This window comes from Dama dama, chromosome 14 (assembly GCF_033118175.1).
Source record: "Dama dama isolate Ldn47 chromosome 14, ASM3311817v1, whole genome shotgun sequence".
Taxonomy (NCBI): domain Eukaryota; kingdom Metazoa; phylum Chordata; class Mammalia; order Artiodactyla; family Cervidae; genus Dama; species Dama dama.
In genome coordinates this window covers 51,289,161-51,361,008 of record NC_083694.1, presented here as the reverse complement: position 1 = coordinate 51,361,008, position 71,848 = coordinate 51,289,161, and the positions used below count along the sequence as shown (strand labels likewise).

General features: G+C 41.7%; 3 protein-coding genes across 3 annotated transcripts; all 3 read left to right on the top strand.

Annotated features, from left to right (window-relative positions):
- The first annotated feature begins 5,893 nt into the window (after positions 1-5,893).
- LOC133068870 (PRAME family member 12-like) lies at positions 5,894-16,100 on the top strand. The gene is made up of 3 exons (XM_061159801.1): positions 5,894-6,180; positions 6,611-7,186; positions 15,545-16,100. The coding sequence occupies exons 1-3, from the start codon at positions 5,894-5,896 to the stop codon at positions 16,098-16,100; spliced, it is 1,419 nt and encodes a 472-aa protein (XP_061015784.1).
- A 21,290-nt stretch (positions 16,101-37,390) lies between these two features.
- Positions 37,391-41,045, top strand: LOC133068869 (melanoma antigen preferentially expressed in tumors-like). Its single transcript, XM_061159800.1, has 3 exons — positions 37,391-37,677; positions 38,631-39,203; positions 40,472-41,045. Exons 1-3 carry the CDS (start codon positions 37,391-37,393, stop codon positions 41,043-41,045), a joined length of 1,434 nt encoding a protein of 477 aa, XP_061015783.1.
- A 14,061-nt stretch (positions 41,046-55,106) lies between these two features.
- Positions 55,107-57,965, top strand: LOC133068868 (PRAME family member 8-like). The gene is made up of 3 exons (XM_061159799.1): positions 55,107-55,393; positions 55,818-56,390; positions 57,392-57,965. The coding sequence occupies exons 1-3, from the start codon at positions 55,107-55,109 to the stop codon at positions 57,963-57,965; spliced, it is 1,434 nt and encodes a 477-aa protein (XP_061015782.1).
- The last annotated feature ends 13,883 nt before the right edge of the window (positions 57,966-71,848 follow it).

The window sequence follows — 71,848 nt, the reverse complement described above, 5'->3', positions numbered from 1 at the left end:
CCACTTTGTCTCTCACTGAATTCTTTCTGCCATGAGACAGCACATGGGTTCAAGTCCCAGTCTGAGATGAAGAGTTTCAGTTCCACATCTCAGGTCCCTGGAAAATGACTGGGTTAATTCTCCCTCTGGGAAACATCCTTTGTGGCAAGAAAGTGGAAGATAACTTCTGGTAGCAGCTGCCATGATGATGACAAGGTTATGGGGGACTGACCCATGTTTAATTCTCCCCCTGGGCCGGAGTTCTCAAAGAGCCCATAGTACCTTCATCGGTGACTCTCAGACTTAGAAACATCTCAGGACTGGCCCCCTTTCCTTCTGCTCACATTCTCAGATTTAGCTTTTCAAATGAGTTTGCCTAATTGATCCCATCTTTCTGGAAAGTAACACTCTTAAAGGCGACACTGTCTGCTCTTGGAAACACACTTTAGTTTCTAAACTCCACCCAGAGACAAATCTTTTAATCTCTCTCTTACTCAATGAGAAACAAAATAACCTATTTTACAAAGTCTTGCAAAATTCAGGCTTTAAATGAAGAAAGTAGGGACAACCACTAAGCCATTTAGGTATCACCCAAATCAAATCTGAAAAGATTATACAGTGGAAGTGATGAATAGATTCAAGAAATTAGATCTGGTAGATAAAGTGCCTGAAGAATTATGGATAGAGTTTTCTAACACTTTGCAGAAGGTAGTGACCAACATCATCCCCCCAAAACAAACAACTGCAAGAAGGCAAAGTGGTTGTCTCAGGAGGCTTTAAAAATAGCTGAGAAAAGAAGAGAATCAAAAGGGAAGGAAGAAAGGGAAAGAGATATCCATCTGAAGGCGAAGTTTCAGAGAATAGCAAGGAGAGATAGGAAAGCCTTCTTAAGTGAACTATGCAAAAGAAATAGAGGAAAACAATAGACTGGAAGAGACTAGAGATTGCTTCAAGAAAATTGGAGGTATCAAGGGAACTTTTCACGCAAGGATGGGCATAACAAAGGACAAAACATGGTAAGGACCTAACAGAAGCAGAAGAGATTAAAAAGAGATGGCAAGAACACACAGAACTATACAAAAAATATCTTAGTGACCAGGATAACCATGATGGTACAGTCACTCACCTAGAACACAGACATCCTGGAGTGTGAAGTCAAGGGAGCTATAGAAAGCATTACAATGAACAAAGCTAATGGAGGTGATGGAATTAAAGCTGAGTTATTTAAGATTATAAAAGATAATGTTGGCATGAGACAGCACATGGGTTCAAGAACCAGTCTGAGATAAATGGTTTCAGTTCCACATACCAGGCCCCTGGAAAGTGACTGCACTCAGTATGTTGGCAAATTTGGAAAACTCGGCATTGGCCACAGGACTGGAAAAAGTCAATTTTCATTCTAATCCTAAGGAAGGGCAATGACAAAGAAATGTTCCAACTACAGTACAATTGCACTTATTTCACATGCTAGCAAGGTAATGCTCAAAATGCTTCAAGCTAGGCTTCAGCAATACCTAAATCAAGAACTTCCAGATGTACAATCTGGGTTTAGAAAAGGCAGAGGAACTAGAGATCAAATTGCCAACATCCGCTGGATCATAGAAAAAGAAGAGAATTCCAGAAAAACATCTACTTCTGATTCATAGACTATTGTGAAAGCCTTTGATTGGATCATGACAAAGTGGGAAATTCTTAAAGAGATGAGAATACCAGATGACTTTACCTGTCTCCTGAGAAACCTGTATGCAGGTCAAAAAGTAGCAGTTAGAACTGAGCATGGAACAAGTAGACTGGTTCAAAATTGGGAAAGGAATACATCAAGGCTCTGTATTGTCACTTTGCTTACTTAACTTCTATGCAGAATACATCATGGAAAATGTTGAACTGCATGAGTCACAAGTTGGAATCAAGGTCGCCAGGAGAAATATCAGCAACCTCAGATATGTAGATGGTACCATCTTAATGGCAAAAATTGAAGAGGACCTAAAGAGCCTCCTGATGCAGATGAAAGAGGAGAGTGAAAAAGCTGACTTAAAGCTCAACATTCAAAAAACTAAAATCATGGTATATAGTTCCATCAGTTCATGGCAAACAGAAGGGAAAAAAGTGGAAACAGTTGCAGATTTTTTTTCTTGGGCTCCAAAATCACAGCAGAGTGTGACTACAGTCACAAAATTAAAGAATTCTTGCTTCTTGTAAGAAAAGCTATGGCATATTTAGATAGTGTGTTAAAAGCAGGGACTTCACTCTTCTAACAAAGGTCTGTGTAGTCAAAGCTATGGTTTTTCCAGTAGACATGTAAGCGTCGGACCATAAGGGAGCATGATAGTGGAGAAACTAGTCCTTTCAAACTGTGGTGCTGGAGAAGACTCTTGAGAGCCCCTTGGACTGCTAGGAGATCAAACCAGTCAATCCTAAAGGTAGTCAACCCTGAATATTCATTGAAAGAACTGATGCTGAAGCTGTAGCTCCAATAGTTTGACCTGATGTGACGAACCAACTCACTGTAAAAGACCCTGATGCTAGTAAAGATGGAGGATGGTGGGGAAGTGGGTGACAGAGGATGAGATGGTTGGATAGCATCACCGACTCAATGAATAGGAGTTTGAACAAATTCTGGGAGATAGTGAAAGACAGAGGAGCCTAGTGTGCTGGAGTCCATGGGGTTGGCAAAACTTGACTTGCAGCTCTTATGCTGTGCATTTTGTGAGTCAACCATGGGAAAACAATACAATTACAATACAATACAATCATACTTTAAACTGTCTTGAGTCATTCACAGGGTCCCTTTAGGAATGCCCTGCTCCAGACTGCCTGAATCCTCCCTCATTACTCACTGTGATTTTGACCTGATATCCATCAGAGAAGCCATGACTGAACCCTATGGGGGACCAACCATATCTCCAAAAGCACTGCCTTTGCTCCCTTAATAGGCTCATGATCTGCTATTATTCCAACATGGCATTGAAATCCTGAAGGAAGAGTTTGGGGTGAAGTAGAAAAACCTAGCTTTATTGCCTTGGCAGGCAAAGGTAGACACACCATGCTTCTGCCTCAAAAAATATGATGTGTCTCAAACCCAGAGAACTTGATGAGAGTTTTGATAACAGTGAGTCAAAGGTTGAGTCTCTGATAAGATTAGGGTATGTGCAGGGTTTAGGGTGTTCTGGTCTCCTAAACTTGATGAGCTTCTAAGGTCCCTTTAATCTTTCCTCAGGTGATTTCTTGCCTGATCCTCCCTTGATTAGCAACTGTTGGAATCCATCCCTGGGAACTCAGGTAAGCTCATGGAGGCTGAAGTCTTGCCTACAAGAAGTGGGGGACAGAAAGACCTCTGTGCTTGGGAGACCCACAGGGCCCCACTCAGTTTCAATTTCTCACTTAAACATTTTAAAGTGAAAACAAATAATGTTTTCAAGCCAATTTGTGGTGCTGATACCAAATTTCTGGGAGAAAACTCCCTCAAAAGTGACAGTTTCCTTTTAGTCACTCCCTTTAATTTACAAACACAACCAAGAGAAAAGGCTTTAAATCTTCTTCTTCCCCAAGAGAGAGGAAAATAAAGTTCATTTTACAATATTTGAGTTACACTTTCTGTTTTGGAATGCCCAGTTCCAACTACCTAGCCTCCACCCTTACTTCTCAATGTGATTTTGAACTGATCTCCTTCAGAGAAGTCTTGACCTAAGATTGGAAAACCAATCACATCTCCTAAACCCTTTCCTTCCTGAATAGACTCCTGATCTCCATGTGTCAAACAATATCTAAGTGACACTTGATAAGTGGATGGCTTATTTTGTTTCTTTTCAGAACAACACTACTGTCTTTGTGAAGTAGCTTTAATTCTTGGACATTCTGATAATTTTTAATGGCCAAAGATCCCCAATGATGCTTTAAAGTTTTGTTTATCTTATCTGCTGTCTCAAGTCAATAACTCCTTCATGGTCTCACACCCACAGCTACTTCTGTTGGTATTGGTAAAGCCCAATCAATATTTCTAGAATGGACCTAGGAAGGAGCCTTTGAAGTCAATAGCCTTCTCTCATTCTTTATCTTTCCTGAATGTAATCTGATTCCATTCATTCCTCTGGAGATTGACAAGGACTAAATCAGGATTAACCAGAGGGGCAGTGTGAAACATTATCAGGTATCATTTTCTGATTGGCTGTTGGTAGTAGGAAAGAATAAGATGTGATTAGAAAGGTCTATAAAAGCCCCAGTATCAAAGAAAGTATACAGAATCTTCCAGCTCCAGAGGCACCACCTGGGCTCTCCACCGTGTCTGAGATCTGAGCAGCCTGCCACCCACATCAGAGCTGGTAAGTTACAGACACAACTAAGGACACCTTCATTTTACCCATGGTCAACTGGTGTTGAATGGTAGCACGCACCTTGGGATGGCAGGAGAGCTTTTAAAAAGTATTTCTTGAGACTTCTCTGGGGCTCCAGTGGTTAAGGTTCTGCTCTTCCACTGCAGAGGGAACTTGTTCAATCTCTGGTCCAGGAACAAAGATCCTACAGGTGATGTGGCCAAAATGAATAAATAAAAATAAATGAATAAAAGTATATTTTCAGATATACTCATTTAAGGTTTTGTTTTGGCCTCTAAAGTAGTTTAGACTTAATCCCAAATATTTGGATTAGTGCTTTGGTTTATATAATTTTTAAATGTCTTAATCAAGCAGATGGAGAAGGCAATGGCACCCCACTCCAGTACACTTGCCTGGAAAATCCCATGGACGAAGGAGCCTGGTAGGCTGCAGTTCATGGGGTTTCGAAGAGATGACTTCACTTTCACTTTTCACTTTTATGCATTGGAAAAGGAAATGGCAACCCACTCCAGTGTTCTTGCCTGGAGAATCCCAGGGATGGGGTCACACAGAGTCAGACACAACTGAAGTGACTTAGCAGCAGTAGCAATCAAGCAGATGCCTCTTTTAATGAAAGATGTTTGTTTGGAATTTTATTTTCTGAAATTTAAAATATTTAATTTGTACACATACAGCATTCATTTTAGGGGTATCTCCTGACCTTTCCCATCCCAGTTAACTGTGGGAACTCAAGATGGAAGCTGTGTTGGTCCACATGATGCTCTTATTCCCATACTTTTAAGGCTCTAAGTGATATTTTAAGCATTTTCTTCTGAAAGGACGAAGCTCAGCCTCCAGCTCCCAGTAACCACTTCCCAGTAGAACATTATTAAGCAAAGCAGTGGATGAATCAGTGGTTGCATTTCCCCCCCTCTACTTGTGACAGACAACTGGCACTAAGGCACTTCTGTCACCAGGCCCAAGCCTGGTTTGCTCACTCCCACAACAGGCCAATGAGTTCAAGAGATGAGAGGCTAGGTGTTGAGGCAAGGAATATGACTTCTATTCAGAAAACAGCCTTATCAAGAAGATGGCAAACTAATGTCTCAAAATAACCATCTTTTTAGAGGCTGGGTGCCAGATTCTTTTACAGAACAGAGAGCAGGAGGAGTTGAGGAAGTAAAGTAGAAAGGCAATAATATCTTGCAAGTATCTCCTGGAATGTCCATCTTTGGGGAAGGGGTGTGTTAATCTCTTCATTCTTGTGTCATTCACAGTTGGGCAGGGGCAAATTATCTCCCAGTGAACTGAAAAAAGATGCTTTTAGTCTTCAGGCAGAGGGCCAGGGTTCCCTGAGGCAGGCCATTATGTATGATTATAATAACAAAAGCAACAGGTTCAAGTCAAAGAGAAAGATCCATTTTGGAGAGAGAATTGGCTCTTCCCTGCAACAATTCCACCACCACTAGAGCAGTGGCCTTAGCCCTGAGTAGGTTCCTCTCAAGGGTGGGGAGAAACAAACTGAAGTGTGCTCCTGATTGGCCTGAAAAGAATGTCTTGTTCCTTGGAAGTACCCACAGGATTCCTTTTGGAACCAAGTCAGGATGAGTCTCCAGACCCGACCCAGACTCTTGAACCTGGCAGCAGTGAGCCTGCTGAGGGATGAGGCCTCAGCCATCACTGCTCTGGAGTATCTGCCCATTGAACTCTTCCCCCCACTCTTCATGGAAGCCTTCTGTGGGAGTCGAAGTGAGACCCTGAAGGCCATGGTGTATGCCTGGCCCTTTGTCCGTCTGCCTCTCGGGGGCCTGATGCAAAAGCCTCACATGGGGACCTTACAAGCAGTTCTGGATGGTCTTGATATCCTGATTGCCCAGAAAAAACATTCCAAGTAAGTCTAATCCAGGTAGTCTAGTAGGTTGCTAGACATCATGAAGAAACACTTGGGGTCAAGAGAGTGAATGGTCAAAGGATGGACCAGAGACTTTTGATGATGTTAATGAAGACTCTCAGAGTCCTTGGCTATTGCTGAGCTCAATTTGGGGAAATGCCTTCTGGCAGTGAGAGTGCCTAAGATGCCAGGAAACCTAAAAGAACATGCCTGGCAGCCTTCTAGTTATGCTTATGGGTACTAGAAGCAGAGACTGAGGAAGGATGGAAGGGGAAAAGCAGACAGGTGAGGCAGAGAGGAAAGAAGAGGGCAAGGCTGTAGGAATGTCAAGTATAATCTCAGGTGGGAAGTCAGAGTGTAGCCTCAATTCTAAGTCTGTGGTTTCATTCCGTGGTTTCATTCAAACAGCCAATCTTCTGTTTCCCCACAGGAGGTGCAAACTGCGGGTGCTGGATTTAAGGAATACTGGCCAGGACTTCTGGAAAATGTGGTCTGGATCAAGTGTCCATGTATCCTCGAGCTCATCAATGACACCAGTGGCTGAGGTCAGGTCAAGGACAGAGCAGCCCTTGGCTCCTTTAGAGGTGTTCATAGAACTGCACTTCAAGGAAAGTACCACAGATGACTTCCTCATCTACCTCACGAGGTGGGTGGAGCAGAGAAAAGCTTCCATACACCTGTGCTCTAATAAGCTGAAGGTCACTTCAATGTCCTTAGAAAATATTGTGCAGGTCCTGGGTATAGTGCAACTGGACTGTATTCAGGAAGTGGAAGTGAATTGCATTTGGCATCTGTCCACTCTGGCCATGTTTGCTCTTTTCTTGGGCCAAATGAGTAATATACAGAGACTCCATCTCTCCCACATCCATGGGCTAGCAATTGAAGAGGAGGAAGAGTATTATCACATTGTCCAAATTATCTCTCAGTTCCGCAAGTTGTACCACCTCCGGGATCTGTATTTAGAGACTCCCTCCTTCCTTGAAGGCTGCCTGAACCCGATGCTCAGGTGAGTGTGCACCACTGACCTGGGAGCAGTGTACCCAATGCTATAATGTCAAAAGCGTGCCTCCCTTTGCTACTCTATCCTGAACTGTGATATCATATAACCACCCAAATCAAGGTAGTGGCCCAAACTAGGATGGAGGATATGGAAAGGGCCACTCTTCTAGGAAGATACAGACTAAGTGTTAGGATGTACGGGTAGTAGGTATGTAATTTTTTCACTGGGCTTCCCAGGTGGCTCAGTGGGTATAGAACCTGCCTGCAGTGCAGGAGATACTGGAGATATGGGTTCGATTCCTAGGTCGGGAAGGTCCATTGAAGGAGGGCATGATAACCCACTCCAGTATCCTTGCATGGAGAATGCCATGGGCAGAGGAGCCTGGCGGGCTATAGTCCATAGGTTGCAAAGAGTTGGACATGACTGAAGTGACTGAGCACAGCACAATTTCTCTATTAGGAAGAGATGTCTTTCCTAGATGACTTTGGAAAAATAGGTAAGGGAAGGGGGACTTTGAAAAGGGAAATCTCCATCAGTCCTGAGTATTTAATGAAAGCTCCATGCTCTCCAGTTTTGTGACCGCAAGGAGACTGTCTCAAATTCCAGGTCTGTAAGAGGTTATCTTTTTATCCAGATAAGGTAATTAACATATAGTAAATGCATGATTCTGGAGATGATGGTTATAGAACAGGAGTCAAGAGATCTTAAAAACTGGTAGCTGGCTTGCAAATAATGTAGGGATGTAAGTGAGCCACTGCAGACTGTTATTTCCAATGGATGTTGTCATGGATCTTCCCCAAATTGATCCTCTATGCATATCACCCAGATGACTTGAGATAAGGGTGTGTGTGCATGCTCAGTCACTTCAGTTGCACCTGACTCTTTAAAACCCTATGGACTATAGTCTGCCAGGCTCCTCTATCCATGGGATTCTCCAGGCCTGAATACGGGGTGGGTTGCCATGCCCTTCTCCAGAGGATCGTCCCAACCCAGGGATTGAATTCACCTCTCTTATGACGCCTGCACTGCAGGCAGATTCTTTACCCACTGAGCCACCTGGGAAGGCCGAGATAAGACTGCCTCAGGTCAAATCATGTGCCTAAGTAAGCTTGAATAAGAAGCACTTTAAGTCTCTTTTAAAAAAAAAAAAAAATTAATTTAGTGATATTAATTGGAGGCTAATTACTTTACAATATTCTAGTGGTTTTTGCCATACATTGACATGAATCAGCCATGGGTGTACCTGTGTTCCCCATCCTGAGTTCCCCTACCACCTCCCTCCCTATCCTATCATCCCAGTGCACCAGCCCTGAGTGTCCTGTCTCATGCATCTAACCTGGACTGGCTATCTATTTCACATATGGTAATATACATGTTTCATTGCTATTCTCTCAAATCATCCCACCCTTGCCTTCTCCCACAGAATTCAAAAGTCTGTTCTTTTCATCTGTGTCTCTTTTATTGTCTCACATATAGGTTCACTGTTACCATCTTTCTAAATTCCATTCATATGCATTAATATACTGTATTGCTGTTTTTCTTTCTGACTTACTTCACTCTGTATAATAGGCTCCAGTTTCATCCACCTCATTAGAACTGATTCAAATGCATTCTTTTTAAGAGCTGAGTAATATTCCATTGTGTATATGTACAACAGCTTTCTTATCCATTTGTCTGCCAATGGATATCTAGGTTGCTTCCATGTCCTAGCTATTGTAAACAGTGCTGTGATGAACTTTGGGGTACACAGGTCTCTTTCAATTCTGGTTTCCTCAGTGTGTATGCCCAACAGTGGGATTGCTGGGTCATATGGCAGTTCTATTTTCATTTATTTAAGAAATTGCCATACTGTTTTCCATAGTGGCTGTACTAGTTTGCATTCCCACCAACAGAGTAAGAGTTCCCTTTTCTCCACACCCTTTCCAGCATTTATTTTTTGTAGACTTTTTGATAACAGCCATTCTGACTGGCATGAGATGGAACCTTATTGTGGTTTTGATTTGCATTTCTCTGACAATGAGTGATGTTGAGCATCCTTTCATGTGTTTGTTATCCATCTGTATGTCTTCTTTGGAGAAATGTATGTTTAGTTCTTTGGCCTACTTTTTTTTTCCATTTATTTTTATTAGTTGGAGGCTAATTACAATATTGTAGTGGTTTTTGTCATACATTGACATGAATCAGCCATGGATTTACATGTATTCCCCATCCCGATCCCCCCTCCCATCTCCTTCATTACCCGATTCCTCTGGGTCTTCCCAGTGCACCAGGCCCAAGCACTTGTCTCATGCATCCAACCTGGGCTGGTGATCTGTTTCACCATAGATAACATGTTTCGATGCTGTTCTCTCAAAACATCCCACCCTCGCCTTCTCCCACAGAGTCCAAAAGTCTGTTCTGTACATCTGTGTCTTTTTTTCTGTTTTACATATAGGGTTATCATTACCATCTTCCTAAATTCCATATATATGTGTTAGTATACTGTAATGGTCTTTATCTTTCTGGCTTACTTCACTCTGTATAAGGGGCTCCAGTTTCATCCATCTCATTAGAACTGATTCAAATGAATTCTTTTTAACAGCTGAGTAATATTCCATGGTGTATATGTACCACAGCTTCCTTATCCATTCGTCTGCTGATGGGCATCTAGGTTGCTTCCATGTCCTGGCTATTATAAACAGTGCTGCGATGAACATTGGGGTGCACGTGTCTCTTTCAGATCTGGTTTCCTCTGTGTGTATGCCCAGAAGTGGGATTGCTGGGTCATATGGCAGTTCTATTTCCAGTTTTTTAAGAAATCTCCACACTGTTCTCCATAGCAGCTATACTAGTTGGCATTCCCACCAACAGTGTAACAGTCTTCCTGACTGGTGTGTAATGGTACCTCATTGTGGTTTTGATTTGCATTTCTCTGATAATGAGTGATGTTGAGCATCTTTTCATGTGTTTGTTAGCCATCTGTATGTGTTCTTTGGAGAAATGTCTGTTTAGTTCTTTGCTTTGGCCCACTTTTTGACTGGATCGTTTATTTTTCTGGAATTGAGCTGCAGGAGCTGCTTGTGTATTTTGGAGATTAATTCTTTGTCAGCTGCTTCGTTTACTATTTTCTCCCATTCTGAAGGCTGTCTTTTCACCTTGATTATAGCTTCCTTCATTGTGCAAAACCTTTTAAGTTTAATTAGGTTCCATTTGTTTATTTTTGCTTTTATTTCCATTACTCTGGGAGATAGGTCATAGAAGATCCTGCTGTGATTTATGTCAGAGAGTGTTTTGCCTATGTTTTCCTGTAAGAGTTTTGTAGTTTCTCATGTTACATTTAGATCTTTAGTCTATTTTGATTTTATTTTTGTGTATGGTGTTAGAAAATGTTCTAGTTTCATTCTTTTACAAGTGGTTGACCAGTTTTCCCACCACCGCTTGTTCAAGAGATTGTCTTTTCTCCATTGTATATTCATGCCTCCTTTGTCAAAGAAAAGGTGTCCATAGGTGCGTGGATTTATCTCTGGGCTTTCTATTTTGTTCCATTAATCTATATTTCTGTCTTTGTGCCAGTACCATACTGTCTTAATGACTGTAGTTTTGTAGTATAGGCTGAAGTCAGGCAGGTTGATTCCTTCATTTCCATTCTTCTGTCTCAAGATTGCTTTGGCTATTCGAGATTTTTTTGTATTTCCATACAGACGGTGACATTATTTTAGCTGATCTATTCATAGGTGTGAATGGGGTATTAAAGTCTTCCACTATTATTGCATTATTGTTAATTTCCCCTTTCATACTTGTTAGCATTTGCCTTACATATTGCAGTACTCCTATGTTGGTGCATATATGTTTATAGTTGTTATATCTTCTTCTTGGATTGATCCTTCGATCATTATGTAGTGTTCTTCTTTGTCTCTTTTCAGTTTTTATTTCAAAGTCTATTTTATCTGATATGAGTATTGCTACTCCTGCTTTCTTTTGGTCTCCATTTGCATGAAATATCTTTTCCTAGCCCTTCAATTTCAGTCTGTATGTGTCCCTTGTTTTCAGGTGAGTCTCTTGTAGACAGCATATACAGGGACCTTGTTTTTGTATCCATTCAGCCAGGCTTTGTCTTTTGGTTGGGACATTCATCCCATTTACATTTAAGGTAATTATTGATAAGTATGATCCCATTGTCATTTACTTTGTTGTTTTGGGTTCAAATTTATACACCTTTTCTGTGTTTCCTGTCTAGAAAAGATTCTTTAGCATTTGTTGAAGAGTTGGTTTGGTGGTGCTGAATTCTCTCAGCTTTTGATTCTTTGTAAAGCTTTTAAATTCTCCTTCATACCTGAATGAGATCCTTGCTGGGTACAGTCATCTGGGTGTAGGTTTTTCTCTTTCATTACTTTGAATATGTCCTGCCATTCCCTTCTGGCCTGAAGAGTTTCTGTTGAAAGATCAGCTGTTGTCCTTACGGGAATCCCCTTGTGTGTTATTTGTTGCTTTTCCCTTGCTGCTTTTAATATTTGCTCTTTGTGTTTGTTCTTCATTAATTTTATTAATATGTGTCTTGGGGTGTTTCGCCTTGGGTTTATCCTGTTTGGGACTCTCTGGGTCTCTTGGATTTGGGTGGCTATTTCCTTCCCCATTTTAGGGAAGTTTTCAACTGTTATCTCCTCAAGTATTTTCTCATGACCTTTCTTTTTGTCTTCTTCTGGGACTCCTATGATTCGAATGTTGGGGCATTTACCATTGTCCCAGAGGTCTCTGAGGTTGTCCTCATTTCTTCTAGTTCTTTTTTCCTCTCTGTTTCCTTTATTTACACCATTCTATCTTCCACTTCACTTATCCTGTCTTCTGTCTCACCTATTCTATTGTTGGTTCCCTCCAGAGTGCTTTTGAATTCAGTTATTGCATTATTCATTATTGATTGACTCTTTTTTATTTCTTCTAGGTCCTTGTTAAACATTTCTTTCATCTTCTCAGTCCTTTTCTCTAGTCTATTTACCTGTAACTCCATTTTGTTTTCAAGATTTTAAAGATAGTTTAAAGATAGTAAAGATCATCTTTACTATCATTATTCTGAATTCTTTTCAGGTAGAGTCCCTATTGCCTCCTCTTTTGTTTGGTTTGGTGGGCATTTATCATGTTCCTTTACCTGCTGAATATTCCTCTGTCTTTTCATTTTGTTTAGATTGCTGTGTTTGGGGTGGCCTTTCTGCATGCTGGAAGTTTGTGGTTCCTCTTAATTGTGGAGGTTGCTCCCTGTGGGTGGAGTTGGGCTAGTGGCTTGTCAAGGTTTCCCATTTAGGGAAGCTTGTGTTGGTGTTCTGGTGGGTGGAGCTGGATCTCTTCTCTCTGGAGTGCAATGAAATGTACAGTAGTGAGTTTTGAGATGTCTATGTCTTTGGTGTGACTTTGGGCAGCCTGCATTTTAATGCTCAGGGCTCTGTTCCCCCATTGCTGGAGAATTAGCATGGCGCTGTCTTGCTCTGGAACTTGTTGGCTCTTGAGTGGAGCTTGGTTTCAGTGTAGGTAAGGAGGCTTTTGGATGAGCTCTTGTCGATTAATGTTCTCTGGAGTCAGGAGTTTTCTGGTGTTGTCACATTTTGGATTTAAGCCTCCTGCCTCTGGCTTTCAGTCTTATTCTTACAGTAGCCTCAAGACTTCTCCATCTATACAGCAGAGATGATAAAACATCTAGGTTAATGGTGCAAAGATTCCCCACAGTGAGGGACACCCAGAGAGGTTCACAGAGTTACATGGAGAAGAGAAGAGGAAGGAGGGAGATAGAGGTGATCAGGAGGAGAAGAGGCGGAGTCAAAAGAGGAGAGACCAATCTAGCCAGTAATCAGTTCCCTAAGTGTTCTCCACAGCCCAGAACACCCAGAGAGATTCACAGAGTTAAGTAGAGAAGAGAAGGGGGAGGGAGGAGACAGAGGTGACCTGGGGGAGAAAAGGGAGAGCCAAAAGTGGAGAGAGCAACCAATTCAGGGATCATACCCTTAAGTAAAAATGGGTACTGAAGCTTAGATTCTTAAAGGTACAAAATTGATAAATACCAAAAAGCAAAGATTAAAATCTAGAGTAGGGGTTAGACTTTCAAAGATACAATATTAAAAATATAAAATCAACCAGAAAAATTATAAAATATATATATGAAATTTGCTTTAAAAATAGGGTCTTTTTTTGCAAAGTAATAGTAGGTTATAAAAAAGAAAATTAAATGAGTAATAAAGAACTAAAAAATTAAAAAATGATAATAGTGAAACTGTATTTAGGAATTTCTCTGGAGCTGTTGAGGGCAGTGTGGAGTCTGTTTAGTTTCAGATAGCTCCTTGTTCCAGCTTATACTTCTTCTCAAGCTCCATAGGCCCCTTCCAATGCTTAGTCAATGCTAACTACAGGGTTTTAATCTGTTGCACCTGTCACTTCCAGGTGGTTCTATCTTCTTTGTTTATTTTGGCTTCTTCTGTTTGCAAGTCTCTTCAGTTTCTAATTTCCACCCTGGCACAAGGGGGCGAAGGTGGTCATTTATTTAGGCTCACTTGTTCAGTTGGGATGTGGGGAGGGAGGAACTCAGCAAACAAATATCACTGGCGTGTGTGGGGAATGCTTGCAGTGTATGGACCACAGGCTTTGTCTCAGCTCACCACAGCATGTGCTTTCCCAGTCTACACTGCTCAGGCTCCAGGTTGCTCTACAGGGGAACTGTCCTAAGTGGGCCCTGGATTTTGTGCACTTCTGAGGTCTAAGCTGATCAGGTTCAGGTTATCAGGTACACCACAAAGGCACAGAAACAGTTGGACGTGCGATTCGTGTCCTTCCCAGGTCCGAGCAACTCAGGCGACCAGATGCTTGGTGAGGGCACTGTCCCGGGTGGCCAGTATGTCTTAATCACCTCCCCGATCCCAGCCGCTCAGTTTCCTGGGTGCACTGCAAAAGCACCATCTCAGGTGTGCCATGTGTCTCCTCTCGGGAGCTGATCTCTGGCTGCGACCCTCCTGGCAGATGTCAACCATCCAGGATCCCAGGAAGACTTGGCTGGGAGCCTGCTCACAGTTTGGTGCAGGATGCCTTCTCTGGGGCTGAAATTGCCCCTTGTCTTCCGGCTCTGGCTGTCGCCTGCCTGCCTCTCTTCCTCTGGTGTGGGGATAGATCGGTCCACAGCCGGCTAGCTCTCCTTTGGTGTTTGCTCAGTCCTTTGTTCTGTGAGTGGGCCAGGCTGCACCTTAGGTTAGAACTTTTCAAGGGAATGTACTCTCTATCTCTCTTTTTTTTTTCTGTCTCTGGCTATCCCACAGTTTGGGTTGCTATCTCAAGTTAGCTCCCTCAGTTTATCCTCAGGGCATTCAGGCCCAATCCTTACCCTAAGCATGCAATCCACGCCTCCCTGTTCAGCCCCCACTCGCTAGTAGCGGATGTGAACATCTGGGCTACTTCTCTGCTGGAAGTTGCAGTTAGGTGCTTATTCTGTGGGTTTTTTTCCCCCTCCTCCCAGTTATGCTGCCCTCTGAAATTCCAAAACTCCCCACAGACCTGCCAGTGAGAGGGTTTCCTGGTGTTTGGGAACTTCTCCTCCTTCACGACTCCCTCCCCGGGACAGGTCTCCATCCCTAACTCTTTTGTCTCTCTTTTTGTCTTTTATATTTTGTCCTACCTCCTTTCAAAGAGAATGGGCTGCCTTTCTGGGTGCCTGGTGTCCTCCACCAGCATTCAGAAGTTGGTTTGTGCAAATTGCTCAGCATTCAAATGATCTTTTGATGAATTTGTGGGGGAGAAAGTGGTCTTCCTGTCCTATTCCTCTGCCATCTTAGGACCGCCCCTTAAGCATGTCTCTTATGACCAAAATTCAGTGATGCCCATACTTTATTGGGGCTTCCTTGGTGGCTCAGATGGTAACGAATTTGCCTGCAATGTGGGAGACCTGGGTTCGATCCCTGGGTTGGGAAGATCCTCTGGAGAGAATCTCCACCACAGTATTCCTGCCTGAAGAATCCCCATGGACCAAGGAGCCTGGCAGGCTACAATCTATGTGGTCACAAAGAGTCAGACATGACTGCAACTAAGCACGGTACAGCACACACTTGATTGCAACAAGATGTCAGGCTCTCCTGAATTTGTTTTAGTCTATTCCATTACCTCCATTCATTCTCATAATGAAGTGGAATATGTCTTACTGGGCTTGACACTTCAGAAAAGAGAGTATTTGAGATTGTATGTATTTAATCCAGTCACATAAGGAAGATGAAATGATTCTGGCTGAAATAAAACTGGGCATTCTCGGTTTGATCATTATCAGATGGTCAGACCACACTTGGCCTTGGACAGATCTGTTATCTCCTAACTTGAGGTCACAGTCCACCCCAGATTTGAAAATAACGCTATTTTTCTCCCCAGGTGCCTGATGACTCCCTTGGATAACCTTGCTATAACTCACTCTCTCCTTACGGATTCAGACTTGACCCATCTGTCCCAATGTCCAAACATTAGTCAGCTGAAGGGCCTGGATATGAGTGGTGACCTCCTGACGTACTCCAATGCTGAGCTCCTCTCAGTTCTCCTGGAGAAAGTTGCAGGCACACTTGAAACACTGGACTTAAACATGTGTGGGATTAGGGACTTCCATCTTGAAGCCATCCTGCCTGCCCTGAGCCATTGCTTCCAGCTCAAGTCCTTCAGCATGCGTGGAAACATTCTCTCCATGGCTATCATGGAGAAGATGCTGCGACACACTTCCACACTGCCCAGTTTAAATAAAGAGCTGTATCCTGTCCCCCAGAGTTTGCAGTCTAGGGGAATCCATCAACCACAGAGACTTGCACAGTGTCGGGCTGAACTGTTTGAGATTCTGAAGGACTTAGGACGTCCCAGGACCATTTGGATTAGCTCTATCTCCTGTCCACAGTGTGAAGGTCATGCATTCTATCATCCTGAGCCCATTATATACCAGTAAATTTCCTTGCCTAGTTGATTGCCTATATCACAAATTTTCTTGGATACTAAAAGCTAGGACAGATTTGCATCATAAGGGAACAGAAACTCATGGTTTCAGATATCTGCTCAAAGTGAATATGAGAAGAAAAAATGATTCAGCAAAGGTGCAGGATAGCAGAGGAAAAAGTTGACTCTGAGAGGAAAAGGGGGCTTGGAGGACAAGTGTCCTAAAGAGCCAGAAAGATGAACCTAAATTTCATTAGATGGACTTGGAGCTTTTGACACATATGAAGCTACCTGTGGTTGGATGTTTCTAAAGATATGGTCAAAAATAAAGAGGCCCTCAGTGTAAACTTACTGCTGCTTTCTCTGATGTATTATTCAGTTTTCTCATTTTATACATCAGGAACCTCCAGACACTGATAAAAGATTAAAGCACTGAGTTGTCTGTGATCTGAAACATTACCATTTAAGCAAGTTCTGTATTCTTTCTGGGTTGTCTCTTCCCTTTGCACTTATTTCTGAGGCTGTTCACTGGGTTAATACACAGAAAGGGGAACATACTCAGTGTTCAAGAGCCATTGAAGAGCAGGGCCCTCACTGTTGATTCAGGTCATGATCCTGGACATGACCAGTCCTCATGATTCTGCTGTGTCCATAAGTCTCAGCCACTGCTGGGAAGGTTGGAGAATGCATAGGAGAGATTGGAGTTATCTCTAGGGGTAGACATTCTGAGCCTCAGGTCTCCTAGGCTACTTGCTTGTAGATCAGACCAAAGGATAAAAATTACTTTGACAAGTAGGGCTTGTTAGTTTGGTAATAAAAAAAACTAACAGAAACTAGTTCATACAAGGTTAGTACAAAAGTTAGTACAAGGAAAGAAATCTTAAAGATGAGAGCACAAATAAATGATATAGAAATGAAGAAAACAATAAGAGATCAATGAGAAAATATCAATGAGATTAAAAACTGATAGCAAAATTGATAAAGCTTTATCCAGACTTATCAAGAAAAAAAGGAAAAGGACTCATATCAATAAAATTAGAAATGAAAATATAAGTTACAACTGACATCACAGAAACAGAGGATCAACAGACTCCCACAAGCAACTATATACTAATAAAATGGACAACTTAGAAGAAATGGACAAATCCTTAGAAAGGTACAACCTTCTAAAACTGAACCAGGAAGCAAGAGAAAACATGAACAGACCAATCACAAGCACTGAAATTGAAACTGATTTAAAAACTTCCAGAAAACAAAAGTCCAGGACCAGATGGCTCCACAGGACAATTCTATCCAACAGTTAAAGAGTTAACATCTATCCTTCTGCTACTATTTCATCAAGTTGTAGAGCAAGAAACACTCCGAAGTTCATCTTATGGAACCACTATCGCCCTGATACCAAAAGATATGCTCAAAAAAGATATGCGCAAAGATATACTCAAAAAAGAATTACTGGCCAATATCACTGATGACCATAGGCACAAAAATCCTTAACAAAATACCACTAAATATCAGTAGAATCCAACAATACATCAAAAAGATCATACACCATAATCAAGCGGGATTCACCCCAGGGATGCAAGGATTCTTCAGTATATGCAAATCAATCAATGTGACACACCACATTAACCAACTGAAGAATGAAAAACATCTCAATAGATGCAGAATAATCTTTTGACAAAATTCAACATCCATTTATGATTAAGATGAAAGGACAAACAAAACTGGCAAACTTTTAGCCAGACACTTTAAGTAAAAAACAGGATTCAAATCAATAAAATTAGAAATGAAAAAAGTTACAAGTGACACCTTATTTTTATGAAAAATGTCTCAGGAAAGTAGGCATAAAGGGAACTTGTCTCAACATAATAAAATATATGACAAACTCACAGAAAACATCATTCTTAATGGTGAAAAACTGAAAGCATTTCCTCAAAGATCAGGAACAAGACAAGGAAGTGCGTTCTTGCCCCTATTATTTGACATAGTTTTTAAAGTCCTAGCTTTGGCAATCAGAAGAAAAAGAAATACAAGAAATCCAGTTTGGAAAATATAAAGTGAAACTCTCACTGTTTACAGATGACATGATTGTATACACACAAAAGCCTAAATATACTACTAGAAAACCAGTAGACCTCATCAATGAATTTGGTAATATTACAGTTTACAAAGTTAATACACATAAATCTGTTGCATAAATCTATTGCAATAGAATATCAGAAAGAGAACTCAAACAAATGATCCTATTTAGTATTTTGTATAAAAAAGAATAAAATACCTAGAAATACACCTATCTAAGGAGGCAAAAGACCTGTATTCAGAAAACTATAAGGTATAGATGAAATAAATAAAAGATAACACAAACAGATGGAGAGATACACCACGTATTTTTTTGGAAGAGTCAATATGGTCAAATGACCATACTACACAAATCTATAGATTAAACACAATCCCTATCAAGTAACCAATAGCATTTTTTTTACAGCATTAGAACCAAAAATTTTACAATTTGTATGGATGCAAAAAAGACCATGAATACCCAGAGCAACTTTGAGAGAGAAAAGCATAGCTGTATGAGGCAGAAAAATGAGGCTCCCTGACCTCAGACTTTACAACAAAGCTACAGCAATTAAACAGTATGGTACTGGCACAAAAACAGAAATATAGAATGATGGGACAGGATAGAAAGTCCAGTGGTAAATCCATGCATCAATTGTCACCTAATCTCTGACAAAGAAGATGAGCCTATACAATGGAAGAAAGATAGTCTTTTCAATAAGTGGTGCTGGAAAATTGGACAGCATAAAAACAATAAAACCCAAGCATTCCCTAACACCAAACACAAAAATAAACTCAAAATAGGTTAAAGAACTAAACGTAAGTCTGCATACTGTAAAACTCTTAGAGGAAAGCATAGGAAGAACATTCTCTGACATTAATAATAGCAAGAATTAATCTCAAAAATATACAAGCAGCTCATGCAGCTCAATACCAGAAAAATAAACTACCCAATCAAAAAATGGGCCAAAGAGCTAAACAGACATTTCTCCAAAGAAGACATACAGATGGCTAACAAACACATGAAAAGATGCTCAACATCACTCATTATCAGAGAAATGCAAATCAAAACCAGAATGGCTGCTATCAAAAAGTCTACAGACAATAAATGCTGGAGAGGGTGCAGAGAAAAGGGACCCCTCTTACACTGTTGGTGGGAATGAACACTAGTACAGCCACTATGGAGAACAGTGTGGAGATTCCTTAAAAAACTGGAAATAGAACTGCCATATGACCCAACAGTCCCACTGCTGGGCATACACACTGAGGAAACCAGAATTGAAAGAGACATATATACCCCAGTGTTCATCACAGCACTGTTTACAATAGCTAGGACAAGGAAGCAGCCTGGATGTCCATTGGCAGACAGATGGATAAGAAAGTTGTTGTACATAGACACAATGGAATATTACTCAGCTAATAAAAAGAACATGTTTGAATCAGTTCTAATGAAGTGGATGAAATGAGCCTATTATACAGAGTGAAGTAAATCAGAAAGAAAAACACCAATACAGTATATTAACACACACACACACACACACACACATATATATATATAAAATTTAGAAAGATGGTAACAATGACCCTATATGCAAGACAGCAAAAGAGACACAGATAAAAAGAACAGGCTTTTGGACTCTGTGGGAGAAGGCAAGGGTGGGATGATTTGAGAGAAAGGCATTGAAACATGTACATTACCATATAGGAAACAGATGACCAGTCCAGGTTCGATGCATCAAACAGGGCACTCAAAGCTGGTGCACTGGGACAACTCTGAGGGATGGGATGGGAAGGGAGGTGGGAGGGGTGGTTCAGGATGGGGACATATGTACACCCATGGCTGATTCATGTCAATGTATGGCAAAAGCCACTAATATATTGTAAAGTGATTAGCCTCCAATTAAAATAAATTAATTAAAATATTTTTGGATCCACTCCTGTAGTAATGAAAGTATAAAAATAAACAAATAGGACCTAAATAAGTTTAAAAGTTTTTGCACAGCAAGGGAAATCATAAAAAACAAAATAAAAAACCAGAAAGACAACACATAGAATGGGAGAAAATATTTGCTAATGAAGCAACCAACAGAGGACTAATCTCCAAAATATACAAAATGCTCATACAGTTCTCTCTCTCTCTCTGTCTCTGTGTGTGTGTGTGTGTGTGTGTGTATGTACATATATATATATGTGTGTGTGTGTGTGTGTGTGTGTGTGTGTGTGTGTAGTCCAAAAGTCTGTTCTTTATATCTGTGTCTCTTTTGCTGTCTTGCATATAGGGTTTATATATATATACATATACATATACATATACTATATAGGGTTTATATATATAAACAGTCAATCAAGAAAATGGGCAGAAGATATAAATAGACTTTTCTCCAAAGATGACACACAGATGGCCAGAAAGCACATGAAAAGATGCTCAGCATCACTAATTATTGAAGAAATGCAAACCAAAACTACATTGAGGTATCACCTCACATCGTCAGAATGACCATCATCAAAAAATCTACAAGCAGTAAATGCTAGAGAGGATGTGAAGAAAAGGGAACCCTCCTACACTGTTGGTGAAATGTAAATTGGTACAACCACTGTGGAATAGTATGGAAGTTTCTTTAAAAACTCAAAATAGAGCTACCATATGAAAATACCCATAGGCTGGGAAAGATTGAGGGCAAGAGGAGAAGCGGGTGGCAAAGGATAAGATGGTTAGATAGCATCACTGATACACTGATACACGCATCAATGGATACGTGTTTGAGCAAGCTCCGGGAGATAGTGAAGGACAAGAAGTCTGGCATGCTGAAGTCCATGGGGTTATAAAGAATTGGACGCAACTGAGCAACAAAAAAACAACAACAATATGATCCAACAATCTGCCTTTGCATGTCCTGGAGAAGACCGTTACATAATTCAAAAAGCTACATCCACCCAACTCTTCAATGCAGTGCTCTTTGCCATAGCCAGGGTATAGAAAAAACCTAAATGTCCATCAACAGAGGAATGGATAAATAAGATGTGGTACATATATATATAGTGGAATATTACTCAGTCCTAAAAAGGATGAAATAATACCAGTTGCAGCAATGTTGATGGACCTAGAGATTGCCATGTTAAGTCAGACAGAAAAAGACAAATATCATATGATATTGTTTAGATGTGGAGTCTTAAAAAAGGGTACAAATAAAGTTATTTACAAAACAGAAGTAGAGTCACAGATGTAGAAAACAAGCTTATAGTTACCAGAAAGAAAGGGGGAGGAATAAATTGGGAGTTTGGGATTGACATATACACACTACTATGTATAAAATAGATAATGAATAAGGACCTACCTTATAGCACAGGGAACTCCAGTCAATATTCTGTAATGATCTGTGTGGGAAAAGAATCTAAAAAGAGGGGATATATGTATATGTGTTATTCATTCACTTTGTTATACAGCAGAAACTAACACAATATTGTAAACCAGCTATACTCCAGTAAAAAGAAAAAAAAAAATCAAAAGTTCTTTGCCTAACAAAAAGAAACCAGAAACAAAAACATCTTCAGGGGCTATAGATAATATCATGACATGTTTTACAGATATTGAAATTCCTACCAGGTGGGAAAAGTTAATTTTATGCTGACTACTGGCAAGTAGCCCAAAGGCCAGTTGAAAGCAGGAAGTTGATGATATTGACTCCCAATTAAACACTACTTTCCCAGGTGGCACTAGTGGTGAAGAGTCTGCCGGCCAAGGCAGGAGATGCAAGAGATAGGGTTTTGATCCCTGGGTCGGGAAGAACCCCTGTAGTAGGAAGTGGCAACCCACTCCAGTATTCTTGCCTGGAAAATTCCATGAACAGAGGAGCCTGGTGGGCTCCAGTCCATGTGGCCACAAAGAATCAGACACCACTGAGTGACTGAGCACAAGCACCGCCAATCAGAAAAATGTCCATGAGCTGATCACACACCCCACAAACCTCTCCCTCATCCTGTCTTTAGAAGTCTTTCCCTGATAGCCATCCAGGGAGTTAGGTCTTCTGAGCAATAGTTGTCGCTGATCTTTGCTTGGCATCTGCAATAAATCCTGCATGTTCCTTCACCAATCCTAGTGTCAGAATACTGGCTTCATTGCATGCTGGTGTGCAGACCCAGTTTGATTCAGTGAGGAAAAAAAAAAAAAAAAAACAACGAAAAACTTCTTCTTTTTTTTTTTTTTTTTGTGTGTGTGTGTATGTGTTTTCTTTTTTCATTATGCCCAAGTAAGACAGGACTACATTCTCATTGAAAAAATCCCAATAATACAGAAATAATAAGTATCTCTACTATACTTCCTTCTCATCCCAGGCCCTTCTTCAGGGAGTACTTCATTTGGAGTACTTTCCAGACTTTTCTCTGGTTTTCTGTACATTTCTATGTGCATGTACAAATGTCTGGTACGTCTTCCCTTATAGAACCGGCACCTAGCATGGTTTTGGTCACCTTGCTTTTACTCATTTAAGAGTAGGTCTCCCATTCAGTACTAACCAGGCCTAGCTTCCAAGGTCAGACACTATCGGGTGTGTATAGGATGGTATGCATTTTTTACTAAAATAATAATAAAATGAGAAATAAAAAAAAAAGAAGAGTAGGTCTCAGGAACTTCTCTAGTGGTCCAGTGGTTATGAATCCATCTGCCAGTACAGGGTACATGGGTTCCATCCATGGTCCAAGCACTAATATCCCACATACTGCAGAGCAACTAATCCTGAGTGCTGCAACTCAGATCCTACACCCCGCAACAACTAAAGCCCAACTGACCTAGAGCCCATGTTCTTCACAAGAGATACCAGCACAACTAGAAGCCCACGAACCTCAACCAGAGAAAGTTCAGGCACAGCACTGAATTGCCAGACTGTGCACTGCAACAAAGACGCAGTACAGACAAACATTCAATTCAAAGCCTTTAAAAAATCTGTCCTCCTTTGTATTAGCTGGCATATAGTAGTTCAGAAAATGAATGTTCCACAGTTTAACCCCTTGCCTGCTCCTGTAAATTTAGCTTGTTCCAATTGTTTCTCTGGGGCTTCCAAGGTGGACCTAGTAGTGACGAACCTACCTGCCAATGCAGGAGACATAAGAGACATGCGTTCGATTCCTGGATCAGGAAGGTCCCTGGAAGAAGAAACGGCAACCCACTTTAGTATTCTTGCCTGGAGAATCCCATGGACAATGGAGCCTCATGGGCTATGGTCTGTAGGGTCAAAAAGAGTGGGACACGACTGAAGCGACTTAGGTGCAATTGTTTCTGTTCTATCAGCCACAGAGTAAAAAAATCCTTGTACTCACCAAAGCTTCTCTTTGGTTTCTCAAAGTTTCCTTCTTGTATTCTTTAAAACTTAAAATTGAATTTAATTGGAGAATAATTCCTTTACAATATTGTGTTGGCTTCTGCCATACAACAATGTGAATTGACTGTAAGTATGCATATGTCCCTTTCCTCTTGAATTTCACCTCCAAACCCCTCTAGGTTGTCTCAAAGATGATGATGATGGCCCCGCCCATCAGAACAAGATCAAATTTCCCCCACAGTCAGTCTCTCCCATCAGGAAGCTTCCATAAGCCTCTTATCCTTATCCATCAGAGGGCAGAGAGAATGAAAACCACAGTCACAGAAAACTAATCAGATTGATCACATGGACCACAGCCTTGTCTAACTCAATGAAACTATGAGCTGATCCCTCTGGGTCTTCCCAGTGCACCAGCCCTGAGAAGGTGGGAGGGGGGATCGGGATGGGGAATACATGTAAATCCATGGCTGATTCATGTCAATGTATGGCAAAAACCACTACAATATTGTAAAGTAATTAGCTTCCAACAAATAAAAATAAATGGAAAAAAAAGTAAATAAAAAGCAGAGACATTACTTTGCCAAAAAAAAAAAAAAAGAAAAGAAAAAAAAGAAACTATGAGCCATGCTGTGTAGGGCCACCCAAGATAGCCAGGTCATGGTGGAGAGTTCTGAAAAAATGTGGTCCACTGGAGAAGGGAATTGCAAACTACTTCAGTATTCTTGCCTTGAGAATCCCATGAACAGTATGAAAAGGCAAGAAGATACGACACTGAAAGATAACTCCCCAGGTTGGTAGGTGCTTAATATGCTACTGGAGAAGAGTAGAGAAATAACTCCAGAAAGGATGACATGGAGCCAAAGCAAAATACATTTCCGGTTATAAAATAAATAAGCCACGGGGATGTAATGTGTCTGTCACAGCACAGTGACAAATGTTAACAATATTGTATCTTGTGTTTGAAAACTGCTAAGAGAGAGATCTTTAAAGTTCTCATCAGAAAAAAAAAACATAATTTGATGATGTGATGGATGATAATTAGCTTCTTGTGATTATTTCACAATATATATATATATATATATGTCACAGGCTTCCCAGGTGCCTTACTGGTGAAGAATTTACCTGCCAGTTCAGAAGACACGGGAGATTTGGGTTCACAGAAGATGTGGGTTTCATCCCTGGGTCAGGAAGATCCCCTGGAGGAGGAAATGGCAACCCACTCCAGAATTCTTGCCTGCAAAATCTCATGGGCAGAAGATCTTCGTGGGCTACAGTCCACGGGGTCGCAAAGAGTTAGTTCGTCGGGACTTTGTGACTAAACAGCAACAGCAAATAGTTGATTTACAATGTTCTGTCAGTTTCAGGTGTATGACAAAGTGATTCAGTTATACAGGCACATATATCCATTATTCTTCAGGTTCTTTTCCCATATAAGTTATTAAAGAATATTGAGTAGAATTTCTCCTCCATACTGGACCATGACTGACCCTGGCCTGATTTCCAGGTGCAAGGACCCCAAAAGTACTTAAAGGGAAAGAAACCTTTTGTGAACTCACAGGAGGGGAGGGGACCAGGGGGACAGCCCTCCCCACAGCCCACACCCACTGACAAATGACTCTGGTCCCATATGTATTTTGGACCAGGTGGGCTCTGGGATCCTCTCCTGCACAGGGCCACATGCAGGTGTCCTGCAGCTGAGACTCCTCTACAGCAGGAACTTGGGGGTGCATGGGGACCCCTGCCCCAGCTGGCTTCCGACTCTGTACTTGATAGAGGGGAGAGAGGAAAGGGCTCACCTGTACCCAGGGTATGGGGTGGGTTCTGGTCTCTGTCCCTCATCCTCCCCCTCCCAGAGTTCCTGAGTCCAGTGGGTGTGGCCTCAAACACTGCCCCAGCCCCATGGCTTCCCCGCTCAAGGAGAACAAACTCCTCCCAACTCCCTGGTTCATTTGATCCTTGTTCCCCAGGGTCCTGTGAGTTTCTGCTGAGAAACAGAAACCAGCTTCCATCAGCTACACCCCGTTAAAGCTGGTAGGAATGATTCCTGCCTGATGTTTCAGTGACTTTCTGATGAGTGTTCTTTCTGCTTCAGTGAAGCCAGCCTGCATGGGGAGACAACATGGTGAGGCACCTCCTGTGAATAAAAGATATGTAAATCAGACCCTTTTCCCTTCATTTGCCCACGTGTGACTTTGGATCAGTCAAGGGTGACCCTCTCTCCGTGGCTTTTGTTCCTCTCAGGCTCGCACTCACCTTCTCCCAGAGATGCAGGAAGGAGGAAACTGCATGAAGAAAAGAATGAATGAAGAGGACATTCTGGTGGTACAGTGGATATGAATTTGCCTGTCAATGCAGGCACGTGGGTTCTTTTCCTGGGCCAGGAAGATTCCACATGCCTGGAAGATACTAAGACCAAGTGCCGCAACTACAGAGCCCTCATGCAACAGTCACTGCAAACCGTATGCTCTAGGGCCCCCAAGCCACAGGAGTGAAGCCCCGGGCATCCTAGACTCCATGCTCTGCAATAAGAGAAGCCATCACCTTGGGAAACCCAAGCACTCCAACTAGAGAGTAGCCCTCGATCTCTGCAAGGAGAGAAAGTCCACGTGCAGCAAAGATGCATCACAGCAAATAAGGAAATAAATAATTAAACAAACAAACAAACAACAAAAAAATGAAGAAGCCCCAGAGGAGGTGATGCTGGGCCAAAACTTCACACTCACAGAACTTTCAGGGAATTTCATAACATTGGAAGGATGAAGGATCCAATGTGGGAGGCTGATCCAAACTCAGGATGACAATTTACAAAGCATAAAAGAGATGCTCAGACCCTGTTGTCAGCTATGCCATGAGAAGAAAGCAGTCACTGCTTACACTTCTCTATAGAAGTTTCTCACAAAGAAATAAAACATGGCATTTCTCTACATTTTAAATTACAGTGTGCTAAGTAAATATTAATTTACTAGTTTTCATTCATCTGCATACTTATAATTACAGCAAGAGAGTTCTCAAATTTTTTTAAAGGTTGGAGAGTAATCATAATTTTTTGTACTGATTATTAACATAGTATTGTAGCTTCTGTTTGCACATTCATTTTTCTCATTGTCGGGAGGAATAATTCCTCTAACCTCCCTACATTCTTTAATTGGTCTAGTAATCAAGTTGACATAGGACAGATTAAAATGAGAAAAGAAAAGAGGTTTAAATGGAAATGTTTGCAAATCTGACAGGCACAGTAAGTCCCCAGCAGAAGCCAAGAAACTGAAGCTTAGGTATGATCTCAGGACATGGATAGGGAGCTGGGCCCCGGGCTTCAAAGAAAAGGGTGATTTATAGAAGAGCAGGCGTTTGATATTTAAGTTTATCCTGCCATACAGGGGGCTTCCCAGGTGGCTCAGTGGTAAAGAATCTGCCTGCCAATGCAGGAGATGTGGCTTCAGTCTCTGGGTTGGGAAGATCCCCTGGAAAAGGAAATGGCAACCCATTCCACTATTCTTGCCTGGAAAGTCCCATGGATAGAGGAGCCTGGTGAGCTACAGTTCTTGGGGTCACAAAAGAGTCAGACAAAATTTAGTGACTAAATAACCACAATAACAATCTGCCACTCAGATGTCATTCAGACAAAGTTGTCTCTTGGTAATAGCTCTCTCTCAGGCCCCCTTTCTAAGTTCTTTCAGGTAGTTCAGAAAGAGAGAGAGAAAGTTTTCTTTGTTTTGATTGGTAGTGTCTTGATTGGCTACAGCTCAAAAAAAAAAAAAAAAAAAAGCATACCAACATGGCACATTTTGGGGGTGGTGTTTTGATACCTTCACCCTCCTTCACTACTATGGTATAGGTATATGTAAGCCTGTATTAATTTTGCTTTTCAGTTTATGTATTTTTTGTCTACACCAATAGAATGTAAGAGGTAACATGAGAGTAGTGTCATGTCACATCCATTGGATGTTTCCCTGACACCCAGAGTATTAGTTGGCACACCCTAGACACTAAGTAAATACATTTATATACTTTTCTAATTGTGTAATAAATGATAAATGTAATTGTAGGTATTTAAATTACACAAAGATGATGACGGGATAGACAAAAATGTTGTGAAATGATTATCAAGATCAGGAGACTTAAGACGTCTATCTGGGACTTCCTTGGTGGTCTAGTGGAGAATCTGCCTTGCAATACAGGAGACCCAGGTTTGATTCCTGGTTGGGGAACTAAGATCCCATGTGCCTCAGGGCAGCTAATCCTCTGAGCCACAGCTACTGAAGCCCACAAGCTCCGGAGACTGTGTGCCAAAACTAGAGAGTCCCACAGGCTGCAGTGAAGATCCTGCATGCTGCAACTAAGACCTGAGGGAGCCAAATAAATAAATAAATAAATATATAAAATAAGAATTAAATAAATGGGAAAACCTTAAAAAAAGACATCTATCACTTTATAGTTAACTGTTGTGTGTGTGGGTTGGTGAGAATGCTTAAAATCTACTTATAGCAAATTTCAACTATATGATATTGCATTATTAACTACAGTCACCATGTGTGTCTTAGATCCTTGAAGAGATACCTGAATACCCATGTTCACTGCAGCGTTATTCACAATAGTCAAGATATGGAGGAATTCCCTGGTGGTCCAGTGGCTAAGGCTCTGCACTCCTGATACAGGGGGGCTGGGTTCGATCCCTGGTCAGGGAACTAGATCCCACATGCCACAACTAAGATTCTATGCAGCCAAATAAATAAAAATAAATGTAAAAAAAAAAAAAGATATGGAAACAATCTAAATGTCCTTTGATTGATGAATAAATAAACAAAAGTATATCTATATGTAGGTAACAGTATATTACTAGGCCATGAAAAGAAGGAAATCCTACCATTTGTGAAAACATGGATGAACTTGCAGGACATTATTTATGCTAACCAAAGTAAGTCAGAGAGAAAAAGACAAATGTTTTATGGAATTGTTTGTATTTAGAATCCAAAAACAAAAGCAAAACAAAACAAACAAACAAACAAAAAAATGATTTCATAGAAACAGAGAATGGATGGTAGTTGCCAGGCACTGGGTCAGGGAGAATGGAGAGAAGAAGTTGAAGGGTACAAAATTTCAGTTATAAAAAAATAAACAAGGACTTTGAAATGAGTCAGTAGAGAGGAGTGAGGGGCAATAGCAGATGTTGAGTATTAGGGGTGTCACGTGTACTGGAGACTTGTGCAGGTGTCACAGACTCCCTCACTGTGGTTCCTGCTGTCCTCAGCCCTGGACATCAGAGGGGTTTTCTCACCAGGGGAGGCCAGTGCCCCTGAAGCCACTGCAGGTCCCTGCGCTCCTCCTTCATTTGTGCCAGGCAGCCAGTGGCACATGAAATTTCATCTACTGTGACCTTTCTATGGATCAAAGTAGGCAATCTGAGGTCACTTGGATGACAAGGACTCGGTGCCAGACCTCATTCTTTCTCATTTCCTCCTGAAAAGCCCAATTCTCAAAGTCTGGAGGCTGTGATGAGTGAGAAGAAATTTCCAAAGAATATTGGAAATTTGGAAATATAAAATAAGAATTTGGAAATTTCCAAAATTTCCAAAGAATATTTACCCCTTGCCTTGGCCTCAACCAAGATAGGAACCCTGCATCATATCCCACACAACTTGCTCCTCGTCTTTGCATCCAGAATGGATGCTCCTCACTCTCTCTCTCCAGATTGCCCGTTGGTGACTCTGTGCCCTTGGGCTGGGGGTGGAGGCAGACACTGGAGCCTAATGCAGGCCAGGGCAAGCAAATCCAGTCTTTTGGGAATTCACACTTCCAAACTTTGGTCCTCAGTGCCCTCAATGGCCTCAGAAAGAAGTCCCCAGACTTTAAGGGACACAGCCCTGTGAGAGTCAGAAGACATGGTCTGTTCAGGTGCCTCCAATCCCTGTTTTTCCAAAACCACAAGGAGAGAGTCCCAGACATCCTCCCCAACCACTGTGTATCTGTATGCCTATCCATCAGGATTAATTGCCAGGACCCAGGGTAATGTTGTCATCAAGCCTTTACTGAGGAGAAAGAAAGAGCAACAACTCCTTGCTTACATGGAACCAGAGCCTGTTGAGAACTCGAGGGAGAAGAGGGCTGATCCAGACACCTGGACTTTTAAAAAGGCATAAAGGGCAAGACATTTCAGAGCAAGAAGAGATCTAAGTTGGGAGAGTAAAAGACTTATTGGATCCAAGGAAAACTTTGTCAGCTCCAGCACTGGAACGGGAGAGCCAGAGGGGACTGGTTCCCAGGGTCTCCCAAGAGTTCTCACCTCTAGGAAGAACAGAGGAGTGAGGGTCCTCCTCTGTAACCTGGGTGGAGTTGCCTCCAGCATTCCTGGGTGCCTAATGGATCCAGAGGAGCAGTGGTGAACTCTGAACCTTGGGGTTAGTCATAAACTTCAAATAACCCAGAGGAGTTTGAGAAGAATCCTTTGACTCCTGCTGGTCCCATTGGAAGGGTGCCCTAACATTGTAGCCACGCTCCAGGTTCTAGGAGAGGAGACGGTGGTGGGCTGAAGAAAGAGGGCTCTGAGCCAGCTCATGCTGGGAGAGGAACCTGGATGCACAGAAAGAAACATTCGAAATGCCAGAGCTGGGAGCCAGAGGCAGTTTTGGAATCTCACTCGGGATCCTGTGACTGGAGAATCAGAATAGGACAATCCCCTGATGGGCTCAAAGGGCTGCCCTGACCAGGACAGCAAACAAGGTCATGAAGAGAGGCAACCAGGACAGGGCAGAAATGCTAAACCCAGGCTCCGCACCAGACCCCGGGAGTCCTACTGGCCTAGAACTGGGGGCAGGGGAGGGAAGAACAGCACCTCTGTATACATGGGCTCCCTTCTCCTTGACACGGAGTGTGTCTCCTGAGCAAGCAGGCTCTGTGTGGAGATGGACAGAGGATGTTACACTCTACTCAGGGGAAGGGAGAGGGCTGGGCTTTTATAAATTCTAGAATACTCCAACACTTGGACTGTTCCTACTTTCTTGGCTATCACAGAAGCCAGAATTCCATACAAATATCCTCAGCTTGGACTCTGACATTTCCTCATTTCCACTGACATCATATTAAGTCTGTCAGTCAGTCCACCCGAACACTTAAGTTGTCTGACAACTTGGGGAGCCTTCTGAACCTTTCACCTGAGGGAATACCATGTGGAAGTTGGCAAGTTCCTCTCCCAAGCCCAGTCCTGAATCCACCTGCTTAAAAATGGGAAAGGAGCAGTGAACTTTACATTTCCCGTGAGGCTTACTTGAGGTAGTGGGTAAAAAGTGCTGGCACGATTGCTCACCCAGTTTGTGTTCAGTAAATAGAGATGTTTATGATTATCCTTGTTACTAATTCACTCTATGAAAGGTCATTAATAAAGGTTTTTGGTGGCCTGGGAGTTAAAATGTCTAATCAGTATAGTCCAACTTAACCTTACTTTATGCAAAAACCATTTATATCTGTGGTAGAAATATGGTGAAAGGAATCCTCCTGAAGGATACCAAGGGGGAGAACACACTTCAGCACTCCTAGTCGTGGATTTCTCTGATGTTTCAGTGGACAAGTATCTGTCTGTCAAGGCAGGGGACACAGGTTTGATCCCTGGACTGGGAAGATTCCATATGCTGCCAGGTAACTAAGCCTGTGCACCATAATACTGAAACCTTCATGCCCTAGAGCCTATGCTCTGAAATAAGAGAAGTCGCTGCAATGAGAGGCCAGAACACAGCAATGAAGAGAAACCCCTGCTTGCTGCAACTAGAGAAAGCTCATGCAGCAACGAAGATGCAGCACAGCCAAAAATAAATAAATAAATAAACAAACAAATAACTAACTAAATAAATAAAGTAAGTAAGTAGTAAAATAAAACTCCTAGCTTTCTTTGGCTGTTTTATAACTGAATTACTTGGACATCTCAGTGAATGGAGTAAAGAAAGGCGTGGAGATTTCTTGGGGGTAGAGGGAGGGTCTTTCTCTGCATTCTGAAACTGCAAGAAATTTTCTAATTTCTGTGCGATGCAGTCAAGGTGGGAATCAGCCCTGAACGTGGCAGATCCTTAATATACATATGTGGAGAGAAAGCCTCTGAATTTTGTAGGGAAAGGTGTTGGTATTTGTGAACAGTGCATACTGTGAGGAGAAGAACAGAATTTTATTTTGTAGTGAATGGCATTGCTTTGGCCAGAATTTTTTTTTTTTTTTTTTTTAGATTCTTACATGAATGTTTTATTTTTATTTATTTATTTATTTATTTTTTGGGGTTTTTGGCCAGAATTTTTTTTAACTTTTCTAATTTTGAGGAAATAGAATTATCAAAACATATGGGAAAGGGGCCAATAGGATTATGGTTTCACTGCCAAGCCCCCAGGAAAAAGGCTGGAGCAAACTTTCATCTGGGAGTATCTACTGTGTGTGCTGACATGTGTGCTAAATCGCATCAGTCATGTCTGACTTTTTGTGACTCTGTAGCCTGCCGGGATCCCCTGTCCATGGGATTCTCCAGGCAACAGTACTGGAGTGGACTGTCATGCCCTCCTCCGGAGGATTTTCCCACACCAGGGATCGAACCCGAGTCTCTTTCATCTGCTACACTAGAAGGTGGGTTCTTTACCACTAGTGCCACCTGGGGAGAACCTAAAAAAATATATACTGGTAGCAGCAACCATGATGAGGGCAGGGTTAGGTGCAAGTTATCTATGTTTACTTTCTCCACAGGGTCCAAGCTCCCAAAGAACCCACCGTGGCCACCACCAGTGCCTCTCAGTCTTGGAAATGTATGGCTTCCTAGCTCTCCTTCCATTCACATTCTCAGATTTAGTCCTTTCTTGCCAATTTGCTGTGTTGATCCCATCTTTCTGGAAGGAGACACCCTCAAAGATGATCCTGTTTCCTTTTTAATTTATTTGTTGTGGTCTTCAGTCACTAATCATATCTGACTCTTTGTGACCCCATGGACTACAGCGTGCCAGGCTTCCCTGTCCCTCACCATCTCCCAGAGTTTGGTCAAACTCATGTCCACTGAATATGTGATGCCATCCAACCATCTCATCTGCTGTTTCCTTCTTCTCCTTCTGCCTTCAATCTTTCCCAGCATCAGGGTCTTTTCCAATGAGTCAGCTGTTTGTATTAGGTGACCAAAGTATTGGAGCTTCAGCTTCAGTATTAGTCCTTCCAATAAGTATCCAGGGTTGATTTCTTTAAGATTGACTGGTTTGATCTCTTTGCTGTCAAAGGGACTTTCAAGAGTTTTCTCCAGCACCACAGTTTGAAAGCATTAATTCTTCACCACTCTGCTTTCTTTATGGTCCAATTCTCACATCTGTACATGACTACTAGAAAGATCAGAGCCTTGACTATACAGACCTTTGTCAGCAAAGTGAGGGAGGTCTTTGCTTTTTAATACACTGTTTAGGTTTGTAATAGCTTTTCTGCCAAGAAGCAATCATCTTCTAATATCATGGCTTCAGTCACCACCTGCAGTGATTTTTAGAACCTAAGAAGAGGAAATTTGTCACTATCTCCACCTTTTAAATCCGCCTTCTACTTGCCATGAAGCGATGGGACCACATGCCATGATCTTAGTTTTTTTAATATTGAGTTTTAAGCTGACTTTTTCACTCGCCTCTTTCACCCTCATCAAGAGGCTTTTTAGTCCCTCTTTGCATTCTGCTGTTAGAGTGGTGTCATCTTCATATTTGAGGTGGTTTATATTTCTTCCAGTAACCTTGATTTCAGCTTGTAATTCACCCAGCCTGACATTTTGAATCACATGCTCTGCATTTAAGTTAAATAAACAGGGTGACAATAAACAGCCTTGTAGTACTCCTTTCTCAATCTTAACCAGTCAGTTGTTCCATATAAGGTTCAAACTGTTGCTTCTTGACCTGCATACAGGTTTCTCAGGAGATAGGTAAGGTGGTCTTGTATTTCCATGTCTTTAAGGGTTTTCCACAATTTGTTGTGATCAGCAGAGTCAAAGGCTTTGGCATAGTCAATGAAATAGAGGTAGATCTTTTTATTCTGGAATTCCCTTGCTTTCTCCATGATCCAGGGAATGCTGGCAATTTGATCTCTGGTTCCTCTGCCCTTTCTAAAGCCAGCTTGAACATCTGGAAGTTCTCAATTCATGTAATTCTGAAGCCTAGCTTGGAGAACTTTGAGCATAACCTTACTAGCATGGGAGATGAGTGCAACTGTCTGGTAGCTTGAACATTCCCTAGTACTGCCCTTCTTGGGAATTGGGATGAAGATTGACCTTTTTCAGTCCTGTGATCCCTGCTGGTTTTCCAAATTTGCCAACATATTATGTGCAACACTTTAATAGCATCATTTTTCTAGGCTTTAAAATAGCTCTGCTTGAGTTACATCACCTCCACTAGCTTTATTGGCAGGAATGCTTCCTAAGTCTCACTTAACTTTACTACACAATGTCTGGCTCTGAGTGAGTGACCACACCATTGTTATTTTTTGGGTCATTAAGATCTTTCTTGTACAGTTCTTCTGTGTATTCTTCCATCTCTCCTTGTTCTCTTCTGCTTCTATTATGTCTTTACCATTTCTGTCCTTTATTGTGATGATCTTTGGATGAAATGTTCCTTTGATATTTCCAACTTTCTTGAAGAGATCTCTAGTCTTTCCCCTTCTGTTGTTTTCCTCTCTGTATTGTTCACTGAGAAGAAGGCCTTCTTGTCTTTCCTTGGTATTCTCTAGAACTCAGCATTTACTTGGGTGTATCTTTCCCTTTCTCCCTTACTTTTTTGCTTCTTTTCTTTCTTCAGCCATCCATTTGTAAAGCCTCCTCAGACAACCAGCCTGTCTTCTTGAATTTCTTTTTCTTTGGGATGGTTTGCACCACTGCTTCTTGTTCAGTGTTCTTCAAGAACCTCTGTCCATAGTTCTTCAGGCATTCTGTTTACTTGATCTAAACCCTTGAATCTATACATCATCTCCACTCTATATTCATAGTGAATTTGATTCAAGTCAGTACCTGACTGACCTAGTGGTTTTCCCCACTTTCTTTATTTTAAGCCTGGATTTTGCTGTAGGGAGCTGATGATCTGAGTCACGGTCATTTCTGGGTCTTGTTTTTTGATGACTTATTTCAGCTTCTCCATCTTTGGCCACAAAGAATGTAATCAATCTGAATTTGGTATTGATCATTTGGTGATGTCCATGTATAAAGTTGTCCCTTGTGTTGTTGAAAAAGGGGATTTGCTATGACTAGTGGATTCTCTGGGCAGAATTCTGTTAACCTTTGCCTTGCTTCATTTTGTATTCCAAGGCCAAACTTGCCTTTTACTCCGGGCATCTCTTGACTTCCTACTTTTGCATTCCAATCCCTTATGATGAAAAGGACATCTTTTCTTGTTATTAGTTCTGGAAAGTCTTGTAGGTCTTCATAGAACTGGACAACTTCACCTTCTTTGGCATAGACGTGGATTACTGTGATGTTGAATGGTTTGCCTTGGAAATGAATCAAGAACACTCTGTCATTTTTGAGGTTGCACCCAAGTACTGCATTTCAGACTCTTTTGTTGATTGTGAGGGCTACTCCATTTCTTTTTTGGGATTCTTGCCCACAGTAGTAGTTATTATGGTCCTCTGAATTAAATTCACCCAGTCCCATCCATTTTAGCTCACTGATTCCTAAGTTGGTCATCTCCATCTTGACCTTGATTCATGGACTTAACATTCCAGGTTCCTATGCAATACTGTTCTTTAGAGCATCAAATTTTACTTTTATCACCAGAAATATCCACAGCTAAGCATCGTTTCCACTTTGCCCAGCTGCTTCATTCTTTCTGAAGCTATTAGTAGTTGTCCTCTGCTCTTTCCCAGTGGCATATCAGACACCTCTGACCTGGGTCATATATTTTTGCCTTTTTATACAGTTCCTAAGGTTCTCATGGCAAGTATACTGGGGTGGTTTGCCATTCCCTCCTCCAGTGGATCATGTTTAGTCAGAATCTCCACTATGACCCATCTGTCTTGGGCGGCCCTACACGGCATGGCTTATAGTTTCATTGAGTTATGCAAGCCTTTTTGCCACAATAAGGCAGTGATTCATAAAAGGGTTTTAACTGCTAAACCCCACCAAAAATCTTTTATTCTTCTCGTTCTCCAAGAGGAAAAACAAAAAACAAAAAAACAGACAAACAATATTTTATACTGTGTCATTCACAGGGACCCTTTAGGAATGCCTCCCCCTCCCCACCGGCCCCCTGCCTCACTACCGAGTCCCCACCCTTACTCTTTATTGTGATTTTGAGCCAGCTCTTTCAGAGAAGCCTTGGCTTAAGTCCAGAGAACCAAGCACATGCCCAATTGCATTTCCCTTGCTCCTTTTAATGGGCTCATGATCTGCTGTTTCTGATGTAAAGCCAAAGTGACAACTTGACACAGAGAGGAATTTATGTTGTTTCCTTTGGGAATGACACCACCGTGTTTTAGAAGCTGCTCTAATCATGGGACATTTTGTTTACGTCGATCTGTCAAAGCATTCCCAAACAATACAACGATGCTTTCAAACTTCATTTTAGCTTTCCAAAGGCAGGAACAAATAATGGCTTTCCTGTCTCACACCCATGGCTATAGCAGACTCCATTTGTTGTTATTGTTTAGTGCTAAGTTGTGTCCAACTCTTTTGCGACCTCATGGACTATAGCCCACCAGGCTCCTCTGTCCATGGGATTTCCCAGGCAAGAATACTAGAGTGAGTTGCCATTTCCTTTCCCAGGGGATCTTCCCAATCCTGGCAGAACCTGAGTCTCCTGCTTGGCAGGCAGATTCTTTACCACTCAGACACCTGGGAAGCCCCCAGAAGTGACCTACTAGTGAAAATCAATGTTCCAGGAGTGAATCCATGGTTGAGTCTTTGATTCCCCTCCCCCAATGTATTCTCTCCTGAATGAATATCTGATTAAATCAATTCATCTGGTTATATGTGAAGATCTAATCAGGATTTTCCTGGGGACAGTCCCAAATCTAATCAGGCATTACTTTCTGATTGGATGGTAGCAGTTGGATAGGGAAATGATGTGATCAGAAAGGCTTATAAAAACTTCAGGCATCAAAGAAGAGGTGCAGAAATTTCTTTCTCTGGAGTCACTGCCTGGTATCTATCTGAGCACCCTGCCAGCCACAGCAAAGCTGGTAAGTTACAGACCTCAGCAAAGGATACCCTCATCTTACCTATGGTCAGCAGGTTTCCACTGGTGGTGTGCAGCTATGGATGTCAAGGAGATTTTCCTTTTCCTTTCTTTCCAGATGTGTAAATGTAAGGCTTTGGTTTTGCCCTTAAGTGTAATTTTGCCTTAATCCCAAACATCTGAATTTGTGCTTTGGTTTATGTCATTTAAAAAGATCTCGATCAACAAGATTTTATTTTTCAAAGAAAACATCTAAATTTTTGAAATTTTATTTCTCAACATTGAAAATAGTTTGTGAAAGTAGCATTCATATAAGGAGTATCTGTTTCATCTTTCCCAGAACACTAACTGTGGGAACTGACAGTAAAGGCTGTGTTGGGCTACATGAAGCTATTATTCCTATAGTTTTAAGGCTTTAAGTGATGATTTAAAGTTTTCTCCCCCATAAAAAGGTGGAGCTTAACATTCAGCTCATGGTACAAGTTTCCCATGAGCAAAGTAGTGGATGGAAATGGATGGACTAGTGGGTTGTGTTTCTTCCTCCTTGGTCCTTCCTAGATGCTTGTTCTGGTGCCTATAGGGGCAGAGCTATGGTTTTCTGCCCACTGAGCCCAGAGTGAAATTGTACAAAAACTGAGGATCTTCTTCCACTGCCAGAGCAGTGACTTTGACTGTTAATTCCTCTGAAGGGTGGGGAGACAGATGAAGGGGTGTTCATGCTTACCTGAGAAAGATGCCTTGTTCCCTGCAAGTTCTCACAGGATTCCTTTAGGAGCAGATTCAGGATGAGTGTCCAGAACCCCCTGAGACTCCAGAACCTTGCAGGAAAGAGCCTACTAACTGATGAAGCCTTGGCCATTTCTACTCTGGAGTATCTGCCCATTGAGCTCTTCCCCCAACTCTTCATGGAAGCATTCTGTGGAAGACACAGAAAGACCTTAAAGGCCTTGGTGCAAGCCTGGCCCTTTGTCCGCCTGCCTCTGGGGGGCCTGATGCAGACGCCTCATCTGGGAACCTTACAAGCAGTGCTGGATGGACTTGATGTCCTTCTTGCACAGAAGGATCAGCCCAGGTGAGTCTGATGCAGGTAACCTGGTAGGATATGGGTAGTCCTGAAGAGACAGCCGAAGTCAGGAGTGAAGAGAGTGAGTCGCTCAGTCATGTCCGACTCCATGCAACCCCGTGGACTGTAGTCCATGGAATTCTCCAGGCCAGAATACTGGAGTGCGTAGTCTTTCCCTTCTCCAGGGTATCTTCCCAACCCAGGGATCAAACCCAGATCTCCCACATTGCAGGCAAATTCTTTACCAGCTGATCCACAAGGGAAGTCAAAGAATACTGGAATGGGTAGCCTGTCTCTTCACCAGTGGATCTTCCTGACCCAGGAATAGAACCGGGGCCTCCTGCATTGCAGGCAGACTCTTTACCAACTGAGTTATCAGGGAAGTCAGGAGAGTAGACGGCAAATCGATGGGCCAGTGGCCTCTGATGATGCCAATGAAGAAATAGAGATTTGATCATTGCTGAGCTCACTTTGAGAAATACCAGATAGCACTAGTGGTAAAGAACTTGCTTGCCAATGCAGGAGACGTAGGAGATGTGGGTTCAATCCCTGTTTCAGGAAGATTCCCTGCAGGAGGGCATAGCAACCCACTCCAGTATTCTTGCCTGGAAAATTTCATGAACAAAGGAACCTGGGTTACAACTCACGGGGTCGCAAAAGAGTTAGACATGACTGAAGGGACTAAGCACATGTCCTTCAGCAGTGCATCAGTGTCCAAGATGCAAGGGAATCTGAAAGTATGTCCCAGCCTCCTCCCAGGGATGCATAAGGCACGAGAAGTATAAAGCTAGGGGAAATGAAAGGGGGAAAGGAGATGAAGGAAGGTGAGGCAGAGACAGAAGAGGGCAAGGCAGCAGGTGATGTCAGGAATATGAAGTAAAAACTCAGATGGGAAGTCAGAGTGTTGCCTAAATTATGTGTGGATCTTAAACCATCCTTGCCAATCTGCTGTTTCCCCACAGGAGGTGCAAACTGCGTGTGCTGGATTTAAGGAATTCTGGCCAGGACTTCTGGAGAATGTGGTCTGGATCCAAGATCCATGTGTCTTCAAGCTCATCAATGGTACCATGCGCTGTGGACAGTTTGAGAGCTGAGAAACCCTTGGCTCCCTTCAAGGTGTTCATAGAACTTCACCTCAAGGAAAGGAGCATGGATGGATTCCTCACCTACCTCCTAAAGTGGGTGGAGGAGAGGAAAGCTTCCATACACCTGTGCTGTAAGAGGCTGAGGATTCTTTCATTTCCCATGGAAAATATTATGAAGGTCCTGAGCATGGTGCGACTGGACTGTATCCAGGAGGTACACGTGAATTGCACCTGGTATTTGCCCACCCTGGCCATGTTTGCTCCTCTCCTGGGCCAGATAAGCAAAGTACAGAGACTCCTCATCTCCCACATCCACCTGCCAGCTCCCATGGAGCAGGACAAGCAGCACGTTGTCAAAATTACATCTCAGTTCCTGAGGATGCACCACCTCCGGGATCTTCATCTGGAATCCCCCTTCTACCTTGAAGGCTGCCTGGACCAGATGCTCAGGTGAGTATGCATGGCTGACCAGGTAACAGTAAACAACACTAGGATATCAAATGCACTACCCTCTTTGCTGTTCTATCCCGAACTGTGGTATCACACAACCATTCAAATCAAGGTAGTGGTCCAAACTGGGACAGAAGTTCTGGAAAGGGACATTCTGTTAGGAAGCTATAGACTAGGGGTTAGAATATAGTGGGGTGGGTATTTGATTTTTAGTTAGTGTTATCTTTCCTAGATGACTTAGGAAAATGGGTAAGGGAATGTGGCATCGGAGATGGACAACTCAACCAGGCCTGAGCATTTATAAACCGAAGCTGTGTGTCCTCCAGTTCTGTGACCACTATAAGCCTATTTCAAATATCCTATCTGTAAAAGCTTGTTTGTGGATCCAGATAATGTAATTAATATATGGAAAATAAATGATCCTGGAGTTGATAGTAATAGAGCCGGGGTCAAAGGGATCATAAAATTTGGTAGATAGTTTGCAGGTAAAGCAGAATGTAAGTGAGCCCCTGCAGACTGTCAGCCTCAGTGGATGTCATGGGATCTTGCCCAGGTTGGTCCTCTACACATGTCACCCAGAAGCCTCACCTGCCTGAGATGGGTGCCCAGGGCCTAAGCATGATGGGAAGGAAGCCAGCCTGGGAAGCATTTTAAGTATATCTCTTACTTAACATTCAGTGATGTCCACTCTTGATTGAAGTAAGATGTCAGGCTCTCTTCTGAGCTTGTCCTAGTGCATTCCATTATCTTCATTCATCCTCATAAGGAAACAAAGTAAGTTTTACTCTGCTTGAGTAACAAGGAGAGAGAGCTTTTAAAATTCTATGTACTTTAAGGGATGGGATGGGGAGGGAGGTGGGAGGGAGGGTCAGGATGGGAACACATGTACACCTATGGGTGATTCATGTGAATGTATGGCAAAAACCATCACAATATTGTAAAGTAATTAGCCTCCAACTAATAAAAATAAATGAAAAAAAAGAAAAAAAAGAAAAGAAAATTCCTTAAAATGTCAAACTAAAAAATTAATAACTTGATCTTTTTCATGAATAAAAATATCTGCTAAAAAGGAAAAAAAAAAGATTCTATGTACTTGACCCAGTCACACAGAGAAGGTGAAATGAATGGTTGCAATGAGATTGGCCATTCTGGGTATTAATCCTTATTGGATCATTTGACCAAACTTGGATTTGGGCAGATCATTTATCTCTCAACTTGCAGTCAAGTTCCACCTCAGTTTCTAAGACCTAATTCCTCTTTCTCCCCAGGTGCCTGATGACCCCCTTGGATACCCTTACGATAACTCGCTGCCTCCTTACAGATTCAGACCTGACCCATCTGTCCCAGAGTCCAAAAATTAGTCAGCTAAAGGGCCTGAATCTGAGTGGTGTCACGATGACCTACTCTAGTCCTGAGCTCCTCCCAGCTCTGCTGCAGAAAGTTTCAGCCACCCTCCAGGAGCTGTACCTAGAGCAATGTGGGATCAGGGACTTCCATCTGGAATTCCTTCTGCCAGCCCTGAGCCTCTGCATCCAGCTCACATCCTTCAGTCTGCGTGGAAACTTCCTGTCCATGGCCACAATGGAGAAGATGCTGCGACACACCTCCGGCATGCTCAGTTCAAGTCGAGAGCTGTACACTGTCCCTCAGGAGAGTCTCAGCTGTCAGGGGATCCTCCAACCAAGTAGACTTGCCCAGTGTCGGACTGAACTGCTGGAGATTCTGAAGGACTTGGGACGTCCCAGGACCATCTGGATTTGCTTCACCCCCTGTCCACACTGTGGAGATAACACATTCTATCATCCTGAGCCCATCATATATAGCAGTAACACCCTTACCTAGTTGGGTGCATCGATGAAAAGCTTTTTTCTGAGTACTTGGAAACTGAAATCTAGGACAAAGTACATCGTGAAGGGAAAAGAGACCCGTGGTGTCAGACATCTTCTCTGTGTGAGTGTGACAAGGAAATGTGATCTTGCAGGGAGCTAGATTGCAGGGGGAAATGTAGTCTCCGTGGCAGTGGAATATTTGTGGACATGTGTCCTGTAGAGTTAGAAATAGGAACCTAAATTTCTTTAGGTGGATTTGAGGTTGAGACTCACATATTGAAGCTCTCCCTGGGTAGATGGTTATAAAGAAATGGTCAGAAATAAAGAGACCCTTATTGTAAGCCTACTGCTGCTGCTGTGCATGATGTATTGTCTTAATTTTTCAGTTCATACCACAAGAATTTCCAAACACTGATTTTTTTTTTTAAAGCCACTGAGTTGTCTATGATCCAAAACCTTACCACTCCTACCAGTTCCTTATTCTATCTGGAGCATCTCTGACCTTCTTGCTTACTTCTGGAGCTGTTCATTGGGTTTATACACTGAACGGAACATAATGTATACAGTGAGCCACTCAACTGCAGATCCCAGGAGGACCCTCACTACTGACTCAGGCCATGACCCTGAACATGAGCAGTCCTTGTGATTGTCTTGGTCCTTCCATAAGGCAAAAATATAGGAGTAGGTTGCCATTTCCTCCTCCAGGGGATTGTCCAGACCCAGGGATCAAACCCCAGTCTCCTGTGTCTCCTGCATCGCATGCTGGTTCTTTACGAACTGAGTCACCTGGGAAGTCACTTTTCTGTAAATGTTAGCTTACTAAATAATTGTGTGACTAAATAATATCCATTTAAATACCTAAGATATAAATGCTCTTCAAAAAATTACAAAGGATATAACTATTTTGTTTGGAGTTTTAATTAATCTTTAAAATTTTAGTTTTATTTTAATGTGGATTTTTCAAAATGTTTAACTTGATTAGGCATCTCAATAACATAGGACTTAGAAACTGAGTTTGACAATCAATGAGCATCAGTTTTTCTTCTGTTTAGAAAATATTTAGTATAATAAAATTTGAAAGCAGGAAGGGTTACAGTTATATTTGTAAAAGTAGATTTTCTTTTTTAGAGCAATTTTTGATTCAAAGTAAAACTGAGAAGAAAGTACATTGAGGGCTCATTAACACATGACCCCACAACACGCACAGCCACTCTACTTATCAGCGTCTTCACTGGTTCCTACTGTCCTCAGCTCTGGACATTAAAGGAGTTTTTCCACAAAGGGGAGGCCAGGCCAGGGCCTCTGAAGCCACTGCAGGTCCCTATGTTCTTCCTTGATTTGTGTCAGGCAACCAATGGGGTGTGGTTTGACTTTCATCTCCCATGACATTTCTATAGATCAAAGCAGGCAATCTGGTGTCACTTGGATGACAACAACATGGTACTAGGTCTCATTTTTTCTCATTTCCTTCTGTAAAGCACAATTCTCAAAGTCTGAAGGCTGTGATGTGTGAGAAGACTAAATTGCAAAATTTCCAAAGAATATTCATCCCTTTCCCTGGCCTCAGCCAAAATGGGGGGATCCTCCACTTCCCACCCAAATTGCTTCTCATCTTTGCATCCAGAATGGACGTTAACTACCAAGTGAAATAAGTCAGATGGAGAAGGATAAATATGGTATGACATCCCTTGTATGTGGAATCTAAAAAGAAGTGATAAAAATGAACTTACTTTCAAAACAGAAAGAGGCTCACAGACTTAGAGAATGGTTGCCCTGGGGGAAGGATCGGAGAAAGGGGTATAGTTAGAGAGTTTGGGATGGATATGTACACACTGCAGTATGTAAAATGGAGAACCAGCAAGGAGCTTCTGTACAGCACATGGAATTCTGCTCAATGTAAGGTGGCAGCCTGGGTGGGAGAGAAGTATGGGGGAGAATGTACACACGTACATGTATGGCTGAGTCCCCTCACTGTTTACCGGAAACTGTCACAACAGTGTTTGTAAATCTGCTATGTGTATGTGAGTCACTCAATTGTTAATCACTCAGTAGCGTCTGACTGTTTGTGACCCCATGGACTATAGTCTGCTAGACTCCCCTGTCCATGGAATTTTCCAGGCAAGACAACAGTACTCAGATTGGATTGGCAATGGAATGGATTCTCATTTCCTTCTCCAGGAGATCTTCCTGACCCAGAGATCAAACCTGGGTCTCCTGCATTGCAGGCAGATTCTTTACCATCTGAGCCATCAGGGAAGCCCCAAATTGACTTTACCCCAATTCAAAATAAAATTAAAAACAACAAAACAGAATGAATGCTATTCACTCTCTCTCTCCAAACTTCCTTTGGCCACTCTGTACCCTTGGAGTGGGGGTGGATCAGTCAGTGTAGCCTAATGCAGGTCAGTGTAAGAAAGTTCCAATTTTTTAGGAATTCACAAGCACAAATCCAGGCCTGCAGTGACCCTCAGAGATCTAGACACAAGTGCCCAGACTTGAAAAGACACAGCTCCATGACAGCCAAAGTACATGATCTCCAGCTTATCTGCAATTTCCCTCAGCCACCCTCATTTTGGGCCCTACATCAGCTCTTCTTCTTGTCCCTCTGTTAAAAGGTAGAAGATTTGTAAAGGGAAAGATATACCCAACTGAATGCAGCATTCCAGAGAAAAACAAGAAGAGACAAGGCCTTCTTAAGAGAACAATGCAAAGAAATAGAGAAAAACAATAGAATGGGATACACTAGAGATCTCTTCAAGAAAATTGGAGTGATCAAGGGAACATTTCATGCAAGGATGGGCAAGGACAGAAATGGGATGTAATAAAAACAGAATCGAGGAAGAAGAGGTGGTAAGAATATACAGAAGAACTATATAAAAAGGGTCTTAATGACCCAGATAACCACACTGTTGTGAACACTCACTTAGAGCCATACATCCTTGAGTGAAGAATCCTTAGGAAAAATTACTAGGAACAAAATTAGTGGAGGTGATGGAATTTCAGCTGAGTTATTTCAAATCCTAAAGATGATGCTGTTAAAATGATGCACTCAATATATCAGCAAATTTGGAAAACTTAGCAGTGTTCAGAGGACTGGAAAAGGTCAGTTTTTATTCCAATCCCAAAGAAGGGTAATGCTAAAGAATGTTCAAACTACTGTACAATTGCACTCATTTCACATGTTATTAAGGTTATGCTCAAAATCCTTCAAGCTAGTCTTCAGTGGTAGATGAACATGTCCATGTTTTAAGGACATCAGGACAGCAATAGTTTGACAGTGAGGGGTTAATTATGTAGAAGCAGAATGAGCTTTATCTACAAGTACCATAATTTTCACAGATCATTGTGAAATAATACTTACTTACTTTACTAAAATAACAAAAGATTTTTAAAACAAATATAAATCACATAAAGGCAAAGAAATTCACAATCTGTTACCAAAAGCCACATTCTAAGAAAACTGTTTTCTTAACAGAGAGAGAAAACAAAATTCCAGTGTGTATCAGCTTACAGTTAATAACAAAATTTGTTTATCTGGTTAGTGTTAAAACATCTTTTCCATAAATTTGTAAGAAGTAGCAGTATTCTTCCAAAGACATCAGAGTGAAATCATAGAAGGCATGTTTAAAATGTGATTATATTGGAATTGACAAAGCAACCTGGTCATTGCTGTGACACGTAACTCTTTAATATGATAACTAGAACTATAATTGACAATATTTTATCAGGACATATCAAATCTTCAAGAATTCCACCTAATTTTTAGGATATCTGTATTAGCAACATCAATCTTACAGTATAACCTAAGAAAACTTACCAGTCCTCCAACAATACTTTGCATGTAATTTAACATGTCAAATGAACTCATGCAGTTTAATATTTCTCTTTGGGATGTCTCAGGGGCCTTTTGAAGCACCCGAAAGTCAGCTAGAGGTCAAAAGAACTTCATTAGAATGTAATTTTAGGAAGTTCTGCCAAAAAATGTCAAAAGGGTTTATAACACTCATTCAGATAGGACAATATAAGGTCACTGTGAAACAACAGTTATTCACTTAGCCAAAGTAACAGAAGCTTTCAAAGGTAAACATGGAACAGATCACTTTAGAGGTAAAGAAATTTAAAATCCATTATCAAGGGCAGTTGAACATCTCAAGAAAACACAAAATTCTTTTCTTGGGGTCCACTTTCCATAGACCTCTTTAAAAAAACAAACACTTTGTTCAATTAGAAACAACCACCTTTAAGTCAGGCCTACTTTCTTTTTCCTTAATAAAATGTAATTTCATTTTTTATACCTTTTTTTTTTTACTAAAAACACACATACTACTTTCCTTAAGTAACCATAAACTGTCCTTCATATTAGCATTCTGTAGACTGGTGAACATAAATACCAGTGATAATTTCTAAAAACATTTGCTTTGTTATAGAGAACATCTCAGGATGGCACCAAGCATAATTATTAATAGTCCAAAATCTCTTTAGTTTCGCTGTAAGAGGGAGTTAGTGCTTAGTGATTAATGTTTCAAAATCTTATTTTACTTGGAAATGACCTAGCTATTCAATAAATTTTCATCACTTAGTTTAGGACAACCCTAGAAATTCAAGTTACCCCAGTCTGGAGAGACTCTTTTAGACAGACATCCTTAAAGTATAATTTTTCTTCTTTTTTTTTTGATGTATGATGATTCATACTTTTGAAAATATTTTCACATTCATTCTTTTATTTGATCTTCACCAAATGTTGTAAGATAAGTAAGACAAATATTACCCCCATTTTATAGATAATCAAAAAATAATAACAAATCTGAGCAAATGAACTGACCAGCTCTAGTTTCACTGGAAGGTCATAAAGTAGTTTAGAGCAGAGAATCCAGGCTACCTGGATCATAATGGGATCCCCTAACACACTTTGCAAAATTATTTCAAAAAACATGAAAGTTCTTGATCTTTTTGGGCTTCAGGAGTTTTCATCCTTTGGTATTCCTGTTCAGTTTCTTCTGATAGGGCCTTCCTTACCCTTTAATGTCCCTCCTCTGCTTCATACCCCTGGAAAACACACACTGGTTAGATCTCTCCTCTTCCAGGAAGCCCTATGAATCTGCCAAGAACTGCCTTCCACTGCTACCTACAGAGATCTGACTGTAACAGTTTAAGTATAATTATTCTTAAAAGAGTTTATCTAAAATCTCGTCTCATTTATATATTTTGTCTGTTTTAAAAGTTTCTTTACTTGAGTTACTTTCCTTGTTGGCAAATTTAGCTTAAATTAAATCTAGGCACAATAAAAGCATTACACAATGCTGATAACTCAAGATATGATTAGATTAGCAAACAAACATTAATACCTGATATTTAATATTGACTATTTCCCAGTACATGTGAACCTGAAATTCATTTAGGTTAGTTTCTCTTATAACTGTTTGATTTGTTAAGTGCTTACTTTTCTTTAAGCCAATTGAATTAGAACTCATTTACAAATGAAACTCAGCAATATTATGCAAAAACAAAGACACACATTGAGACATAGATAAATCCAGGGAGACAGCCAGAGATCTAATAGCTTTCTGCTTGAGTTTAAAATGTCTCTTTGACTCTTACCCCCATCCCTCCTTGTCTTGAAATTCTAATTTGCCCAAGGCTGAGGTCTCAGGCAAAGTATTTCAAGGACATGGCAAAGGTTGCATGCTGTGCTAAGTCCCTTCATTTATCTCCAGCTCTTTGTGACCCCAAGGACTACATCCTGCTAGGCTCCTTTGTCCATGGGATCCTCTGGCAAGAGTACTAGAGTGGGCCACCATGCTTCCATCCAAGGGATCTTCTCAACCCAGGGATTAAACCCATATCTCTTGTATCTCTTGTGTCTCTTGCATTGGCAGAAAGATTCTCTCCCTTCAGCCCCATCTAGAAAGCCCAGGCAAAGTTTAACTTCAAGTTTTTTTCTAGGCAGGCCTTTTTAATGAGCTAGCTGTTTTATTGCATATGCAAGAAGAACTGATTTTGCAGTTTCAAAGGAACTAAAAATCAATTTAACCAGTTTTCTCCAGAGTCTAAAGAATATCCTGGCCATCCTGTGTCAAAAAAGTTATCTTTCCTTTCTGTAGTCATAGTTTTACAGCTAAAATACAGACCCAACAGTGCTCAAATTGACTGTGATAATAGGGGCAGATAGAAACCTACTAGAGTGGGGGAAGGAGTGGGGGAAACTAAGTTCCCCATCTTCCCTGAGAGATAGGGGAAGTTAGAAGGGGATTAGCTGATAGAGAGAGAGAGAGAGACAGGGAGAGATGGGGGGGGATAAGGTGGCAACTGGACAAAGAAAAGAGAGAGAAAGGGGAGTTAGGGTTGTGGGCCAGCTCAAGAGAGAGTCGACTTCAAAAAGGGAGACTTGATCACCTGAAGTATAATTTTGCCATTGTAACATGGACAATGGTCTTCACAAATTGCATAATTCTTTTTCCAATTTTAACTTCTCTTCAGACAATTTTAAGTTAGATTCATGTACTCTAAAGTAGGCAGAGAGGAGGGCCTAGCCTCTCACCTAGTGCAGTACATTCTCCAACCAATGGACATGAGTTTGCGCAAGCTCTGGGAGATGGTGAAGCACAGGGAAGCCTGGTGTGCTGCAGTCTATGTGATTGCAGAGGGCGATACACAACTGAGCAACTGAATAACAGCAACATCTTATCTATAGTGCTAGAAGACTTGCACTCACAGGAGGCAGTCACTCACAGTCAGGGCGGTGTCCAGGCAGGTTAGAAGCAAGGTCAGAGGCTTGCTCTGCTCTGTCTCTGAAGGCCAAACAAGGCTAATTATTTAATTTCCCTAACACATGCATGCAAGGTTATTTATATCCATGGGAGAATATGGTGAAAGGAATCTTCCCCAAAGTGACCAAGAGGGAGAACACCCTTCAGTGAGTCTTCATCTTGGTGGCCAGTGGTATACAAGAATAACTTGTGCACCAAATAAATATGGTAGAAGAGAGGCATGGATAATTCTTGAAGATGGAGAAAGGGTCTCCCTTTATTTGCGACCTTAAACTTCAAACGAATCTTTGTGTGATGCAGCTCAAAGTTGAAGTCATCCTGAACATGGTAGAACATTCAACACCAATAAGAGCTTCTGTATTTAGTGCAGGGAAGGTGTTGGTGTTTATAAACAGAAAAACAGAATTTTATTTCTGTGCCTAACGGTGTCACCTTGATCAGAATCTGTGTTGAACATAGCTACTTTTGAGGAAACAGTAGTGGTCTAAATACACTTGGAAACGAGGCAGGGAAAATAAGATGTGGCTTCTAACACCCCTGAAAAATGACTAGGGAAATTTGCTATCTGTAAAATGTCATCAGTGAGATAAATAAATAAATAAATAAACAAATCTCACCTGGCAGCAGCTGCCTCTGGATGGCAAGGTTATTTGGGACTGCCCCAAGTGTATTTCTTCTCTGGCTCCAAGTTCCCAAAGAGCCTACAGTGCTGACCCTCAATACCTCTCAGTTTTGGAAAGGTCTGAGAGAAGGACTCATCCTCTCTCTCTCCTCACATTTTTAGGCTTATTTTTTTTCATGCAGTGTGTTGTGCTGATGCCAAGATTCTGGGGAAAAAAGTGCCATTTAAGGTGACGGTGTTTCCAGAATCTGTCTGACTCACTCCTTTACTTTCTCAACATCACCAGGAATAACATTTCTAATTTCTCTCTTTCCAAAAAAAAAAAAAAAAAGAAGAAGAAGAAGAAGAAGAACAGAAAGAAATATTCATTTTAGATTATTGTCATCATTAGTGCATCACTTAGGAATTCCCAGCTTCAAACTGTCCACACACACTTTTATTTTTCAGGGTGATTTTGACCTGTCAACCTTGAGAGAACACTTGGCTTAAGGCTGGAAAACCAATCACATCCCCAAAGCTCTTCCTTTGCTGCCTGAATAGGTTCACAACCTCCTATGTTTTCTACTTAACACCTGAGTGACAAGTTGATACAGGAATGGGTATTTTTTTTTTCCCCTTTTGGGAACAACACCATTGTGTTCATGAAGCTGTTTTAATTCAGGGATTTTTTTGACAATTTTGATTTGACCAAAGATTCCAAACAATGATATTTTCAACTTTTGCTTTTTCTTGTCCAATGGCAGGACCAATAATCACTTTCTTATTTGACTCCTAAGAATATAACTGTCTGTATTGGTAGAATTGGTATCAGTATTTGTGAAGTGAATCCTTGAATCAGTCCTTGATTACCCATTCATCCCATCATTCTTTGTCGCCTGAATGTATATCTGATCCAATCAACTAACCTAGAGAAAAATGAAGATCCAATGGGACCTCAGTAATCTAATCAGGTGACCATTACTGATTGGTTTAGCAGTGGGATGGAGGGATGATGGGAATAGAAAGGCCTGTTAGAAGTTTCAAGCTCTGGAGAAGAGAAGCAGACTTTTCTAGCTCTAGAGACACCAGCTGGGTTCTCCACAGAGTCTGAGGTCTGAGTATCCTGCCAGCCACATCAGAGCAGTAAGTAATCACCTTCAGATAAGGGCACCCTTTTATCTTACTTATGGTTAGCTAATCTTGCAAGGAGACATGTATCTCTGGATGGTAGGGAGGGTTTTCAAAAGATTGTTTCTTTCCAATTAATATATTTTAGGTTTTGGTTTTGCCTCTCATTGTAGTTTTGCCTGAATCTGAAACATTTTAATTTGTGTTTTAGTTGATAACATTTTCCAGTCAAAGCTCCTCTAAAAAATAAAGCTTAAGAAGAAAAAAAAATTTGGGAAAAAGCAAGGCAAGAATGCTTCCTTATAAAAGCTTTGAGTTCCCTAAGGTCAGGGTTCCTAAGCTGTGAAGTAAACCTGGTGTAAGAACACCATCACCTGTGGGTCTCTGTAGTTCCCATGAAAGAATCATAGCTAAAATGAGGTTCATTCTGTTTACTGTGCTATAATAATAAAGTTTTTTTTTTAAGCCATGCTGTGGGGCATGAGGTATCTTAGTTCCCTGACCCTTCATAGATCATAATCTTGTCATGGCACAAGGGCTTCAGTAACTCAGTGAAAGTAGGAGACAGTCCATGCAGGACCACCCAAGACAGGTGGGTCATACTGAAGAATTCTGTGAAAACATGGTCCACTGGAAAAGGAAATGGCAAACCACTTCAGTATTCTTGCCTAGAGAACACCATGGATAGTATGAAAAGGCAAAATGATATGACACTGTAAGATGGGCCCCCCAGATGAGGAGGTGTCCAATATGCTGCTGGTGAAGAGTGGAGGGCCATTACTAATTCATCCAGAAAGAATGAAGTGGCAGGGCAAAAGTAGAAATGACCCTCAGCTCTGGATAAGTCTGGTAGTGAAAGTAAAGTTCAATGCTGAAAAAAACAATATTGCATAGGAACCTTGAATGTTAGGCCCATGAATTAAGGTAAATTGGATGTGGTCAAGCAGGAGATGGCAAGATTGAACATGGACATTTTATGAATCAGTGAACTGAAATGGATGGGAATGGATGAATTTAATTCAGGTGACCATTGTATCTACTACCTTGGGCAGGAATCCCTTAAAAGAAGTAGAGTAGCCCTTATAGTCAACAAAAAGAGTCTGAAATGCAGTGCTTGGGTGCAATATCAAAAACAACAGAATAAACTTGATATGATTCATTCAATAGCATAGTAATTCAAGTCTGTGCCCCAACCACAATGCCAAAGAAGCTGATGTGATCAGTTCTATGAAGACATGCAACACCTTCTAGAACTAACATCAAAAAAGTTGTCCTCTTCATCATAGGGGATTAGAAAGAAAAGTAGGAAGTCAAGAGATACCTGGAACAATAGGCAAGTTTGACCTTGGAGTACAAAATGAAAGACAAAAGCTAATATAGTTTTAAGAGAACAAGCTGGTCATAGCAAACACCCTTATCCAACATTCCAAAACATGACTCTGCACATGGAATCACCAGAGAATCAATACCAAGATCAGATTGATTATGCTATTTGCAGTCAGAGATGGAGTAGCTCTATACAGTCAGTAAAAACAAGGCCTGGAGCTGACAGTGGCTCAGATCATGAATTCCATGTTGCAAAATTCAGGATTAAATTGAAGAAAGTAGGAAAAGCCACTAGACCATTCAGTTATGACCTAAATCAAATCCCTTATGATTATACAGTAGAGGTGAAGAGTAGATTCAAAGGATTAGATCTGGTAGACAGAGTGCCTGAAGAACTATGGACAGAGGTTATAACATTGTACAGGAGGGAGTGACTAAAATCATCCCTAAGAAAAAGAAATGCAAGAAAGCAAAGTGATTGACTGAAGAGCCTTTATAAATAGCTGAAGAAAGAAGAGAAGTGAAAGGTAAGGGAGAAAGGGAATGATATACTCAACTGAATACAGAGTTACAGAGAAGAGCAAGGAGAGATAAGAAGACTTTCTTAAAGGGAAATGCAAAGAAATAGAGGAAAACAATAGAATGGAAGAGACTAGATATCTCTTCAAGAAAATTGGAGATATCAAGAAAACATTTCATTCAAAGGTGGCCTCAAGAAATGACAGAAACAGTATGGACCTAAGAGAAGCTGAAGAGATTAAAAAGAGAAGGCGAGAATACATGGAAGAAGTATACATTAAAAAGTCTTAATGACCTGGATAATCACGATGGTATGATCACTCACCTAGAGCCAGACATCCTGGAGTGTGAAGTCAAGTGGGCCTTAGAAAGAATTACTATGGACAAAGCTAGTGGTGTGAGATGATGTAAGATATGATGCTGCTAAAGTGCTGCACTCAATATATCAGCAAACTTAAAAAAACTCAACAGTGACCATAGGGCTAGAAAAGATCAGTTCACTCCAATCCCAAATAAGGCAATGCCATGGAATGCTCACTGTACAGTGAGTACCACACACTGTACTCACTTCACATAATAGCAAATTTATGCTAAAAAATCTTTCAATCTAGCCTTCAGCAGTACATGAGCCAAGAAGTTGCAGATATTCAAGCTGGGTTTCAAACAGGCAGAAGAATCAGAGATCAAATTGCCAACATTCCTTGGATCAGGTAGAAAGCAAGGGCGTTCCAAAGAACATTTACTTTTTATTGACCACACTAAAACCTTTGACTGTGTGGATCACAAAAAATTGTGGAAAAATCTTAAAGGGATGGAAGTACCAGAAAGCCTACCTGTCTCTTGAGAAACCTGTATGGGGGTCAAGAAGTATCCTTAGAACTAGAAATGGAAAAATTGATTGGTTCCAAACTGGGAAAGAATTAAGGCAAGACCATATATGGTCACCTTGCTTATTTACCTTCTATGCAGAGTACATCACAGGAAAAGCTGGACTGGATGAGTCACAAGCTAGAATCAAGATTGTCAGGAGAAGTATCAGGAAACTGAGATATGGAGATAATACAGAAAATGAAGAGGAACTAAAGAAACTCCAGATGATGGTGAAAGAGAAGAGTGAAAAAGGTGACTTGAATCTCAACATTAAATAAACTAGTTCATGGAATCCAATCCCATCGCTTCATGACAAACAGAATGGGAAAAAGTGAAAGCAGTAACAGATTTTATTTTCTTGGGCTTCCAAATCCTTACAGATGGTGACGGAAGCCATGAAATTAAAAGGTGCTTACTCCTTGGAAGGAATGCCATGACAAACCTAGGCAGCATATTAAAAAGAGACACCACTTTACTGACAAAGGTGCACATAGTCAAAGCTATGGTTTTTCCCATAGTCATGTATGGATGTGAGAGTTGGACCTTATGGAAGGCTGATGGCTGAAGAATTGATGCTTTTGAACAGTGGTGTTGGAAAGTCTCTTGAGAGTCCCTTGGACTGCAAGGAGATCCAATCAGTCTATCCAAAAGGAAATCAGTCCTGAATATTCATTGGAAGGACTGATGTTGAACCTGAAACTCCCAATACTTTGGCCATCTGATGAGAAGAGCTGACTGATTTGAAAAGACCCTGATGCTGGGAAAGATTGAAGGCAGGAGGAGAAGGGGATGACAGAGGATGAGATGGTTGGATGGCATCACCGACTCAATGGACACGAGTTGAGAAAGCTCCGGGAGTTTGTGATGGACAGGGAGGCCTGATGTGCTGCAGTCCATGGGGTCACAAAGAGTCAGACATGACTGAGCGACTGAACTGAATTGAAGTGAAGTTGAGAGTGACTCCTCTGAGCCATTATCCTTTGCTATGTTTTTTTAAAAAAATTATTTTCCTGAGTTTTGGTTGCCATGCTCTTCATTGCTGTGCAGGCCTTTCTCTAGTTGTGGTGAGTGGGAGCTACTCTTCCTCGTGGTGCCCAGGCTTCTCATTGCGGCTTCTCTTATTGTAGAGCACAGGCTCAGTAGTTGTGACTCCTGGGCTTAGTTGCCCTGGAACATGTAGTATCCTCCTGGGTCAAAGATCAAGCCAGTGTCTCCTGCATCTGCAGGGGGATTCTTTACTCTGAGTCACTAGGGGAGTCTTCTTTTACTATCTTAATATCACCTTGAATAACATCTTTAAATTTCCCTGTTTCCAAAAAGTAAAAGAAACTTTTATTTTACATTGTTGTTTATCATTCACGTGGTCCCTTTAGAAATGCCCAACTCCAACCTGCCCAGACCCACTCTTACTTCTGAGAAGTAAGTGTCCTGAACTGTCCACCTTCAGAGAAGATGTGGCTTAAGGCTGGAAAAAAACAACCATATCCTGGACAGCTCTTCCCTTGCTGCCAGAACACACTCACAATCTCCTGTGTTTCCTACATAACACCTGAGTGAAAAGCTGATACATGGATGAGTACATTTTGTTTTCTTTAAGAGCAACATCACTGTTTTCATGAAGCTATTTTAATTCAGGGATATTTTGCTAATTTTGACTTCACCAAAATTCCCCCAATAATGATACTTTGAACTTTTGTTTCCTTTTGTATTCAATGTTAGCAACCAACAATCCTTTCCTGTCTGACTCCCAAGAGTTTAACTGTCCATATTGGTAAAATTCATTCTATGTTTGGGAAGTGAATAGGTCCTTTATTACCCAGATACCTGATCATTTTCTCCTTCCTGAATGTATATAAGATGCAATAAACTAACCTACAGAAAAAATGAAGATCCAATCAAGACCAATACAGTGGGAGGTCTATAACCTAATCAGATGTCCCTCTCTGATTGGTTTAGTAGTGGGACAGAGAGATGATGGGAATAGAATGGCCCTTAAAAGCCTCATGCACTGGAGAAGAGGTATAGACTTTTCTGGTTCTGGAGACACCAGCTAGGTTCTCCACAGGATCTGAGGTTTGAGCGCTCCACCAGCCACAGCAGAGCAGTAAGCTACCACCCTCAGATAAGGATGTCCTTTTCTTACTCATCGCTAGCTAGTGTTGAAGAGAGGCATGTGTCTCTGGATGGTAGGCAGGGTTTTCAAAAAGAATCATTTCTCTCCTATGAACACATTTCAGGTTTTGGTTTTGCCTCTCAGGGTAGTTTTGCCTGAATCTCAAACACTGTGATTTGTGATTTAGCTGGTATCACTTTAAATGTCTATACCAAGCAGATATTTTTAGTGAAATATATCAGTTTGGAATTTTATTTTATGAAATTTAAAATACATATTAGTATACAAATGGCATTCATCTTAGGAATAACTGACAGCGGAGGCTGTATGGATCCACATGACTCTCCCCTTCCCATAGAGTTAGAGCTCTAAGTGATAGTCAGAATATTTTCCCCAAATAAAGATGGAGTCAGTTTTCATGCACTTTAGTATGCATTCATTTCTAGATGCAAATGAATAAGAAAAGCGGTAGATGGACCCAAATGGGCTAGTGGTTGCCTTTGCCTCCTCAGTACTAGTAAAATGCATATTCAAAATACAGAAAGAGTCATCACTTTGTCTCCACTGAGCCTTGCTTAGTGTAATATGGCTAAGTGCCTCTCTTGTACTACTGCTAGATAAATGACCTTGGCCCTGAGTGGAGTCCTTGGAAGAGTAGGGAGACATTCTAAGGTGTGCTCCTGCATTGTCTAAAATGGATCCCTTGCTCCCTGACAGCGTCAACAGGAGTCATTTTGGAGCAGAGTCATGATGAGTGTCCACACCCCACCCAGACTCGTTGACCTGGCGGGAATGCGCCTGCTGAGGGACAATGACTTGGACTTTTCTACTCTGGAGAGTCTGCCCATAGAGCTCTTCCCACCACTCTTCCTGGAAGCCTTCCATGGGAGACGTGTTGAGACGCTGAAAGCAATGGTGCAAACCTGGCCCTTTGTCCGCCTGCCTGTGGGGGCCCTGATTGACCCACCTCATGTAGGGCCCCTACAAGCCATGCTGGAAGCACTTGATGCTCTGCTTGCCCAGAAGGTTCGATCCAGGTGAGTCTGACTCGGGTAATCTGGTAAAGTCCTGGGTGTCTCAGGGGAGACACCTGGGGTGGGGTAACAACATCTTCAGAGGGTTCTGAAACTGGCAATGAAGAAGCCTTGGCTCACTAGGGGAAATGTTTTCTGAAAGCATAAGAGCGCCTTTAAAGAAGGGGATCCTGAAAGAATATTCCCCAACTCCTCCCAGTCATGTTAGAGTTACTAGAAGTGAAGAATCAGAAAGGTTAAGAGGGGAATGGGAGATGGAGGAAATGGAGATGGAGGAAAGTGAGGCAGAGAGGGAAGAAGGCAAGGCAGCTGGTGACGTCAGGAATGTGACAGCACAGATGGGCAGTCTTCTGTCAATTTGTGAGGCTGTTTTTTTCTACCCTGTGAAGCTTTTACTGCATCCTCATCAATCTCCTTCTTCTCCCAGGAGGTGCAAACTGCGGGTGCTAGATTTACGAAATACTGGCCAGAACTTCTGGAACATGTGGTCCGGAGCCAGCAGTTATGGGTGCTCAAGCTCACGAATGGCACAAGTGACTGAGCCCAGGTCAATGACAAAGCAGCACTTGGCTCCACTGAAGGTTTTCATAGACCTGTGCCTGAAGGAAAAGACCCTGGACAACTTCCTCACCTACTTCCTTTGGTGGGTAGAGCAGAGAAAATCTTCCATCCACCTGTGTTGTAAGAAGCTGAAGATTATTTCAATGCCAATGGACAATATTGTGAAGATCCTGAGCATGGTGCAGCTGGGCTGTATCCAGGAGATGCAAGTGAGTTGCACATGGAATCTGTCCACCCTGGCCACATTTGCTCCTTTCCTGGGTGAGATGTGTAATTTGCAAAGACTGGTTCTCTTCCCCATCCACGTGTCTGCCTTCAAGAAGCAGGAAGAGCACCACATTGTGCAAATTACCTCTCAATTTCTGAAGCTGGGCCACCTCCGGGATCTCCATCTGGAGTCTCCCTCCTTCCTTGAAGGCCACCTGGACCAGATGCTCAGGTGAGTGTGGACCACTGGCTGGGTTACATTGAATACAACATTAGATGTCAAAAGCACAGTCTCCTCTGTTGCTCTCTCCTAGAGTGTGGTGATCCCAAACCACACAAATCAAGGTAGGAGGTTAAAGTGGTCTACTGGCTCTTGTGAGACACCCTGCTTGGAAGGTATGGAGTAATGACTGGGATGCTTGCATCCCAGAGTTTGCAATTTCCTCCTACCTTGAAGGTGTCCATGTCAAAATGGTAAAAATAAGATAATTAGAAATGACATTGAAGTTGGGAAACTACATTAGATCAGAGCATTCCTGAAGAAAATCTCCATGCTCCCAAGGTTTGTGCACACAGCGAACCTGTTCTAAATTCCCTCTGTGTAAAACATTGTATTGTGCTCTGGATAAGTTAATCCAGGTATAGGAGAAGAATGGTTCTGGAGATTGTGTTAATTGAGCTGAGAGAAAAGGATCATAAACACTGATAGAAAGCTTGCATACCATGCAGAAATGTCAGTGAGCCCTTTAGACAGGCATCACTGGGATCTTGTGTAAGTTGGTTCTTTATGTATGTCTCCCTACAGCCTCACCTGGCCAATGATAGGATCTGGAGCTCCACCTTGGCCTGAACGAAGCCTTACCTTACACCATTTTGAAATCTCATCTCCCCACACTAATATTCAGTAATGTCCACACTTGATGGAGACACTCTCTGGATCTCTTCATAGCATGTTCTAGTGATTCCATGATCTTCATTTATCTTTGGAGGGAAGTGGAATATGTTGTAATCTTCTTGATAGATGGGGCTAGAGAATCTTTCTGGTGTTATGAAGTGACTCAATACAGAAGTGAGGTTGACAAGGCTCAGACTAGGATGAGACTGGCGCATCAGTGTACTGATCCTCAGAACAGACAATCAGACAAAGCTCAGCCCTGTGGAAACCTTTTGTCTATCAGTTGTATGCAACTGGCACCCAAGTTCCCAAGAACTAATTGCTTGGTTTCTCCCCAGGTGCCTGAAGTCCCCCTTGGACAGCCTGTCAATAATCAGTTGCTGGCTTACAGAATCAGATTTGACCCACCTGTCCCAGAGCCCAGACATCAGTCAGCTAAAGAGCCTGGACCTGAGCGGTGTCACCATGACTGACTTTAAGCCTGAGCTCCTCCAATTTCTGCTGGAGAAAGTTGCAGCCAACATGCAGGAACTGGACTTTGACATGTGTGGGATCATGGACTCCCAGCTGGAGGCCTCCCTGCCTGCCCTGAGCCGCTGCTCCCAGCTCAGGTCCTTCAGCCTGTGTGGGAACCTCCTGTCCACGGCCGGCATGGAGAAGCTGCTGCAACACACCACTGTGCTGCCCTGTTTAAGGCAAGAGCGTTATCCTGCCCCTCAGGAGACTTACAGACCTTGGGGTGTTCTCCTGGAAGCGAGACTTGCCCAGCTTCGGGCTCAGCTGTTGGAGATTCTGAGAGACTTGGGACGTCTCAGGATCATCTGGATTAGCCTCAGCCCCTGTCCTCGCTGTGATGAGGCTGTATGCCATCACATGGAGCCCATTATATACAGCTGTCCTGCCCCTGCCTAGGGGGTTGCCTCTATCAGAAGCTTTCTTCTGTGCACCTTGAAATGGAAATCCAGAACTTGGGGACATCATGAAGGGAACACAGACCCAGGGTTTCAGACATCTGCTCAATGCAATTGGGAAAAGGAAAGGTGATAGTGGGGGTGGTGCAGGATTGCAGGGGGAAATGTAGATTCTGGGAGGGGATGGGACTTTCATGGACATGTGCTTCTAGCATCTGATATGAACCTGGGTGGTTACACGCTGGAGACCCATGTGTTGGAGTTACCCTTGAGGAGATTGTTGTAAAGAGTTGGTCAGGAAATGTCATAAGACACCCCTTATATATGGAATTTAAAAAGAAATGATACAAATGAACTTACTTGCAAAACAGAAAGAGACTCACAGACTTAGAAAACAAACTCAAGGTTGCCCAGGGGAAGGGATGGTTGGGGGCTTTAGGAAGGTCATGTGCATACAGCTATGTAGAGCGATAACCAATGGGAACCTATTGTATAGTACATGGAGCTCTGCTCAATGTTGTGTGCCAGCCTGGATTGGGGGGGGGGGGGTGTTGAGTGATACATGTATATATATGGCTGAGTCCTTTCACTGTTCATCTGAAACTATCACAACATTGTTAATAGGCTATACCCCAATACAAAATGTTTTTAGTGCTAAAAATATAAAAATACAATTCAAAAAAATTAAAAAAAAAGAAATTGTCAGGAATAAAGAGATCCTCCTGGTAAGCTAAACAGGAAAGAAATTTAAAATGAGACTGGATAAATGTATAGATGTGACATTTATTTTGTTGTAAAAGAAGACATAATGTGACATTGTCCTATCAAAAATAATTAACAGAAATAAATAAAGAGACGATCATGGAAAATCAACTGCTGTCTTCCATGATGTATTATTCTGTGTTCAGTTTATGCCTCCATTATCTCCAGCTACTGATAAAATTAGGCACAGTGTTGTCCATGATTCAAAACCTTACCATTCCTATAATTTCTTTTTTCTGTCTGGGGCATCTCCTGTGTTTGTATGTGTGTGTGTGTGTGTGTGTGTGTGTGTGTGTATGTATGTGTGTGTGTGCTTAGTCACCTAGTCATGTTTGACTCTCTGGAATCCCATGGACTGTAGCCCGCCAGGCTCTTCTATGCATGGGATTCTCCAGGCAAGAATTCTGGAGTGGGTAGCGATTCCCTTCTCCGCGGTATCTTCTTGACTCAGGTATCAAACCTTGGACTCCTGCAATGCAGGCAGAGTCTGTACTGTCTGAGCCACCATGTAAGCCCCGTGGGGCAATTCTCACTTCTGTGCTTATTTCTTTGGCTGTTCAGTGCATTGATAACACAAAGGGGAACACAGAGTGTATCCAATGACCTACTGGAATGAAGAGCTCTTGGCAGAGCTCTCACTGATGACTCAGGCCATGACCTGGGGCATGGGTATTCTTCATACTTGTACCAGGGGATGTACAAGTTGCAGTTGCTTTCCTTTCTGTGTGCTTTACTGCCAAAGGCAATCTCCTCAGTTCTGCAAGATGTTTTCCACACTGCCAATAAGGTTGAACCTGGTTCCCACCGTCCCATGCTTGTCATGGGTGAGTAGTGGTCCTCATGGATATACTCTAGTTGTGGCCAGGCATCAAAATTCCTTTTAGTAAATTGCTAAAAGAGCAAAAACATTTAACGTGCATTTATTATTTCCATACCACATTCCATATATATATAATTTTGGGTGGTTGGTAATATTGGAATAAATTGATAATTCCCATTACAATTCCAGTCCTTCCCTAACAGAAAGGTCATGTCTGGATATAAGAATGTTCAAATATGCAACAAATATGTGTTATGTATTACATATGCCTCACAGTTGGCTCTCCCTATCCTCAGCTCATCGTCCTCAGATTCAACCAACTACATATGATGCAGACTAAATTCACTGTTAAAAATACCCTCATCTAAGTGACCCTGAGCAGTTCAACCATGGGTTGTTCATGATTCACCAGTTATACAGACAAGTGAAGAGAGGTTGATATGATTACAGAGGCTGAACAGTCTCACTGTCTGCTGTCTGTTGCTTAGAGAACTAGGAAAGGCTATGGTATAATTCAGACATTAAGGTTGAAAATCAGGGGAAATGATGGCGGAGCTCTAAGTCAAGGCTAAAGGCCAGAGATCTAGGGCACCACTTGTGTATGTCCTGGAGTTTCAACGTTTAGGAACCAGAAACTCCAGTATTCATGGCCAAGAAGAGAGGGAGAGCAATTGCCCTTGTTCCATTCAGGCCCCCAGAAGATAAGACGATGCCCTCCTCCACTGGTGAGGCTGATATCTTGACTCAGTCTACCGATTCCAATGTTAATCTTCTCTAGGAATTCCCTTGCAGAGATCTGGGCATTTCATCTCACAGTGAAGTTGACACATAAATTTAATCCTCACAGTGTGTCTAAACAGAATGAAGCCAAATAAAGTTTCACTGCTAAGCATTCCGAGGCTGCAATTGTTTATTTGTGGAGGAAGGGGATATAGGGCTGAAATATAGCTCTTAGGCAGATCTTTGTTTCCCCCACAATGAATAGAATGATGCACACACAGTTTAAGAGATTTTTAGTAGGATTCAGTGAGATATTGCTTGTTGAGGGATTGGCTCTAGATTTATTTAGAAAGATCTCCTTATCATGAAAGAACTCCATGATGCTTTCCCCTCCCCCACATCTTCTCCTTCCCAGTGAACAGCATAAGTCTTTATTCCTCTATTGCTCACAACAGGGAGGAAAGCAAAACCCAGGGACTGAAATTGGACTCACATATTTCAGGGGGTCACCAATGAATCAGGGTTCACCTAAACTGTTCCAGTAGCCAGTTCAGGGGGATTGGGTGTGGGGGGAAATAAGAGAGACTGGATTCATCTTCAGTGATAGACATTCTGAGCCTTAGATCTCCTAGGTCACATGCTGGTAGATCAGGTCAGAGGAGAGAAATCGATTTCCTAATCAGGACTGTATACTTTAGAATGTTTAATAACTCTAGCTATCCTGGAGCTTCCCTGGTGGGCCAGTGGGTACAACTCCATGCTCCCAATGCAGGGAGCCTGAGTTCAATCACTGGTCAAGGAACTATATCCCATATTCTGCAACTAAGCTTTTACCTGCCACAACTAAATGATCCCTCAGGGGCGCAAGGGAGATCAAAGATCCTTCGTGCATTATTAAGATCCAGTTCAGTCAAATAATCAAAATAATAAATATTAAACAAAGAATTATACTGTCCTTTAAATGCCACTTGAGTACAAAATACTTGCACAGTGATGTAATCCTCCAATCCAGCAGATGTCGCCATTCCCTGCAGTGATTGCTGAGGAGCTGAGAATGAAAGAAGCAGCCATCTGCCATGTCTGCCACCCCTAAGCTGAACAAGGAGACAGGATTGGCCCCAGAGAGCTGAGGTGCACATGAAAGGAATGAATTTAGTGAGCCCAGAGGCTTGCATCTTCCCATACATACAAAACTAAATATAACCTGATATCTGGCTTTTCTTACCTCATAGTAATCTTTGATGTTCAGACTGCCTGCTCCCTTTGTTACAAACCTGTATATAGCCTGACTCTCCTTCCTGCCTCCTTGGAGCAATTTTCTCAGAGTTTCTGAAATGCTGTCTCCCTGCTTCGGGTCCTAAACATTTCCACCAAATAAAATAACTCTCTGCTTTCAGGTGGTGACTAATGTTTTAGCTGACAGTTTCCATGTAACACCTGGAACTCAGGTGAATGGGAACAGAACACTGTGGATTGGGAAAATGTCATGGAAGAGCATGTAAAATGATAAGAAATGCACAACCTAAAATAGGACAAATGTTTTATTTGGTGAATTTACAAAAGATTATAGCCAGAAAGGTGACTTCTCAGAAAGATCTGAAGAACTATTCAAAAGTTATAAGGGGGGCCAGAATACATAATGTCATCTGCTTAAAAAAATTCAGAAAATATCAAAAGATTACTGCATATTATAAAAATGACACATCTCAAATTAATGATTTTCATGTTTTTTAAAGTTGTTATTTATTTTTATGATTTTATTTTACCTTTTTTTTTTTTTGGCTCTTCTGGGTCTTCCTTGCTGAGCACAGCCTTTCTCTTGGTCTGGTGAGCAGGGGTTACTCTCTAGATGAAATGCATTGGTTTCTCATTTTGCTGGCTTCTCTCATTGCAGGGCACGGGCTCCAGTGCATGTGGGCTTCAGTAGTCATGGGTCCCAGGCTCTAGTTGAGTGCTTGGTGTTTGTGGGGCATGGGTTTAGTTGCTACACAGCATGTGGGATCTTCCTGGATCAAGGATTCAACCTGTATCCCAACAGGTGGATTCTTAACCACTGAACTTCCAGGGAAGTTCCTTCTCATGCTTTTTTATGTATGGAAAGAGTCTAGACTTACTGAAGTCATCCATATGATATGCATCTTAACTACTTCAGGAAACCATCCTGTTTTCTCCTTCTTGAATTACCCTCAGGGCAGACTATCTTGAGAGAAGGGGAACTGCAGTGGACAATGGCCTTTTGGCTCCAACATCCTCTATTTACTGAAAGGGCAAGTGAAATACTTGTCCCCAAGGAAAAGCTTAAGAGAAGATTGGAAGGGGAACTGAGTTGTTGTTCAGTCAATCAGCTGTGACTGACTCTTTGTGACCCCATGGACTGCAGCACACCAGCCTTCCCTTGTCCTTCACTATCTCCCAGAGTGTGCTCAAACTCATGTCCATTGAGTTGGTGATGCCATCCAACCATCTCATCCTCAGTCACCCCCTTCTCCTCCTGCTCTCGATCCTTCCCAACATCAGGGTCTTTTCCCATGAGTTGGCTCTTCCCATCAGGTGGTCAAAATATTGAAGCTCCCATTTCAGCATCAGTCATTCCAACAAATATTCAGGACTGATTTCCTTTGGATTGACTGGTTTGATCTCCTTGCCATTGAAGGGACTCTTAAGGATCTTCTCCAACACCACAGTTCCAAAGCATCAATTCTTTGGCACTCAGCCTTCTTTTGTGGTCCAACTCTCACATCTGTAATAACTACTGGAAAACCATAGCTTGACTATATGGAACTTTGTCAGCAAGGCGTGCTTTTTAATATGCTGTCTAGGTTCTTCATAGCTTTTCTTCCAAGGAACAAGTCTCTTTTAATTTCATGACTGCAGTCACCAACCACAATGATTTTGGAGCCCAAGAAAATAAAATCTGTCACTATTTCCATTTTTTCCCCTATCTATTTGCCATGAAGTGATGGGACATAATGCCACAATCTCAGCTTTTAAAATGTGTTTTATGCCAGCCTTGCCACTCTCTTCTTTTACCTTTATCAAGAGGCTCTTTAGTTCCTCTACACTTTCTGCCATTGGGGTGGTATAATCTGCATATCTGAAGTTATTTTTATTTCTCTTGGCAATCTTGATTCCATCTTGACCTTCAACCAGCCCAAAATTTCCCAAGATGTACTCTGCATATAGCTTAATAAGCAGGGTGTCAGTATACGGCCTTGACATACTCCTTTCCCAATTTTGAACCACTTTGTTGTTCTGTGTCCAGTTCTAAATGTTGCTTCTTGACCTGCATACAAATTTCTGAGGAGGCAGGGTAGGTGGTCTGGTATTCCCATTTCTTTAAGAATTTTCCATAGTTTTCTGTGATCTACACAATCAAAGTCTTCTTTGTAGTCAACGAAGCATAAGGAGATTTTTTTTTTAATTCCCTTGATTTTTCTATGATCCACTGTTTGTTGGCAATTTTGTGTCTGGTTCCTCTGCCTTTTCTAAATCCAGCTTGTACAATGGCAAGTTCTTGGTACATGTACTGTCGAAGCGTAGCTTGAAGGATTTTGAGAACTAACTTGCTAACATGTGAAATGAGTATGATTGAGCGATAGTTTGAACATTCTCTGGCATTGCCTTTCTTTGGGATTGGAATGAAAACTGACATATTCCAATCCTGGGGCTGCTGCTGAGTTTTCCAAATTTGCTGGCATATTGAGTGCAGCACTTTAACAGCATCATCTTTTTGGATTTTAAATAGCTCAGCTGGAATTCCATCACCTCCAGTAGCTTGGTTTTGGTAATGCTTCCTAAAGGCCACTTGACTTCACACTCCAGAATGTCTGGCTCTAGGTGAGCTGTCTCACCATCATGGTTATGGGTCACTAAGACCTTTTTCTGTACAGTTCCTCTGTGTATTCTTGCCACCTCTTCTTAATATTTTCTGCTTCTGTTAGATCCATTCCATTTATTTCCTTCACTGTGCCCATCTTTGCATGGAATGTTTCTCTAACTTTCTTATAGAGATTTCTAGTCTTTCCCATTCTATTGTTTTCCTCTATTTCTTTGCATTGTTCACTTAAGAAGGCTTTCTTTTCTCTCCTTGCTATTCTTTGGAACTCTGCATTCAGATGGGTTTATCTTTCCCTTTCTTCTTTGCCTTTAGCTTTTTTTCTTTTCTCAGCTTCCTCAGACAACCATTTTGCCTTTTTGCATTTCTTTTTCTTGGGGATGGTTTTGATCACTGCCTCCTGGTCAATGTTAGGAACACCGAATGAAAGTATTCTCTGGGCTCAGTACACATTCTATTGCTTAGCTTTAGATACATCTATTCTTTTCAAGGCAGTTGACAAGGTGGAGGGACAGTGGTTCAGGGTTGAGGTGAGAGCCTATGACTGTCTGCACATCCCCTAGATGTAGTAAGGGATGGAGAAGATTTTCATTAAACACCGATGTTGGTTCTTCTGAGTTTCTGAATGAGTAGATCTGGGGAGAAGCTGAGAATCACTTTTTAAAATGTTCTCAAGTGAAGCTGATGCTGCTGGTCAGGGGATCAGTCATTGGGAACCACTGCAGTAAGTAGAGCTACTACACTTTTATTTTACCTGCCTAGTTTTTGGAATAACAGATTCTGAAGAGAAAGCAACATGGTAAATACCTGAACCTCATGCTTGTTCCTTCTCCCTTTTATAAGAGAGGAAATTATGACTCCAGTATTTTATTACAAAGCTCACAGTGGTCAACTCACAGGAGGGTGCTGGGACAGCACAGTTTAATATTCAGGAGCACTGACAAAGAGAACTTCAAGTTCCTCCACCAGCAGGCCGTGTTACTGCCCTCCAGGAAGAAGTTACTGCCCTCCACTGAGTCTATCTCTCACTGTATTGAATGAGTACCATATAATCCCTAACTCATAAAAAAGCACTGAGCCAAGTGCATAGTGCAGAATAAATTGTCCTAGATGGCAGGGCTGTTGTTTGACCTAAAGGCTGTAGACATAATCAAGACCATAACCAAGGCCACAGTGACGATCAGAACCTGAGGCAGAGTCTCACGGGTCAGTCATTCCCTCTGCCAAGGTGTGATGCTTTGATTACAGAAGCCAGCACTTTAAATGTCACCTTGGGTGTCTCTGCCTGGAGGTCAGCCTATTGGCTGGGACAAGCCTGTCCTCTGGTGGTCAGTTTGATGATTCTTTCCATTGGCTATGGCTTCATACTCAGGATTTTTTTGATTGGCACTAACTCCAGGGAGCAGAGGAGAAAGAAAATCCAGATCAGATTTCCCCATCCAATGACTTTCTATTTTTTTTTTTTTTTTTGAAAAAATTCTGGGGCCTTTAGTTGATCATAGGTATAGGGATGCTCAGAGAATGGTAAACTCTGTTGACCTACAAACCCTTTGGAGCTCACTGGGAGTTCCCAGTAACTTTCTGGCAGCTCATTTCATGCCCTGGGTCTCAGGTTCTTTATTGGAAGAATAAGTTGTTTTTGAGGTTCTTGTGATACTGTAGGTGCCCTGGGTAGCTCCTGAATCTGCCTTTTATACTATTTTTTTTTTTAATCCTTGATTTGAACTCCCATAGCTACTGGAAAAGAATCTTGGGTAAATGTGGTTTGTGAAACCTAAGATCCCAACTCACACCAGAGGGTCATCCCCTCCATTGCCCACTGCAGTTATGGGGAGAACAGTATTATTCTCTTCCTGTTACAACACCCCAGGCTCAGGTCAAATTGTCTGGCATTTTTCTCCATGAGAAAGGAACCCCACATTCCCCAGGATCAGGTTGGGTGAGTGAAGGATGGCAGGGGAGCAGGGAGACCTGGAGGGCATGGGACCCCACATTTGTGAGCTGCTTTTTAATTAATGCCAAGTGATGCCATTTAGGAAATTGGGACCAGTGTTGCTACATTTTTCTTTAAATATTTCTCCACCAAGGGACAGTGGAGAGGAAATTGTAGTATAAAACATTTTTTTTCTTTTTTTTGTCTCTGACAAGAAACTTTCTTTGTTAAAACATTGTGTGTGGGATATATTTGGGAACCCCATAGCCTCTGATATGAGAAAAGTGTTCAGCAAGGAACGCTAATATGACCCACAATGACCCTCACAATATCAGAAGGGAAATTGCATGTCTTTGTTGTTCTAGACCTGAGACCTACATTGGTTTGTGTGCCTGGTTTTCATGTTGTTGGGGTTGAAATTGCCTTTGCACCTCCACAATCCTGCTATGCCAGGTATAAAGTTGAAATTTTGTGAGACGAATTTACCATTATCTCTTGAACAAGTATGTATATATTTTTACATCAATAGGATTTTGTTGCAAGTGCTATTTGGTACTTGATATTTCCTTTTACTTAATGTTGTAACCATATCAAGTCTAATATGATCTAACAGACTCCTGTCTGTCTCTCCCATCAGAAAGCTTCCATAAGCCTCTTATCCTTATCCAGAAGAGGGCAGACAGAATGAAAACCACAATCACAGAAAACTAATCAAACTGATCACAAGGACCACAGCCTTCTCTAACTTAATGAAATTATGAGCCATGCTGTGTAGGGCCACCCAAGGTGGATGGGTCATAGTGGAGAGTTTTGACAAAACGTGGTCCACTGGAAAAGGAAATGGTAAACCACTTCAGTATTCCTGCATTGAGAACACCGTTAACAGTATGAAAAGACAAAAAGAAATGACACTGAAAGATGAACTCTCCAGGTCAGTAGGTGCCCAAAATGCTATTGGAGAAGAGTGGAGAAATAACTCCAGAAAGAAAGAAGAGACAGAGCCAAGGAAAAAAACAATGCCCAGTTGTGGATGTGACTGGTGATGGAAGTAAAGTTCAATGCTGTAAAGAACAATATTGCATAGGAACATGGAATATTAGGTCCATGAATCAAGGTAAATTGGAAGTGGTAAAACAGGAGATGACAAGAGTGAACATTGACATTTTAGGAATCAGTGAACTAAAATGTACTGAAACAGGCGAATTTAATGCAGATGACCATTATAGCTACTACTGTGGGCAAAAATCCCTTACAAAAAATGGAATAATCCTCATAATCCACAAAAGGGTCTGAAATCCAGCACTTGAGTGTAATCTCAAAAATGACAGAATAATCTCTATTAGTTTCCAAGGCATATCATCTAACATCACAGTAATTAAAGTCTATGCCCCAACCACTAATGTCAAAGAAGTTGAAGTTGAAAAGTTATATGAAGACCTACAATCTTCTAGAGCTAACACCAAAAAAAGATGTCCTTTTCATCATAGAGGACTAGAATGCAAAAGTAGGAAGTCAAGAGATATGTGGAGTAACAGGCAACTTTGGCCTTGGAGTACAAAATGAAGCAGGGGAAAGGTTAACAGGGTTTTGCCAAGAGAACACACTGGTCATAGCAAACACCCTCTTTCAACAACACAAGAGACGATTCTACACATGGACATCACCAGATGGTCAATACCAAAATCAGATTGATTATATTCTTTGCAGCTGAAGATGGATAAGCTTTATACAGTCAGTGAAAACAAGACTGGGAGCTGACTATGGCTCAGATCATGAACTGCTTACTGCCAAATTCAGACTTAAATTGAAGAAAATAGGGAAAACCACTAGACCATTCAGGTATGACCTAAATCAAACCCATTACGATTATACAGTGGACGTGACAAATAGATTCAAGGGATTAGATCTGATAACTACGGACGGAGGCTTGTTACATTGTACAGGTGGCAGCGATCAAGACCACTCCCAAGAAAAAGAAATGCAAGAAAGCAAAATGGTTGTCTGAGGTGGCCTTAAAAATAGCTGAGATAAAAAGAGAGGTGAAAGGCAAAGGAGAAAAGGAAAGATATAAGCATCTGAATTCAGAGTTCCAAAGAATAGCAAGGAGAGATAAGTCTTCCTCAGTGATCAGGGCAAAGAAATAGAGGAAAGCAATAGAATGGGAAAGACTAGAGATCCCTTCAAGAAAATTAGAGATATCAAGGGAACATTTCATGTAAAGATGGGCACAATAAAGGACAGAAATGTTATGGACCTAACAGAAGCAGAAGATATTAAGAAGAGGTGGCAAGAATACACAGAAGAGCTATACAAAAAATATCTTCAGGACCCAGATAACCACAATAGTATGATCACTCACCTAGAGACAGATATCTTTGAATGCGAAGACAAGTGGGCCTTAGGAAGCATCACGATGAACAAAGCTAGTGGAGGTTATAGAATTACAGTTGAGCTATTTCAGATCCTAAAAGATGATGCCATGAAGTGCTGCACTCAATATGCCAGGAAATTTGAAAAACTCAGTAGTGGCCACAGGACTGGAAAAGGTCAGTTTTCATTCCAGTACCAAAGAAAGGAAATGCCAAAGAATGTTCAAACTGCTGCACAATTGTACTCATCTCACACACTAGCAAAGTAATTTTCAAAATTCTCCAAGCCAGGCTTCAACAGTATGTGAACTGGGAAATTCCAGATGTTCAAGCTGGATTTAGAAAAGGCAGAGGAACCAAAGATCAAATTGCCAACATCTGTTGGATCATGGAAAAAGTGAGAGAGTCCCAGAAAATTACTTCGGCTTTATTGACTACCTCAAAGCCTTTGACTGTGTGGATCACAACAAACTGTGGAAAATTCTTCAAGAGATGGGAATAGCAGACCACCTGACCTGCCTCCTGAGAAATCTGTATGCAGGTTAAGAAGCAACAGTTAGAACCGGATATGGAAGAGCAGACTGGTTCCAAATCAGGAAAGGAGTACGTCAAGGATGTATATTGTCACCCTGCTCATTTTACTTCTATGCAGAGTACATCATGTGAAATACTGGGCTGGATGAAGCACAAGCTGGAATCAAGATTGCCAGGAGAAATATCAACAACCTCTGATACTCAGATGACACCACCCTTATGGCAGAAAGTGAAGAAAAACTAAAGATCTCTTGATGAAAGTGAAAGAGGAGAGTGAAAATGCTGGCTTAAAATTCAGCATTCAAAAAATGAAGATCATGGCATCTGGTCCCAGCACTGCTTGGCAAATAGATGGGGAAACAATGGGAACAGTGAGAGACTTTATTTTCTTGGGCTCCAAAATCACTGCAGATGGTGACTGAAGCCATGAAGTGAAAAGACGCTTGCTCCATGGAAGAAAAGCTGTGACCAACCTATACAGCATATTAAAAAGCAGAGACATTACTTTGCCGACAAAGGTCTATTTAGTCAAAGCTATGGCTTTTCCAGTAGCCATGTATGGATATGAGAGTTGGACTATAAAGAAAACTGAGCACTGAAGAATTGATGCTTTTGAACTATGGTGTTGGAGAAGACTCTTGAGAGTCCCTTGGACTGCAAGGAGATCCAACCAGTCAATCCTAAAGGCAATCAGTCCTGAGTATTCATTGGAAGGACTGCTGCTGAAGCTGAAGCTCCAGTACTTTGGCCATCTGACTTGAAGAACTGACTTCCTTGGAAAAGACCCTGATGCTGGGAAAGATTGAAGGCAGGAGGAGAAGGGGATGACAGAGGATGAGATGGTTGGATGGCATCACCGACTCAATGGACATGAGTTTGAGCAAGCTCCGGGAGTTGTTGATGGACAGGAAGCCTGCTGTGCTCCAGTGAAAGTGAAACTGAAAACCACTCAGTCCTGTCTGACTCTTTGGGACCCCATGGACTATGTCCATGGAATTCTCTAGGCCAGAATACTAGAGTGGGTAGCCTTTCCCTTCTCCAGGTGATCTTCCCAACCCAGGATCGAACCCAGGTCTCCCATATTGCAGGCAGATTCTTTACCAGTTGAGCCACAAGGGAAGCCCAAGAATACTGGGAGCGTGTAGCCTATCACGTCTCCAGCGAATCTTCCTGACTCAGGAATCCAACCGGGGTCTCCTGCTTGCAGGCAGATTCTTTACCAACTGTGCTATATATTCTTGATCTATACATGTGTATAAAACTCATCTTCTTTTTTCATTCTTCTGTAGATGATTATCTAGGTTATTTCCATTCTTGGCTATTGTAAATAATACTATGAACATAAGGGTGTGTGTATCTTTTTGAATAATAGATTTTTATGGATATTGCCCAGAAGTGGAATTGCTAGATGATATAGCAACTCTACTTTTAGTTTTGGAGGAACCTACGTATTGTTTTCCATAATGGCTGCACCAATTTACATCCCACCAACAATGTAAGAGGCTACCCTTTTCTTCACATACTCAGTAGCATTATTAAAGAGATTTAAATTTTTTTTGATTTATTACTTGATAGGAGATACTGGCTACAAGGGGATGAAAGGTGAGCCTTTAGAACAATGCTCCTTTTGGATCTCACAGAAGCTGTGATCCCATAGAGACATTCCCAGTTTAGACTTCTCAATTTCCGAATTTCCACAAACATCACATGAAATCTCTCTGATTGTCATTTCCAACATTTAGGTTTCCTGGCAACTTTGGCAGGATCGGAGGGGAGTGTTCTTCTGATATTGTCAACTACTTATTCTCTTCACAGAAATGGGCAGTTTCTTCTACTTGGCAGTGATCTTGAATCAACAGCTTACACATAGGGAAAATATGAGTGAAGTTCAGATTTTCTCTTAAGGTTATCTGAAGGAATGAATGAAAAGTGCCTGTGTGGTTGTTCACCTGGTTTCTGTTCAATAACAGAGATGTTCATGCTTATTGTTGTTACTAATCTCAATCTAATTGCAAGTTATTAATAAAAAGGATTGATGGCCTGGGATTTAAATGTCACTTGAGTAGAATCCAGTTTAATCTTATTTTATGTAAAGGCCATTTATGTACATGAGAAAAATATGGTGGAAGCTATCTTCCCGAAAGTGACCAAGACTGAGAACTACCTACAGAGTGTCTTCACCTTGGTGGCCACAGGTGTATACGAATAATTTTGGCATCAAATAACTGGGTGGGTGAGGGGCATGGAAAATTCTTAAAGATGGAGAAAGGGGCTCCCTTTATGTATGGCCATAGACTTCAAAGAAATCCTTGTATGATGCAGCCCAAAGTGGGAATCATACCTGAATGTGGTAGAACATTAAACACCAATAAGTGTTTCAATATTTAGTGCAGAAAAGGTGTTCGCATTTATGACAAGAAAAGCAGAATTTTATTTCTGTGCCTAATGGTGCCACTTTGATCAGAATCTGTGTTGAACACGGCTAGTTATGAGTAAAACAGTCATGATCTAAATGCACTAGGAAAAGCGCCAATGAAATTATGGTTTGTTTGGCTTCTACTCCAGTATTCTTGCCTGGAGAATTCCATGGATAGAGGAGCCTGGTGGGCTACAGTCCACGGGGTTGCAAAGAGTTGGACATGACTGAAGTGACTTAGCACACAAATGCATGCACCCCTGAAAAATGGCTGGGGAATTTGCCATCTGAAAACTGTCCTCAGTGATAAAAATAAATAAATAAATAAATGAGTAAACAAACCTCAGCTGGTAGCACTTGCCCCTGAATGACAGGGTTATTTGGAACTGAACAAGATTTATTTCTTCTCTGGCTCCAAGTTCCCAAAGAACCCAGAGTGCCCACCATCACTGCCTCTGAGTCTGGGAAATATCTGATTCCAGTATTCACACCCGT

Coding starts and splice junctions, on each gene's coding strand:
- LOC133068870 (XM_061159801.1), top strand. CDS start 5,894: ATGAGTCTCCAGACCCGACCCAGACTCTTGAACCTGGCAGCAGTGAGC. Junction 6,181..6,610: donor GCCCAGAAAAAACATTCCAA/GTAAGTCTAATC, acceptor GTTTCCCCACAG/GAGGTGCAAACTGCGGGTGC. Junction 7,187..15,544: donor TGCCTGAACCCGATGCTCAG/GTGAGTGTGCAC, acceptor TTTTCTCCCCAG/GTGCCTGATGACTCCCTTGG.
- LOC133068869 (XM_061159800.1), top strand. CDS start 37,391: ATGAGTGTCCAGAACCCCCTGAGACTCCAGAACCTTGCAGGAAAGAGC. Junction 37,678..38,630: donor GCACAGAAGGATCAGCCCAG/GTGAGTCTGATG, acceptor GTTTCCCCACAG/GAGGTGCAAACTGCGTGTGC. Junction 39,204..40,471: donor TGCCTGGACCAGATGCTCAG/GTGAGTATGCAT, acceptor CTTTCTCCCCAG/GTGCCTGATGACCCCCTTGG.
- LOC133068868 (XM_061159799.1), top strand. CDS start 55,107: ATGAGTGTCCACACCCCACCCAGACTCGTTGACCTGGCGGGAATGCGC. Junction 55,394..55,817: donor GCCCAGAAGGTTCGATCCAG/GTGAGTCTGACT, acceptor TTCTTCTCCCAG/GAGGTGCAAACTGCGGGTGC. Junction 56,391..57,391: donor CACCTGGACCAGATGCTCAG/GTGAGTGTGGAC, acceptor GTTTCTCCCCAG/GTGCCTGAAGTCCCCCTTGG.